Raw genomic sequence first — 72,089 nt, forward strand, 5'->3', positions numbered from 1 at the left:
GAGTGGTACACTAGATGGAGCCGTAGAGCTGTATAGAGCTGTATATTTAGTTGTATGTGTTTAAGACTACACTACCCACGATGCACTAGACTACCCAGAAGGCAGTAGTCAAGATGGCTGCCTGCACACAGAAGCACACATGCTGAATCTCTACAGGTGCTGTACCTAGAGAATGTGTACTGAATAAATGACTAGCTAGAAGCCAGCTGTGTTCATAATAAGAATGTCTAGTTATTAATGAACATAACATGGTACCAGGATTGGTGAAGATCTGCTCAAAATTGTGAAATACGACATGGAGAATTTGAAGCCACCGGAGTTTTTGAATCTCACGGGAAATGTCGAATACAATTGGCGGACTTTCAAACAACAACTCGAACTCTACATTGCTGCCATCGGGTTCGGTACAAAGCCAGATGCAAGGAAAATAGCGTTGCTGCTCACGGTTGCAGGCCCACAGGCGATAGAAGTATTTAATACATTTGTATTTAATCCAGAGGAGAACAGAGAAAAATTAGACGATGTGCTAAAGAAATTTGATACACATTGTTCTCCCAAAACGAACGAAACCTATGAGAGGTATGTTTTCTGTTCTCGGACACAGCAGCACAATGAGGCTTTTGATAGCTTTTTGACTGATCTGAAACTGAAAGCACAGACATGTAATTTCTATGAGCTGAAATCATCCATGATTCGTGACCAGATTGTGTTTGGTATTCAGGATAAAAAGGTCAGGGAACGTCTGTTGAGAGAAACCGAACTGACATTGGAAAATGCTGTGAAAATATGCCAAGCCAGTGAGCTAGCTCGACAGCACGCGAAGACTTTCAGTGAAATCAATAATGATGTGATTGTAGTAAGTGCTGCTGTCGGTGCTGTGTCCTATAAGGGGAAGAAACATGGGCAGAACAGAAATGAAAAGCAATCGGAGGAAGGAAATTTTAATTGTAAACGCTGTGGTTACAAACACCAGTTAAGACAATGCCCAGCGTTTGGAAAAATGTGCACAAAATGTCATGGAAAGAATCACTTTGCCAAACAATGCTTTCCAAAAGTAACAACAAAGAAAGGGCAACAAGTCAATATGATTGAGGACACTGATTTAAGTGAGACATTTTTTGTACGAATGGTGTCATGTGACAATGTCAAAAATGATACAGAAAATGTGCAGCCCTCAGATATGGACAATGCTGAACATAAAATTAATGCAGTAAAAGAGGACAAATGGATGATCCCACTGCAGGTAAATGGAGCATTAGTTACATTGAAACTAGACACTGGGGCAAAAGCAAACTTAATCAGTATGAGTGACATTAAAAATATGAAAGAAAAGCCCAAAATACAGAAAAAGTCAGTACTACTGAAGGACTATAATGGACAGAAAATAGATAGCTTAGGTGTATGCACATTTAAAGTGACAGTCAAAGACAAAGTGCATCATCTCATGTTTTCTGTTGTGGCTGAAGGACTTGATTCACTACTGGGTGACAAAGCTTGTGAAGACTTACAACTGGTCAAGAGAGTATACCGCATAAACTGTGCCATAAACAGACCAGATGATTCAGTGGATTCTGTAGTAAATAATTTCCAGGATGTGTTCAAAGGATTTGAAGTTCTACCATTCACATACAAGATCCAGCTAAAGGAGGATGCTCAGCCAGTGGTACATGCTCCACGAAGAGTTCCAGCACCCCTGCGTGACCGACTCAAGAAAGAACTGGACAGAATGACCACACTAGGAGTCATCAGGAAAGTCAAAGAGCCAACAGACTGGGTTAACTCCATGGTATGTGTAAAGAAAAAGGACAATGATCTAAGAATATGCATGGATCCAAAAGCAGCATGGTGGCATAGTGGTTAGCACTGTTGCCTCACAGCACCAGGGACCCGGGTTCAAATCCGGCCTCGGGTGACTGTCTGTGTGGAGTTTGCACATTCTCCCCGTCTTTGCGTGGGTTTGCTCCGGGTGCTCCGGTTTCCTCCCACAGTCCAAAGATGTGCGGGTTAGGTTGATTGGCCATGATAAAAATTGGCCCTTAGTGTTAGGGGGGATTAAATACGTGGGGTTACGGGGATAGGGCTTGGGTGGGATGGCTGTCAGTGCTAGGGTTTGGATGATCAGCCATGATCTCGTTGAATGGCGGAGCAGGCTCGAAAGGCCGAATGGCCTACTCCTGCTCCTATCTTCTATGTTTCTATGTTAAATGCAAACATAAAACGTGAACACTACCAGATTCCCAAGCGAGAAGAAATCACCAGTGAAATGTCAGGTGCCAGATACTTTACAAAGCTCGATGCCTCACAAGGATTTTGGCAACTAAAACTGGATGAAGAGAGCACCAAATACTGTACCTTCAACACACCATTTGGCAGGTATTGTTTCCTCAGAATGCCTTTCGGGATAATATCTGCATCTGAAATCTTTCATAGAGCGATGGAACACATAATTGAAGGAGTCCGGGTCTATGTTGATGACATCATCATCTGGGGCTCCACACTGAAAGAACACAATGAGAGACTGACTAAAGTGCTACAGAGCATACGCCGGAATGGACTGAAGCTCAACAAAGCCAAGTGTCAGTTTGGCATCCAGGAAGTCACTTTCCGAGGAGATAATCTATCTGGTAAAGGAATAGAGCCAGATATGGAAAAAGTAAACGCCATACTCAAAATGTCCCGACCCACTGACAAAAAAGGAGTGCTAGGCATCATGGGGATGATAAACTTCATTGGAAAGTTCATTCCTAACTTGTCAGCCAAGACAACCTGTCTGCGAGACCTGCTACATAAAACAAATGAGTTCGCATGGACAGAAAGACATGAACGAGAGTGGATGAACCTCAAAACAGTGCTGACAACCACACCTGTACTCACTTTCTTTGACCCAAGAAAGAGAATCAAAGTGTCAATGGATGCATCAAAAGATGGCCTAGGCGCGGCCTTGCTACAAGCAGAGGGTGAAGATTGGAAGCCTGTTGCCTATGCCTCCAGGTCTATGACTGATAGCGAGTGTCGATACGCCCAGATTGAAAAGGAATGTCTAGGCTTGGTAGTTGGATTAGAAAAGTTCCATGGCTACATATATGGACTTCCCACCTTCACAGTTGAGACAGACCACAGCCCACTGGTTGCCATCATAAAAAAGAACCTGAATGAGATGTCTCCAAGGATTCAACGACTCACGATGAAGCTGCAAAGATATGACTTTGAACTGATCTACACACCAGGCAAATACATAGTGTTAGCAGATGCACTATCCCAAGCACCCACAATGAGTCATGTGAGCTCTACTGAAGAAGACGTGGATGCTCATGTGAGTATGGTCACTGCTGCACTGCCCGTGTCAGACACAAAATCAAAGCAAATAGCAGAAGAAACAGTAAAAGATACAGTGTTACAAACAGTAATAGAAAACATTCATCATGATTGGCCAAAAGGTTCCTGTCCAAAATACTTTCACATAAGGTCAGAATTGAGTGTCGCAAGTGGACTATTACTAAAACAGAACAGAATAGTCATTCCATAGGCTCTACATCAAGACATGCTCAAAAGGATTCATGAGGGACACCTCGGAATTGAAAAATGCAAAAGGAGAGCAAGAGACACTGTTTAGAAACGTGGCATAAATAAGGACATTGAGAACATGATAGGCAAATGTGAGACATGTCAGAAACACCAAAACAAACAAACAAAGGAACCAATGATAGTAGCTGACTTACCAACAGCACCATGGCAAAAGGTTGGTATGGACCTCCTTCATTTAAATGGTAAATGTAGTGTCCGCGTATCAATAACACACGGACTGCAGGAGAACGATAATAACAGGTGTTTACTGAACAGAGGGTACGCTGGAACTGAAAGTACAGAAGCCTGCCACGGCTTTATATACAGGTGTGGTCACTGCCGGTACTACAGTATAAAAGCAGTTCTCTCTTAAAGGTACATACACAACAGTAAAGAATATCTAATAGTGATTGACTACTATTCTAACTATCCTGAGATGGTGCTGCTCTTAAGCACATCAGCAAGCAGTGTCATAATGCATGTGAAATCCATCTTCACCAGACATGGAATTCCCAGGATTGCCGTTAGCGACAATGGTCCGTGCTTTAACTGTAAGGAGTGGCAACAGTTTGCAGCACAGTATGACTTTCAGCACATCACATCCAGTCCTTTGTATGCTCAGTCAAATGGTAAGGCAGAGAAAGGTGTTCAAGCAGCTACTGAAGAAAGCGACAGAAAGCAAGTCTGATCCTTATCTCACCCTGCTGAGTTACCGAGCCTCACCTTTAGACTGTGGTTCTTCACCTGCTGAACTACTAATGGGTCGCAAGTTGCGCACCACGCTACCCTGCTGTGCAAAAGAACAGCAAAGTAAGGAACTGAGACAGAGACTTCAACTGTTAAAGCTGAAACAGAAATCATACTATGACAAGTCATCCAAAACTCTAAAACCATTGACAAGGAATGATGTTGTCAGGATTGAGGATCCAGATGCATGGAACAGGAAAGCTACAGTTCTTGAGGAAGTACGACCAAGGTCATACACTGTTCGAACTGAGGAAGGACAGATTCTCAGGAGGAACCGCCGTTCCCTCCTGAAAACACAAGAAACTATCCAAGAGCAGATTGATGACAATGCCGCAACTGAATCTTGTCATTCACCACCAGAACAATCTCATGAAAACACATCAGACTTACCCGTGCTGAGAAGACCCACACGTCTAGTAAAAAAGCCTGATAGACTTAATCTTTGAGTACAAAGAAAAACTATATTGAAAATGTATTGACTGTTGTGAAAATGTTTATGTTTATAGAGCACTAACAAAAGTGTTACTGATATCATCTGTGGTGTATGTAACCTGTTCCACCTTAAGAGAACTTAAGCCTGTTCCACCTTAAGAGATGTACTACTTTCTCTGGCTGCTGTATACGTAATACCGGTGGTGACCACACCGGTATATAAGCACTGTGTAGTAATATTGTATTCAATATAGTCCCGACCTACAACCAGTAAAGACCTGTTGAATTTACTCTCTTAGTCTGTGTAGTAATTATCACTATAACACACAGACTTAACAGTGGTGACGAGTCCGATTCTTACCCTGCGGCAGTTATTTCCACGGCGGCTTCGTCCACAGACAGGACGTCGAAGAGAGGTTTCCACCCTCATCACCCTACTGGAAGACACGTCGAGCAGCAGGCATCGAGAAACCGGAGTGCAGAAGACATCCTGACCTCGAAGCCTCCATCAGCGACTGTCAGCTTTCTTCTTCTACCTCGGTGGTGGGTAAGCCGGGCAGCGACGCGACAGAAAGTCAACCGCGTTGGCTGTACAGACGGGGCTGGGAAGACGGAGGAATAAGGGCGGTGAGATCGATCGCGACCGGAGATAAGGGCCGGGCCGCTTTCGAGCGAGAGGCGCAGCACGGGGACATCGATCGCGACCGGAGATAAGGGCCGCATTCGGGCTAAAAGGCGCAGCGTCTGGGGAAACTGAAGGCGCGAGAGCCGCGCTGAAGCGGAGACAGCGTCGTGGGACGGTTGAAGACCGCCAAGCGTGGGAAAACCGCCATTTTGTGGGCGGAGGATGACGACAAAGAGCGGGAAGCCGCCATCTTGGATAACATAAAAATACAATAAATTGCAACGATGCCTAAACATGGGAACATTAATACCTTTGATAGTGACATCGAAGATTGGGCCATGTATGTAGAACGCATACAAAATTATTGTAAGGCAAATAAAATTCCTGATGCAGATAAAGCACTAACATTATTAAATTTAATGGGTGCGAAGACATACGGGCAATTGAAACACCTGTTATCACCAGATCAACCGGCGGATAAGACGTTCGATGAGATTGTTACTGTCCTGAAAAATCATCTAAACCCCACGCCGCTGATGCTAGCGGAACGATTTAAATTTTACGACAGAAGGCAGCTGCAGAATGAAAGCAATGCTGAATATTTGATGGAATTACGAAAGCTAGCAAAATATTGTCAGTTTGGAACGGGACTGACAGAGGTACTACGAGATAAATTTGTGTGTGGTTTATTTAAACAGGATACACAAAAGCGACTGCTTGAGGAGAATGAGCTGACGCTTGAGAAGGCGGTCACTATGGCAGCAGCACACGAAGCCGCAGCGAGAGGCACGGCTGTAATGCAGCTACGGTCACCGGAACTCGGTACAAACAAATTGGGTTTGAGTTCTGTCAAATGTTATCGTTGTGGAAAGACAACGCACGATCAGAGCCAGTGTTGGTTTAAAAACCAAGAATGCAGAACGTGTGGCAGGCTTGGCCACATAGCTAAAGTATGCCAGTCAGGAAAGAAGACCAGCAACAAAAAGTCACCGCAAGGAAAATACGCAAAGGTACACAAGGTGACAAAGAACAGTTTGACCGAACAGAAGTCAGATTCAGACGCTAGCAGTAATGAACTGGATAGCTTAAGAGTACACAACGTTGGTAAGGATGCAGATCTCCAGACAATTTGGGTCACTCTTCAGATAGCAGGAGTCCAAGTAAAAATGGAATTGGACACTGGATCGGCATTGACGGTCATGAATAAGAAAGATTACAGAAGGTTATTCCAACATATTCCCCTACAGGATACGGAGATTATATTGAAAACATACACGGGGCAAAGAGTGTACCCCATCGGAAAAATAGAGGTAGAGGTGGTCCACAAGGGCGAAGAAAGCCAAGTAATGGACTTATATGTGCTACCTGAAGGAGGTCCACCACTACTAGGACGGGAGTGGATTAGGAAAATGAATATGGACTGGCACTCCTTGAAAGCATTAACGGTAGATTCCGGGGAAACAGATGTCAAACCTAAACGATTGTCCAGAATATTGGATGATGCTAAAGAGGTGTTCCAGCAGGGACTGGGAACACTGAGAGGAATTACGGCAAACATCAAGATTGATGAACATGCACAACCAAAATTTTTTAAAGCCAGACCGTTACCCTATGCAATACGACCTACTGTTGAAGCGGGACTGGAAGCACTAGAACGTTCAGGTGTACTGTCTAAGGTAGATTGGAGTGAGTGGGCTACGCCCATTGTTCCCGTTATGAAACGTCCTGCGAGCAACAAGCCAGGAGATCCAGGGAAGTTTCGCATCTGTGGAGATTTCAAAATCACCGTTAATCCAGTGCTTCACACGGTGCAGTATCCGCTTCCACGGATTGAGGATATTTTCGCTTCATTGTCTGGCGGGAAACACTTCATCAAGATAGACCTGGCGCAGGCGTACTTGCAGATGGAGGTTGAGGAAGAGTCACGCCAATACCTCACGATCAACACGCATCGAGGGTTGTACCGGTACAATAGGCTGGTTTTTGGAGTGGCATCGGCTCCAGCAATTTGGCAGAGGGCCATGGAGCAGGTATTACAGGGAGTTCCAGGCACACAATGTTACCTGGACGATATTCTGATCACAGGTGATGGTGATGAACAACATCTCGCAAACTTGGAACTGGTGCTCAACAGACTGAAAGAGTATGGACTTAGAGTAAATCGGCAGAAATGTGAGTTCTTCCAGAAGCGGATCTCGTACTGTGGCCATGTCATTGACCGGGAGGGGCTTCATAAGTCTCCTGACAAGATTGAGGCAGTTGTAAAGGCTCCCGCTCCGGAGAATGCCTCTCAGTTGAGGTCGTTTCTAGGATTAATTAACTATTACCATAAATTTCTGCCAAATCTATCCACGGTACTGCACCCGTTAAACGCTCTTTTACAGAAAGGGGTACCATGGGAATGGGGCAAAAACTGTAAGAAGGCATTTCGCAAAAGCAAAGAATTGATCACCTCAGAGGAAGTGTTGGCTCACTTCAACCCAGCACTGCCTATTCAGTTGGCTTGTGATGCTTCCCCATATGGTATTGGGGCAGTACTCTCACACAAGTTGCCAAATGGCACGGAAAGGCCAGTCGCGTTTGCATCCAGATCATTGACCTCCGCTGAGCGCAACTATGCACAGATCGATAGGGAGGCTCTTCGCCTTGTATGGGGAGTGAAGAAGTTTAATCATTACCTGCAGGGCCAAAAATTCACACTTCTGACAGACCATCAACCGTTGGTATCCATTTTTAACCCTAAGAAGGGTGTTTCGGTGATGACAGCGCAGCGTCTCCAGAGATGGTCTCTTTTCCTAGAGGCACATCAATATCAAATAGAATTCAAAGGTATGAAACAGCATGGCAATGCTGATGGGCTGTCGCACCTGCCACTACCTGAAGAAGAAGACACGACGAAAGTTGACCCTGTTGAGTTATTTCATTCGACCATCATCGAGTGTTTACCAGTCACCAATGCCAGTATTGAAAGAGAAACCAGGAACGACCCGACACTGTCCAGAGTCTACGAGGTGACAGCGAAAGGATGGCCAACACGGGGTGATCCTCTGTTACTGGCATTTTCGGCAAGGCGAGACCAGCTGTCCGTCTGCCATGGTACCTTGATGTACGGGACAAGAGTGATTATTCCTCCCAAGTTAAGGGAAAGAGTTTTAAACGAACTGCATGAAGGTCATCTGGGGGGAGTTAAAATGAAAAGTCTTGCTAGGGCTTATGTATGGTGGCCGGGTATTGACCAACAGATTGAGGAGTTAACGAAAAGCTGCGCTGGGTGCCAAAAAGTGCAAAATGCACCTCCGATAGCACCGCTACACCCATGGGAATGGCCTTCAGCCCCATGGCAACGCGTACACATTGACTTTGCTGGTCCATTCATGGACTCCATGTTCCTAATCGCGGTGGACGCACATTCCAAATGGCCAGAAGTCATCAAGATGAATACCACTACTTCAGAAAAGACAATTGCGGTGTTAAGAACAATATTCGCAAGGAACGGATTGCCAGAGCAGATCTGTTCGGACAACGGACCACAGTTTGTATCGGAAGAATTCCGACAATTCTTAAAGAAGAATGGAGTAAAACATTATACCTCTGCCCCATATCATCCGGCGACAAACGGGTTGGCTGAAAGATTTGTCCAGACATTCGAAAAGGCAATTAAGGCCATGAACGATGATCAGATTCCGCTGCAACACAAGGTCGACAAGTTCCTGATGTCATATCGAAACGCCGACCATGCAGTGACTAACCAAAGTCCTGCCGTGATGTTTTATAACAGGAGGTTGCGGTCCAAGTTGGACTTGTTAAAACCAAATGTGCGGAGGGAAGTGGAAAACAAACAGTTTCGGCATATTAACAACAAGACCACTCGAACTTTCGACGTAGGACAACCAGTGTTGGCAAGGGGCTATGGAAACGAAAAATGGCAGTCCGGAACAATTCGGGCCAGACAAGGACCTCTGATGTACACAGTAGATATTGGTCATAATGTGATAAGGCGTCATGCGGATCAACTGGTAGAGTCGAGAGCAAGGGTCGAACCCATGGTTGTGACAGAGACAACTGTGGAAGACGTTAATGAACCTGAAGCATCTACCTCGGCAGGGAATGTACTTGATGATGATGACACCCAATACATTGGAAACCAAATAGAGGAGGCACCTCAACAACAAGAATCAGAGACAACTGAGAGGCGTTATCCAAGCCACATCAGAAAGCCTCCTGAGAGACTGAACCTTTGAACTGTTATACCTGAAGTTATATATGTATATATGTTATTATGTTATGTTAAATGGGGATATGACTGTTAAGCTAAAAAGGGAGGATTGTGGTGTATGTAACCTGTTCCACCTTAAGAGAACTTAAGCCTGTTCCACCTTAAGAGATGTACTACTTTCTCTGGCTGCTGTATACGTAATACCGGTGGTGACCACACCAGTATATAAGCACTGTGTAGTCATATTGTATTCAATATAGTCCCGACCTCCAACCAGTAAAGACCTGTTGAATTTACTCTCTTAGTCTGTGTAGTAATTATCACTATAACACACAGACTTAACATCATCTTTATCGTTTTTCTTGAAAGTTGATTGATATTGATTTTGTTAACCTCAAAGAAAGGGGGATGTAATGATCAATAACATGTCATTCTGGAGTGGTACACTAGATGGAGCCGTAGAGCTGTATATTTAATTGTATGTGTTTAAGACTACACTACCCATGATGCACTAGGCTACCCAGAGGGCAGTAGTCAAGATGGCTGCCTGCACACATGCTGAATCGCTACAGATGCTGTACCTAGAGAACGTGTACTGAATAAATGACTAGCTAGAAGCTAGCTGTGTTCATAATAAGAATGTCTAGTTATTAATGAACATAACAACTGGTTCCCCTCCTTCTCCTCCCCTGAAGGTGCTGACTCTGGCTGGGATCAGTTCTACACTCACTGGCTCCCCTCCCTCTCCTCCCCTGAAGGTGCTGACTCTGGCTGGGTTCAGTTCTACACACACTGATTCCCCTCTCCTCCCCTGAAGCTGCTGACTCTGGCTGGGTTCAGTTCTACACTCACTGGTTCCCCGCCCTCGCCTCCCCTGAAGGTGCTGACTCTGGCTGGGTTCAGTGCTACACTCACTGGTTCCCCTCCCTCTCCTCCCCTGAAGGTGCTGACTCTGGCTGGGTTCAGTTCTACACTCACTGATCCCCCTCTCCTCCCCTGAAGGTGCTGACTCTGGCTGGGTTCAGTTCTACATTCACTGGTTCTCCTTCCCAGAAGGTGTTGACTCTGGCTCTAACCTTCTTTCCAATACTCTGTCCTTCCTTATAAGTTTTTCTTTTGTAATATCTATTTCTGTGAAGGGCACTCCTTGACCTGTCACAATTTCTCTTCTATTTACAGACACTCCCTGACCAATCTCCCTTTCCCCTTCATTTACAGATGCTCCATGAGCAATCTCCCTTTCCCCTTCATTTACAGACGCTCCCTGACCAGTCACCCTTTCTCCTCCATTTACAGACGCTCCCTGACCAGTCACCATTTCTCCTTCATTTACAGACACTCCCTGACCTTCTCCATTTCTCCTCCATTTACAGACGCTCCCTGACCAGTCACCATTTCTCCTCCATTTACAGATGATCCCTGACCAGCCACCATTTCTCCTCCATTTGCAGACGCTCCCTGACCCGTCTACATTTCTCCCTTATTTACAGACGCTCCCTGACCAGTCACCCTTTCTCCTCCATTTACAGACACTCCCTAACCCATCTCCATTTCTCCTTTATTTACAGACGCTCCCGGACCAGTCATCATTTCTCCTCCATTTACAGACGGCTCCCTGACCCGTCTCCATTTCTCCTTTATTTACACATGCTCCCTGACCAGTCCCCATTTCTCATAGAGTCATACAGTACAGAAAGAAGCCATCGTGTCTGCGCTGGCCATCAAGCCCTGTCTATTCTAATCCCATTTTCCAGCACTTGGTCTGTAGCCTTGAATGTTATGGCGTTTCAAGTGCTCATCTAAATGCTTCTTGAATGTTGTGAGGGTTCATAGAAACATAGAAGATAGGAGCAGGAGTAGGCCATTCGGCCCCTCGAACCTGCTCCGCCATTCAATGCGATCATGGCTGATCATCCAAATTCAGTACCCGGTCCCTGCTTTCTCCCCATACCCCTTGATCCCTTTAGCCTTAAGAAATATATCCAGCTCCTTCTTGAATATATTTAATGTATTGGCCTCTACTGCCTTCTGTGGTAGAGAATTCCACAGGTTCACCACTCTCTGGGTGAAGAAATTCCTCCTCATTTCAGTCCTAAGTGGCCTACCCCTTATCCTTAGACTGTGACCCCCGGTTCTGGACTTCCCGACCATCGGGAACATCCTTCCTGCATCTAGTCTGTCCAATCCTGTCAGAATTTTATAAGTTTCAATGAGCTCCCCTCTCATTCTTCTAACTCCAGCGAGTACAAGCCCAATCGACCCAATCTCTTTCATACGTCATTCCTGCAATCCCAGGTATCAGCCTGGTGAATCTTCGCTGAACTCCTTCCACGGCAAGAACATCCTTCCTCAGGTAAGGCGACCAAAACTGCACACAATACTCAAGATGTGGTCTCACCAACGCCCTGTACAACTGCAGCAAGACATCCTTGTTCCTGTACTCAAAACCTCTCGCTACAAAGGCCAACATGCCATTTGCCTTTTTAACCGCCTGCTGCACCTGCATGCTTACCTTCAGCGACTGGTGCACAAGGACACCCAGGTCTCGTTGCACTTCCCCTTCTCCCAATCTATTGCCGTTCAGATAATAATCTGCCTTCCTCTTTTTGCCACCAAAGTGGACAACCTCGCATTTATCTATGTGATATTGCATCTGCCATGCTTTTGCCCAATCACCCAACCTGTCCAAATCATCCTGGAGTTTCTCGGCATCCTCCTCACAGCACACACGCCCACCCAGCTTTGTGTCGTCTGCAAACTTGGAGATATTACATCTAGTTCCCTTGTCTAGATCATTAATATATATTGTGAATAGCTGGGGCCCAAGGACCGATCCCTGCGGTACCCCACTAGTCACTGCCTGCCACTCGGAAAATGACCCATTTATTCCAACTCTTTGCTTTCTGTCTGCCAACCAGTTCTCTATCCAAGTCAATACCTTGCCCCCAATCCCATGTGCCTTAACTTTACACGCTAATCTCTTTTGCGGGACCTTATCAAAAGCCTTCTGAAAGTCCAAATACACCACATCCACTGGTTCTCCCTTATCTATTTTACCAGTTACATCCTCAAAAAATTCCAGTAGATTAGTCAAGCACGATTTACCTTTTGTAAATCCATGTTGACTTTGTCCGATCCTGTCACTGTTTTCCAAGTCCTCTGCTATTACATCTTTTATAATGGACTCTAGCATTTTCCCCACTACCGATGTCAGGCTTACTGGTCTGTAATTCCCTGTTTTCTCTCTACCACCTTTTTTGAGTAGTGGGGTAACATTAGCTACCCTCCAATCCATGAGTACTGTTCCAGATTCCATCGAATGCTGGAAGATGATCAGCAAAGCATCAACTATTTCTAGGGCCACTTCCTTAAGTACCCTAGGATGTAGATTATCAGGCCCTGGGGATTTATCGGCCTTCAATCCCATCAATTTCCCGAACACCATTTCCCTACAAATACTAATTTCTTTCAGTTCCTCCCTTTCATCAGACCCTATGTTCCCCGACATCTCTGGGAGGTTATTTGTGTCCTCCTTTGTGAAGACAGAACCAAAATATGTATTTAATTGGTCTGCCATTTCTTTGTTCCCCATTACAAATTCCCCTGATTCTGACTGCAAGGGACCTACGCTTGACTTCACCAATCTTTTTGTCTCTATCACCCTTTCAGGCAGGGAGTTCCAGATTCCAACCACCCTTTGGGTGAAAAAGTTTTCCCTCAAATCACCTCTAAACCTCCTGCCCCTTACCTTGAAACTATGCCCCCTGGTTATTGACCCCTCTACTAAGGGGAACAGTTCCTTTCTATCTACCCTATCTATGCCCCTCATAATTTTGTACACCTCAATCAGGTCCCCCCTCAGCCTTCTCTGCTCTAAGGAAAACAACCCCAGCCTGTCCAGTCTCTCTTCATAGCTGAAGCGCTCCAGCCCAGGTAAACATCCTGGTGAATCTCCTCTGCACCCTCTCCAATGTAATCACATCCTTCCTACGTGTGGCGACCAGAACTGCACACAGTATTCCAGCTGTGGCCTAACTAGCGTTTTGTACAGCTCCATCATAACCTCCCTGCTCTTATATTCTATGCCTCGGCTAATGAAGGCAAGTATCCCATATGCCTTTTTGCACACCAAGGTCCCTCTGATCCTCTGTCCTTCCTAGGGTCCTACCATTCATTGTGTATTATCTTGCCTTGTTAGTCCTCCCAAAATGCATCATCTTACACTTTTCAGGGTTAAATTCCATTTGTCACTGTTCTGCCCATCTAACTAACCAACCTATATCGTCCTGTAGCCTGAGACTTCCCTCCTCGCTATTTACCACTCCACCAATTTTTGTGCCATCTGCGAACTTACTGATCATACCTCCAACATTCATATCTAAATCATTAATGTACACTACAAACAGCAAAGGACCCAGCACCGATCCCTGCGGTACACCACTGGACACAGGCTTCCAGTCACAAAAACAACCTTCGACCATCACCCTCTGCCTCCTGCCACTAAGCCAATTTTGGATCCAATGTGCCAAATTGCCCTGGATCCCATGGGCTCTTACCTTCTTGACCAGTCTCCCATGCTGGACTTTGTCAAAAGCCTTACTGAAGTCCATGTAGACGACATCAACTGCACTATCCTCATCCACACACCTAGTCACCCTCTCAAAAAATTCAATCAAATTGGTTAGACATGATCTCCCCCTGACAAAGCCATGCTGACTATCCTTGATTAATCCTTGCCTCTCCAAGTGGAGACTAATTCTGTCCCTCAGAATTTTTTACAATAATTTCCCTACCACTGATGTTAGGCTCACTGGCCTGTAATTCCCTGGTTAACCCTACTACCCTTCTTGAATAATGGTACTACGTTAGCTGTCCTCCAGTCCTCTGGCACCTCCCCTGTGGCCAGAGAGGTTCTGAAAATTTGTGTCAGAGCCCCTGCAATCTCCTCCCTTGCCTCACGCAGCAGCCTGGGTTACATCTCATCTGGGCCTGGGGATTTATCCACTTTTAAAACCGCTAGTACCTCCTCCCTCTCAATACTAACTTGTTCAAGTATATCACAATCCCCCTGCCTGATTTCTGTGCCTACATCGTCCTTCTCCATAGTGAACACAGATGCAAAATATCCATTTGAAACCTTACCCACATCTTCCGGCTCTACACACAGATTGCCACTTTTGTCCCTAATGGGCCCTACTCTTTCCCTGGTTATCTTCTTGCCCTTAATATACTTATAAAACACCTTGGGATTCTCCTTTATTTTGCTCGCCAGTGTGTTTTCATGCCCCCTCTTCGCTCCCCTAATTTCTTTTTTAAGTACTCCCCTGCACTTTCTATACTCCTGTTGGGTGTCCACTGTTTTTAGTCCTTTGTATCTGCCAAAAGCCTCCCTTTTTTTCCTAATCCATTCTTGTATATCCCTTGACATCCAGGGTTCCCTGGGCTTGTTGGTCCCACCCTTGAACTTTACGGGAACATGTTGGCATTGTACTCTCTCTATTTCCTTTCTGAAAGATTCCCGCTGCTCTGCTGAGGATTTTACTACAAGTGGGGAAAATGCTAGAGTCCATTATAAAAGATGTAATAGCAGAGCACTTGGAAAACAGTGACAGGATCGGACAAAGTCAACATGGATATACAAAAGGTAAATCGTGCTTGACTAATCTACTGGAATTTTTTGAGGATGTAACTGGTAGAATAGATAAGGAAGAACCAGTGGATGTGGTGTATTTGGACTTTCAGAAGGCTTTTGATAAGGTCCCGCATAAGAGCTTAGCGTGTAAAGTTAAGGCACATGGGATTGGGGGCAAGGTACCGACTTGGATAAAGAAATGGTTGGCAGACAGGAAGCAAAGAGTTGGAATAAATGGCTCTTTTTCTGAGTGGCAGGCAGTGACTAGTGGGGTACCGCAGGGATCGGTCCTGGGACCTCAGCTATTCACAATATATATAAATGATCTAGACGAGGGAACTAGGTGTAATATCTCCAAGTTTGCAGACGACACAAAGCTGGGTAGGCGTGTGTGCTGTGAGGAGGATGCCAAGAAACTCCAGTATGATTTGGACAGGTTGGGTGATTGGGCAGATGTATGGCAGATACAATATAACGTGGATAAACACGAGGTTATCCACTTTGGTGGCAAAAACAGGAAGGCAGATTATTATCTGAACGGCAATAGATCGGGAGAAGGGGAAGTGCAACGAGACCTGGGTGTCCTTGTGTACCAGTCGCTGAAGGTAAGCATGCAGGTGCAGCAGGCGGTTAAGAAGGCAAATGGCATGTTGGCCTTCGTAGCGAGTGGGTTCGAGTACAGGAACAAGGATGTCTTGCTGCAGTTGTACAGGGCCTTGGTGAGACCACATCTTGAGTTTTGTGTGCAGTTTTGGTCACCTTATCTGAGGAAGGGTGTTCTTGCCATGGAGGGAGTGCAGCGAAGATTCACCAGACTGATACCCTGGGATGGCAGGAATGACGTATGAGGAGAGATTGGGTCGATTGGGCTTATACTCGCTGGAGTTTAGAAGAATGAGAGGGGATCTCATTGAAACTTATAACATTCTAACAGGACTAGACAGACTCGATGCAGGAAGGATGTTCCCGATGGCCAGGGAGTCCAGAACCAGGGGTCACAGTCTAAGGATAAGTGGTAAGCCATTTAGGACAGAGATGAGGAGGAATTTCTTCACCCCGAGAGTTGTGAGCCTGTGGAATTCTCTACCACAGAATGCAATGGAGGCCAATTCATTAAATATATTGAAGAAGGAGTTAGATATATTTCTTAAGGCTAAAGGGATCTGGGGAGAAGGCAGGGACAGGGTACTGAATTTGGATGATCAGCCATGATCTCATTGAATGGCGGAGCAGGCTCGAGGGACCAAATGGCCTACACCTGCTCCTATCTTCTATATTTCTATGTTCCTAAGTAGCTGATCACAGTCCACTTTGGCCAGATCCTGCCTTAGCATATTAAAATCGGCCTTCCCCCAATTTAGAACCTTTATTTCCGGTTCATCTTCTTTTCCATGACTACCTTAAATCTCACCGAATTATGGTCACTGCCACCAAAATGCTCTCCTACGGACACTTCTACCACTTGCCCAGCTACATTCCCTAGAATTAGGTCCAGTACCGCCCCCTCTCTTGTAGGACTTTCTATATGCTGGCTCAAAAAGCTCTCCTGGATGCACTTTAAGAATTCCGCACCCTCTTAAGCCTTTCACACTCTGACTATCTCAGTTAATATTGGGGAAGTTGAAATCCCCCACTATTATTACGCTATTACTTCTACACTTCTCTGAGATTTGCCGACATATCTGTTCCTCTATCTCCCCCTGACTGTTTGGGGGCCTATAGTACACTCCCAGCAAAGTGCTTGCCCCCTTTTTGTTTTTAAGTACTACCCATATGGCCTCATTAGAGGAACCTGCTGAGATATCATCCCTCCTTACTGCAGTAATTGACTCCTTGATTAATATTGCGACACCCCCTCCTCTTTTACATCCCCCTCTGTCTCGCCTGAAGATTCTGTACCCCAGAATATTGAGCTGCCAGTCCTCCATTTACAGACGCTCCGTGACCAGTCCCCATTTGTCCTCCATTTACAGACACTCCCTGACCAGTTCCCATTTCTCCTCCATTTACAGATGCTCCGACCAGTCACCATTTCTCCTCCATTTACAGACGCTCCCTGACCAGTCACCATTTCTCCTCCATTTACAGACGCTCCCTGACCAGTCACCATTTCTCCTCCATTTACAGACGCTCCCTGACCAGTCACCATTTCTCCTCCATTTACAGACGCTCCCTGACCAGTCACCATTTCTCCTCCATTTACAGACGCTCCCTGACTCGCTGGGGATTTCCCAGCACTTCCTGGTTGTCCCGGAGTTTGTGTCTTAAACTGGCGGGTAGTTGTGGGGAGGCGGATAATGTTGAGTGTTTTAATGATGGGGCCTGGGGCCGCACTGGGGGTGTGAGCAGCCCGCGTCCCCCCCTTCCCCCGGGGTTTATTTATTTATTTATCTTTGTTTTTTTTTACATAGTTAGATGAATTTTTAATTATAATCAAGGCCACTGATTACAGCTTCTATGCAAATCTGCACATGCTCATAGAATTTGAGCCCTATAATATTAACACTCCTATAATGGTGTATAATAAAATCACCATTTAACATTTTTCAATCACAGTAATCATTGACCCCCACCCCAGATTGTATTCACCCTGAGCAACGCCATGAGAGATACACTAGTTACCTGAAGATTACTCTCGATTGCATTGGGAAAATAATTTGACTTGCGAGAAAATTAAGATCCCTGTATAAACCATATAAACTCAGATATATTTCACATATCCTGGAGTATAGCAGTTGAAATACACGAGCATGTTTGCCAATACAATAGTTTCAGTTGAATTTGCTGCCTGTCTGTGAGAAGGTCATTGGCGACAGCTTGGTAAAAGGGGCCCGCGGGCAGTTTCTGATTAGACCTTTCATTGGGTCCGATATAAATGTTGTGATCGTTTCTATAGCAACGAAGCCTGTGTGTGGACCTTGTGGGCAGACTGTGTTTCACTCAAAGTAACTTCAGGTGCTGCTTCTGTCAGATTTCTGTTTCTCTCTGCCCTGCTTGAGCAGTCTGAGGGAAGGGCCGATCAAGTAGAAGAACAGAATAGCAAAGATTTCACTATTTTACCATGAGCACCGGGCAGAGCCTGTCCACAGTGCGCTCCGACACTCACTGCTTTCTCAGTGTAATAATTTAACCCGCTCCCTGAGCTCGGGGTGTGAGCGGCCCGCGTCCCCCCGGGGTTCATGAACCCGCTCCCTGAGCTCGGGGTGTAAGCGGCCCGCGTCCCCCCGGGGTTCATGAACCCGCGCCCTGACCTCTCACCTAGTGTGTCAGCAGCTGCTGCCAAGGTCCGCGCATGCTCAGTTCACACTACCCTGGTGATTGACGGGAGCTCCGGACCACTAGGAAGAGGGGGCGGCGGGTCCTCCAATCAATCGGAGTGTGTGAGGGGCGGGGCTTGACCTTTGAACGTGAACAACAGTGCGGAAGGCCTAGTGCAGAAGGGCCAGGGTGGAAGACTCAGAGGAGAGTGTCCTGGGTGGAAGACCCAGAGGAGAGTGTCCTGGGCGGGAGGCCCAGCACGGAGGACCCCAGGCGGGGGGGCCTGGGGTGGAGTAGCTGGTCGACAGAAGTCGGAGTCGGGAGATGCTGTGGGTGAGCATGTTGTACGGTTTTTAAAGTTGAAGAACGGTCTCGGGGCCGAATGGGTTCCAGCGGCCCCGCCTGTGCTCCATCTGGTGGCAGCTGTGAGGCTTTGTTTCGGTGATGGGGGCCGGTTTGTGCGCTGCCATTTTGGTGGAGGAAAGACAGACTGTTCCCATCTATAGTATGGCGCTTGAACAGCCATAAGATGGGAAAAGAGAATGGCATGAAAATAAAAGGAAGATAAAAGGCAAAACAAAGTAATATCGGCCAGGAATAATGAATGTCTTGATGGTTGGGTCCTGTGAGTGATAACAGCAAGAAGAAGGGAATTTGAGTAGTCGTTTTCTTTTACGGGATTTGAGAAAGTGGTTGGCTTCATGTCTGTGGAAAGGTTGAAGACTGTGGATAAGGATTATGACATTATATGGTTGGATAACATCAAGTGAAGACGAGGAGTTATTAGAGTGCCAATAGGACTGGCGTTGAACTGGTGTTACTTTGTTGAAGTTTTGGGTTCTGGTTAAAAGTAGTTTACTTGAAGTCTTAAGTGATTTTTTTGATATGGTTGTGGGATTTTGTATATTGTGGTGTTATTTAGTGTTAAAGCCTTCCTTAATCGAACGAACGAACGCTCTAGTGAACGCACGCATGTGGATACAAATATATGCACGCACGCATACACAATGGAACTTACGTTTGACCGAATGAAGGGCCCTCGCTCCCCAGGATGAAGGCCCGCTTGGTGAGTGTGAAGCCTGCCGGACGGATGAACGAACACATAGGCATGCACGCAGATAGAAACGACACACATGTACGCAGTCATGCACATGGAACTTACGCTTGAGCGAACAAACGGACAAATGGAGGAATGAATGAATGATTGAACGATGCCAGTTGGACTGGCGTGTACGGATTCTTGGTTTATTAAATAGTTGCAGTTTGTACTGTAACTATTATTGATTTACCTGTAAAATTTATTGTTGTATTTATATTGTTGACCATAATTGGTCAATGAATGTAATGAATTTATTATGTAACGGATGAAAAAAAAATGAACCCCGGGGGGACGCGGGCTGCTCGCGGCCCCAGGCCCCATTATTAAAACACTCAACATTATCCGCTTCACACACGCCCGGGGTGGGCCTGAGGCCCTGAACAAGAGCCTCCGGGCCAGGCGTTTGCCCCGAGTGGGGCGGCAGCTGACAGGCCCGGGGTAACGGCCGCCATCTTGAGAGGCTCACGGAGCAGCAGGGCGCATGCGCGGCCCCCTTGCCCAGGAACCAGGAGGAGAGAATCTTGTCAATTTCTATCCTGGACTCTCAGTGATGGCTTTTGTAAACTCCTTTTACAGGCTGTGAGAAGGGCAGCATTTACACACCGCAAACTCAAACCAAACATCACATCAAGATCTGACAGAGTCACTCCATTCATCAGGACCCGAATATCATCGGCCTTTGAATGTGGAAGGAGAAATGTTTGCCTGTTCTGTCTGTGGGAAAAGATTTCAAACATCAGTGTGACTGGAAAAGCACTGAGACACACACACCTGAGTGAGAGTGTTCTGAGGGACTGCAGAAGAAGAAGAAGCACTGACTGTGGAAAGAGCTTTAACCAGTTACACAGCTTGAAAAAACATCCCACCATTCACAGCGGAGAGAAACCGTACACGTGTTCTGTGTGTGGACAAGGCTTCAACTGATCGTCCAACCTGGAGAGAGACAAGGACACCCGCACCATGGAGAAACCGTAGAAATGTGGGGACTGTGGGAAGCAATTCAATTACCCGTCTGAGCTGAAAACTCATCAACGCAGTCACACCAGGGAGAGGCCGTTCACCTGCTCCGTGTGTGGGAAAGGATTCACTCGATCATCCAGTCTCGAGGCCCACCAACGCAATCACAGTGGAGAGAGGCTGTTCACCTGCTGTGTGTGGGCAGGGATTCACTACTTCATCCAACCTGCGGACACACCAGTGAATTCACACTAGGGAGAATCCGTTCACCTGCTCCGTGTGTGGGAAGGGATTCACTCGATCATCTTACCTGGTGAGACACCAGCAAGTTCATAAGTGACTGTAGGGGTAGGATTCTGCTGTTAAGCACATCCTATGTTTGTTTCTACCAATGTTATTAATCCCTATAACTGAGCTGTGTTGTGTTTGTTATTTCTCCAAGATAAAGGACTAATTGATGTCCATTTTAGGTCCTTTTCTCCTTTTGAACTCTAGATTATTTCAGTTCTCATACCTCCGGTTACTCTCGTGGACAAGTCCCAGCTCCCCATACCTTCCAGAGTCCCTCTCCTAGCCTTGGTATCCAGGGAAGGTATCGGTAACACACCTGGGATCACTGAATACAAACTCAGTCTGTTAATCACTTTCAGCTACTGGACTTAGTGTGTGCCCCACAGCATCTCTCTCACCTTCGATGTGTGAATAGAGCATCACACCTGCAAACCTGGTTTTAAATTTATTCAGCAAATCTATTTAACAGAAGCTTGCAGGGTGATGAGGCAGTGTTGAGCTGCTGCTGTATCAGCCTTGGCTCAGTGGGCAGCACTCTCGCCTGAGCCAGAAGGTTGTGGGTTCAAGTCCCACCCCAGAGAGTTGAGCACAAGAATCTAGGCTGACACTCCTGTGCAGTACTGAGGGAGTGCTGCTCTGTCGGAAGTGCCGTCTTTCGGATGAAACATTAAACCGAGGCCCCGTCTGCTCTCTCGGGTGGAAAAGATCCCACAGCACGATTGAGAAGAAGAGCAGGGGAGTGATCTCTGGTGTCCTGGCCAATATTTATCACTAAAATAAAACCGATGATCTGGTCATTATCACATTGCTGTTTGTGGGAGCTTGCTGTGCGCAAATTGGCTGCCGCATTTTCTACATTACAACAGTGACTACGATTCAAAAGTACTTGATTGGCTGTAAAGTGTTTTGGGATGTCCTGAAGTCATGAAAGAGGCTGTATAAATGCAAGTCTCATCTTTACTCTGCATTGTGCCTGTAATATAGAGACATAGAAACATAGAAGATAGGAGTAGGCCATTCGGCCCTTCGAGCCTGCTCCGCCATTCAATGAGATCATGGCTGATCATCCAAACTCGGTACCCTGTCCCTGCCTTCTCCCCATACCCCTTGATCCCTTTAGCCTTAAGAAATATATCTAACTCTTTCTTGAATATACTTAATGAACTGGCCTCCACCGCCCTCTGTGGCAGAGAATTCCACAGGTTCACCACTCTCTGGGTGAAGAAATTCCTCCTCATTTCAGTCCTAAATGGCTTACCCCTTATCCTTAGACTATGACCCCTGGTTCTGGATAACTGAAGATTAGTCCCAGTGCAACTTTTTGCTGTCATGAAATGAGTGTGTCTTTTAATGAGCCTCACGTCCTTGCTCATGTCGGCTGCAATTGTGTAGAAAGGGGATGTGTAAAGAGATGGTCTGTGTATGGAGATGTGAAAGAAGGAAACGGTGTGTGTGTGTGTGATAGTGACACAGCCTTGTGGTCACAGTCAGAACAATGCAGAGATATCCTTGTGGTTATGGTTTGGGCAGGGCCAGGTCAATAATGTAGTAAACAAGTTAAATATAAACATCACCAGTGTAGTCGCAGCTTGTTAGAACAGACCTGGGAAGAAGAGAGCTCTGAATCCACTGTATTATCCCTGTTCTCCGAATCAGGTAACTATGTCTGTATCTTTGCAATGCTGTTAATAAAGTCTGAAAAACAATCTGTTGTGGTTTCAGACACCAGATAATCAAGCTCACAACAAGACTCAAATTTTAGAGTCAACAAGATGAACACCAAACACATCACGACCCAATACTCCAGCTCTATATTCACATGAGAAAGTCTGTTATCACACTCATCGAGTCTTTTTCCGAGTGGAAGGCAGTGACTAGTCGGGTACCGCAGGGATCGGTGCTCGGATCCCAGTTATTCACAATATATATTAATGATCTAGACGAGGGAACTAGATGTAATATCTCCAAGTTTGCAGATGACACAAAGCTGGGTGGGGATGTGTGCTGTGAGGAGAATGCAGAGAAACTCCAGTATGATTTGGGCAATATGGCAGATGCAGTATAATGTGGACAAATGTGAGGTTATCCACTTTGGTGGCAAAAACAGGAAGGCAGATTATTATCTGAACGGCAATAGATTGTGAAAAGGGGAAATGCAACGAGACCTGGGTGTCCTTGTGCACCAGTCGCTGAAGGTAAGCATGCAGGTGCAGCAGGCGGTAAAGAAGGCAAATTGTATGTTGGCCTTCATAGAGAGAGGATTTGAGTACAGGAACAAGGATGTCTTGCTGCAGTTGTACAGGGCCTTGGTGAGACCACACCTGGAGTACTGTGTGCAGTTTTGGTCGCCTTATCTGAGGAAGGATGTTCTTGCCATGGAGGGAGTGCAGCGAAGATTCACCAGGCTGATACCTGGGATGGCAGAAATGACGTATGAGGAGAGATTGGGTCGATTAGGCTTATACTAGCTGGAGTTTAGAAGAATGAGAGGGGATCTCATTGAAACTTATAAAATTCTGACAGGACTGGACAGACTAGATGCAGGAAGGATGTTCCCGATGGTCGGGGAGTCTAGAACCAGGGGTCACAGTCTAAGGATAAGGGGTAAGCCATTTAGGACTGAGATGAGGAATTTCTTCACCCAGAGAGTGGTGAACCTGTGGAATTCTCTACCACAGAAGACAGTTGAGGCCAATTCATTAAATACATTTTAAGAAGGATTTAGATATTTGTCTTAAGGCTAATGGGATCCAGGGATATGGGGAGAAAGCAGGGACAGGGTACTGAATTTGGATGATCAGCCCTGATCTCACTGAATGGCGGAACAGGCTCGAGGGGCCAAATGGCCTGCTCCTATCTTCTATGCCATTTGCCTTATTGGTTGCTGTACCTGCATGCTAGCTTTCTGTGATTCTTTCATGAGGACACCCAAATCTCTCTGGACACCAACATCTGAAAGTTGCTCACCATTTAAAAAATATTCAGTTTTTCTATTCTTCCTACCAAAGTGAATAACCTCACATTTCTCTACATTATACTCCATCTGCCACCTTGCTGCCCACTCACTCAGTCTATCTATCTCCCTTTGCAGACTCTGTGTTCTCCTCACAGCTTACTGTCCCACCTAGCTTTGTATCACCAGCAAACTTGGATACATTACACTCGGTCCCTTCATCTAGGTCATTAATATAGATTGTAAATAGCTGAGGCCCAAGCACTGATCCTTGCGGCACCCCACTAGTTACAGCCTGCCAACCGGAAAATAACTAGTTTATCCCTACTCTCTGTTTTCTGTCCATTAACCAATCCTCTATCCATGCTACTCCGGTCTCGAGAAATCAGCCCCAGACTGATCAGTTTTTCCTGATAAGTATATCCCCTCAGTTCTGGCATCATCCCTGTGAATCTTTTTTGCACCCTATCCAGTGCCTCTGTACCCTTTGATAACATGGAGACCAGAACTGTGCAGAGTGCTCCAAGTGTGGTCTAACCAAGGTTCGAAACAAGTTTACCATAACTTCTCCGCTGTTCAATTTTATGCCTCTAACAATGAAGCCCAGCGCTTGGATTGTTTTTTTAACGGCCTTATTAACCTGTTCAATCAGAAATCTCAGAGTACACCCAGCGTGCCCACTCTGAACCCGGTTTGCTGCTCCCTCTCTGCCCAGCACTGCCTGCACCCCTGGCGCACGGCAGTGGAATTTCAAAAGAAGGAAGGAATCTGTCAGCATTTGAAAGGCTTTTAGAAAGAATTCAGGGTGTTTCAGAGAGTTGGGATCTTTCTCTGTTCTCAGGGAGTTAGATATCAGCCTTTCTCCTGTGAATATCGAGCTGCCTTATCGGGCCGTGATCATCTTTGAAAGAGCTGCCAATTCGTCCCACTCCCGGCCCTTTCCCCGTAGCCCTGCAAACTTTTCCTTAAGTAGATCCAAATCACTTTCGAAAATTACTGTTGAATTTGCTTCTACCACCCTTTCAGACAGTGCATTTCAGATCACAACAACTCGCTGAGTGAAAAATGTCTAATCTCCCCTCTGGCTTTTTGCCAATGATTTGATGTGATGTGTTTACTTGTTAAATACATTTGCTGAGTGGATTTAAATTTAAAACCAGGTTCTGAGGCGTGATTCTCCATTCACACATCGAAGGTGAGAGAGATGCTGTGGGACACACGCTAAGTCCAGTCGCTGGCAGTGATTAACAGACTGGGTTTTGTGTTTAGTGACCCCGGGCGTGTTACCGATACTTTCCCTGGACACCAAGGCTAGGAGAGGCACTCTGGAATGTATGGCGAGCTGGGACTTGTCCATGAGAGTAACCAAAGGTATGAGAAGTGAAATAATCTAGAGTTAGAAAGGAGAAAAGGCCCAAAAATGGAGCAGTCGGTAACAGGACATCAATTAGCCTCCTCTTATCTTGGAGAAATCAAGGACTCGACACTGTGTTTGAAACAAAGCTGATTTATTTGACATATATCAAAATATTAAACTCCAGCCCAGTTATAGGAGTTATTAAAATTAGCAGAAACAAACGCGAACTACCAGAATGAACGTGGTTCAGTCCTGGATGTGACTAACAGCAGCAATATCAGCAGAATCCAACCCCTGCAGTCGATCATGAACTCGCTGGTGTTTCAGCAGGTTAGATGACTGAGTGAATCCCTTCCCACACATGGAGCAGGTGAATGGCTTCTCCCCAGTGTGAACTCGCTGGCATCTCAGATGTTGGGAAGAACAAATGAATCCCTTCCCACACACGGAGCAGGTGAACGGCCTCTCCCCAGTGTGAACTCGCTGGTATACAATGAGGTTGCAAGAATGCCTGAACCTCTTCCCGCAGTGAGAGCAACTGAACGGTCTCTCATCAGTGTGAACTCGCTGATGTTGAATTAGTCCCTCAGAACTTTTAAAGCAGTTCCCACAATCAGTGCATTTAAAAGGTCTCTCATCACTGTGAACTCGCTGGTGTGATCGGAGGGCAGATGAGTGAGTGAATCCCTTCTCGCACACGGAGCCGGTGAACAGTCTCTCCCCGGTGTGACTGTGTCGGAGTTTCCAGCTGGGATGGGTAATTGAATCCCTTCCCACAATCCCCACATTTCCACGGTTTCTCCGTGGTGCGGGTGTCCTTGTGTCTCTCCAGGTTGGATGATCAGTTGAAGCCTCGTTCACACACAGAACACGTGTACGGTTTCTCCCCGCTGTGAACGGTGCGGTGTTTTTTCAGGCTGTGTAACTGGTTAAAGCTCTTTCCACAGTCAGTGCACTGGAACACTCTCACTTGGGTGTGTGTGTCTCGGTGCTTTTCCAGTCACACTGATGTTTGAAATCTTTTCCCACAGACAAACATTCCTCCTTCCACATTCAAAGGCCGATGATATTCAGGATCTGATGAATTGAGTGACTGTGTCAGATCTTGACGTGATATTTGGTTTGAGTTTCATGTCTGCAAATCCTCCCCTTCTAACAGCCTGTAAAAGGAGTTTACAAAAGTCATCACTGTAAATACAGGATAGAAATTCAGAACAGACAATTCTAGTTTCTATGGAACATTCTTTCCTCTCTTGCTCCCCCAAAGCTGTAAATCCCCGTCCCACACACCCTCCCTCCCTCCCTGTGCTGAAATCCAAACCCATCGCACCATCTCCAACATTTCTTTCCTCCACTCCCAGTTTCCCCCTCCCTCTACTCTGGTTGGGTTCAGTTCTACAACCGCTGTGTGCAGGGTGAGAATAGAATCAATGAGTCAATGATTGTCTCTCCTGGTCACTGGGACCCTGAAGCCCCGCCCACACTCTGTACCAAGATGGCCGCGCATGCGCCTTGCTGCAGGTGGAACCGGTCTGTCTTTCCTCCACCAAGATGGTGGCGCATAACCTAGGCCTGTCGCCAAGAAAAAGCCTCACCGCTGCCGTCCGGTTGAACACAGACCGGGCCGCTGGATCTCATTTGGGCCTGAGGCCGTTCTCCAACTTTTTAAGCCCTGTGGCGCGGCCTACCCGCAGTTTATTAATCTCCCGACCCCGCTGACCTGCAGCTCCACCCAGCGACCACGCAGAGCCTGTCCCGCGCCTGCGCGCTGGGCTCCTGACATCACCAGATAACCTGAAAGAGGAATCTGGATTGTCCCCGTCACTCATTCTTAAAGGGACAGCACCCTATGTCTGGGCAGCTGCTGTTAAAGGCACAGACACAACTTCACCCTTCTCTATTATAAATAAAAACAGAAAATACTCAGCAGATCAGGCAGTATCTGTGGAGAGAGAATCAGCGTTAATAGATAGATCTTCCTTAACCAACTTCTTAGACTTTTTTGAAAGAGATGACGTCCTGAATTAAATGGTGTAGTGTACCTGGACATCCAAAAGGCCTTTGACAAAGTATTGCATGAGAGACTTCTTTACAAACCAAGGTCGGGACTGAAAGCCAATAAATCCCCTGGACCTGATGGCCTACATCCTAGGGTTTTGAAAGAGGTGGCCAAAGAGATAGTGGATGCATTGGTTGTCATTTTCCAAAATTCCAGATTCTAGAATGGTTCCCGCGGATTGGAAGGTACCAAATGTAACTCCACTATTTAAGAAAGACCGCCTATTTCCACCTCTGTAACATCGCCCATCTCGGCCCTTGCCTCAGCTCATCCACTGCTGAAACCCTCATCCATGCCTTTGTTACCTCTAACCTTGACTATTCCAGTGCACTCCTGGCTGGCCTCCCACATTCCACCCTACGTAAACTTGAGGTCATCCAAAACTCGGCTGCCCGTGTCCTAACTCGCACCATTCCCGTTCGTCCATCTCCCCTGTGCTCGCTGACCTACATTGACTCCCAGTTAAGCAACGCCTCAATATCAAAATTCTCATCCTTATTTTCAAATCCCTCCATGGCCTCGGCCCTCCCTATCTCTAATTCCTTCAGCCCCACAAACCCCCGAGATATCTGTGCTCCTCTAATTCTGCCCTCTTGAGCATCCCTGATTATAATCACTCAACCATTGGTGGCCGTGCCTTCTGTTGCCTCGGCCCTAAGCTCTGGAATCCCCTGCCTCACTACCTCTCTTTCCTCCTTTAAAATGCTCCTTAAAACCTACCTCTTTGACCAAGCTTTTGGTAACCTGCCAAAATTTATCCTTATGTGGCTCGGTGTCAAATTTTCTGTCTTACAATACTCCTGTGCAGTGCCTTGGGATGCTTAAAGGTGCTATATAAATACAAGTTGTTGTTGTTGAAAGGAGGGAGAGAGAAAACGGGGAACGACAGACCTGTTAGCCTGGCATCCGTAGTAGGGAAAATGCTCGAATCTATTATTAAGGACATGGTAACAGGGCGCTTAGAAAATAATAATAAGATTGGGCAGAGTCAACACAGATTTATGAAAGGGAAATCATGTTTGACAAATCTGTTCGTGTTTTTTGAGGTTGTAACTAGCAGAATAGATAAGGGGGAACCAGTGGATGTGGTGTATTTAGATTTTCAGAAGGCATTCGATAAGGTGTCACACAAGAGGTTATTAAATAAAAGCACTACTGGCGCGAATTTATGAACTCATTTCTCTTATCTGGAAGGAGGCGAGCATGCCAGGCGATCTCAGAGATGCCGTAATTGTGACCACCTTCAAGAAAGGTGACAAGTCCGATTGCGGTAATTACAGAGGAGTTTCCCTGCTGTCTGCCACAGGGAAAGTCATTGCAAGAATCCTCCTCAATCGCCTTCTCCCAGTGGCCAAAGAGCTCCTCCCAGAGTCGCAATGTGGATTCCGCCCACTAAGGGGCACAATGGACATGATCTTCACCGCACGTCAACTACAAGAGAAATGCAGGGAACAGCACCAACCGCTGTACATGGCCTTCTTTGATCTCACAAAGGCCTTCGACACTGTCAACCATGAGGGATTATGGAGTGTCCTCCTCAAATTCGGCTGCCCTCAAAAGTTTGTCACCACCCTCCGCCTGCTTCACGACGACATGCAAGCCATGATCCTGACCAACGGTTCAGCCACAGACCCAATTCATGTACGGACCAGGGTCAAGCAAGGCTGTGTCATCGCACCAACGCTCTTCTCGATCTTCCTTGCTGCAATGCTTCATCTCACCCTCAGTAAGCTCCCCACTGGAGTGGAGCTAATTTACAGAACAAACGGGAAACTGTTCAACCTCCGTCGCCTCCAGTCCAGAGCCAAGGTTGTCCCATCCTCTGTCATCGAATTACTGTATGCAGACGATGCTTGCGTCTGCGCTCACTCGGAGGTCGAACTCCAAACCATCGTCAACGCTTTCACTGGAACGTACGAAGCATGGGCCTTACACTAAACATCCGTAAGACAAAGGTCCTCTACCAACCTACCCCTGCCACACAGTACTGCTCCCCGATTATCAAAATCCACGACAAGGCCTTGGACAACGTGGACCACTTTCCATACCTCGGGAGCCTACTGTCAACAAGGGCAGACATCGACGAAGTCCAACACCACCTTCAGTGTGCCAGTGCAGCCTTCGGTCACCTGAGGAAGAGAGTGTTTGAAGACCAGGACCTCAAACCTGGCACTAAGCTCATGGTCTACAGAGCAGCAGTGATACCCGCCCTGCTGTATGCCTCAGAGACATGGACCATGTACAGCAGGCACCTCAAAGCACTGGAGAGGTACCACCAACACTGCCTCCACAAGATCCTGCAAATCCGTTGGCAGGATAGGCGCACCAACATCGGTGTTCTTGCTCAGGCCAGCATCGAAACTTTGACCATGCTCACATCGTCCGCATGCCCGATACGAGATTCCCAAAACAAGCGCTCTATTCAGAGCTCCGGCACGGCAAGAGAGCCCCAGGTGGGCAGAGGAAATGCTTCAAGGACACCCTCAAAGCCTCCTTGAAAAAGTGTAACATCCCCACCGACACCTGGGAATCCCTGGCCCAAGACCCCACAAAGTGTAAGAGAAGCATCCGGGAAGGTGCCGAACACAGAGTGTCTTCGCCGGGAGCAAGCGGAAGCCAAGCGCAGGCAGCACAAGGAGCGCACGTCAACCCAAGCTCCCCACCCACCCGCCCCTTCAACCACCGTCTACCCCACCTGTGACAGAGACTGTAGGTCCCGCATGGACTCATCAGTCACCTGAGAACTCATTTTTAATGTGGAAGCAAGTCATCCTCGGTTCTGAGGGACTGCCTAAGAAACAAAATTAGGACTTATGGGATTGGGGGTAATATACTAGCATGGATTGAGGATTGGTTAACGGACAGAAAACAGAGAGTAGGAATAAATGGGTCATTTTCAGGTTGGCAGGCTGTAACTAGTGGGATATCACAAGGATCAGTGCTTGGGCCCCAGCTATTCACAATCTACATCAATGATTTGGATGATGGGACCAAATGTAATATTTCCAAGTTTGCTGACGACTCGAAATTAGTTGGGATTGTGAGTTGTGAGGAGGATGCAAAGAGGCTTCAAGGCGATTTAGACAAGTTGAGAGAGTGGGCAAATACATGGCAGATGCAGTATGACATGGATAAATGTGAAGTTATCCACTTCGGTAGGAAAAACAGAAAGGCAGAGTATTATTTAAATGGTGATAGATTGGGAAATGCTGATGTACAGAGGGACCTGGGTACAGAGGGAGGCTTCAAGGGGATATAGACAGGCTAAGTCTTTTTTGCACCTTCTCCAGTGTCTCTACTTTTTATAATATGGAGACCAAAACTGTTCACACTATTCCAAGTGTGGTCTAACTAAGTTTCAATACCAGTTTAACATAACTTCTCTGCTGTTAAATTCTATCCCTTTAGAAATGAGCCCCAGTGCTTGGTTTGCTTATTTTATGGCCTTACTAACCTGCATTGTTACTATTAGTGATTTGTGTATCTGGACCCCGAGATCACTTTGCTCCTCTACCCCATTTAGACTCTTAATTTCCAAGTAGTATGTGGCCTCCTCATTCTTCCTACCAAAATACACCACCTCACACTTATCTATATTGATATTCATTTGTCAATTACACACCCATTCTGCAAAGGTATTAATATATTCTTGTATTTTGTCACAGTGTTCCTCAGTATTAACTTTATCCTCCAACTTGGTGCCAACAACAAATTTTGAAATTGTTCTTCTGATTCCTGAGTACAAATCGTTTATGTAAACAGTGGGCCCAGCCTGTGAAACACCACTTCCCACCTTTTGCCAGTCTGAGTAGCTACTCCTAACCCCTACTCTCTGTTTCCTGTTTTGTAACCAGCTTGCTATCCATAAACAGTTTGTAAGATCTAGAAGATGACCAAGGTCAGGCCGTGTGGAGTGAAGGGCCAGGCAGAAGAATGGATGGAAAGATGGCTACAAAACAGGAATCAGAGGGTTGGAGTTAAGGGAAGTTGGGAGCCATCTTTCCATCGCATTTATGTGTGTTGCTGTATACTACATAGGATGCAAGGAGGCTTCAAGGGGATATAGACAGGCTAAGTGAGTAGCAAAAATATGGCAAATGGAATATAACACGGAGAAATGTGAAGTTATCCACTTTGGTAGGAAAAATAGAAAAACAGATTTTTTAAATGGTAAGAGATTGGGAAATGTTGGTGTTCAGAGGGACCTTGGTGTCCTTGTACACGAGTCACTGTAAGTTAACATGCAGGTACAGCAAGCAATCAGGAAAGCAAATGGTATGTTGGCCTTTATTACAAGAGGATTTGAGTATAAGAGTAAAGATGTCTTGCTGCAATTATATAGGGCCCTGGTGAGACCACACCTGGAGTACTGTGTACAGTTTTGGTCTCCTTACCTAAGGAAGGATATACTTGCCACAGAGGGAGTGCAGCAAAGGTTCACCAGACTGGTTCCTGGGATGAGAGGGTTGTCCTATGAGGAGAGGTTGAGTAGACTAGGCCTATATTCTCTAGAGTTTAGAAGAATGAGAGGTGATCTCATTGAAACATACAAAATTCTTACAGGGCTTGACAGAGTAGATGCAGGGAGGGTGTTTCCTCTGTCTGGGGAGTCTAGAACCAGGGGTCACAGTCTCAGAATAAGGGGTCGGCCATTTAGAAAGAAAAAGAAAGACTTGCATTTATATAGCGACTTTCATGACCACCAGACGTCTCAAAGCACTTTACAGCCAATGAAATACTTTTGGAGTGTAGGCACTGTTGTAATGTAGGAAATGTGGCAGACAATTTGCGCACAGCAAGCTCCCACAAACAGCAATGTGATCATAACCAGATAATCTGTTTTTTGTGTTATGTTGATTGAGGGATAAATATTGGCCAGGACACCGAGGATAACTCCCCTGCTCGTCTTTGAAATAGTGCCATGGGATCTTTTGCATCCACCTGAGAGAGCAGATGGGGCCTCGATTTAACATCTCATCTGAAAGACGGCCCCTCTGACAGTGCCGCACTCTCTCAGCACTGCACTGGAGGGTCAGCCTAGATTGATGTGCCCAAGTCCCTGGAGTGGGACGTGAACCCACAACCTTTGACCCAGAGACAAGCTGCCAACTGAGCCACAGCTGACTGAGATGAGAAGAAACTTCTTCACTCCGAGGGCGGTGAATCTTTGGAATTCTCCACCCCAGAGGGCTGTGGAGGCTCAGTCGTGGAGTATATTCAAGACAGAGAGCGATAGATTTTTGAATATTAAGGGAATCAAGGGATATGGGGATAGTTCAGGAAAGTGGAGATGAGGTAGAAGATCAGCCAGGATCTTATTGAATGGCGGAGCAGGCTAGAACGGCAAAATGGCCGACTCCTGCTTAGAAACATAGAAGATAGGAGCAGGAGTAGGCCATTCGGCCCCTCGAGCCCGCTCCGCCATTTAATGAGATCATGGCTGATCATCCAAATTCAGTACCCTGTCCCTGCCTTCTCTCCATATCCCTTGATCCCTTTAGCCTTAAGAAATATATCTAACTCCTTCTTGAATATACTTAATGAACTGGCCTCCACCGCCCTCTGTGGCAGAGAATTCCACAGGTTCACCACTGTCTGGGTGAAGAAATTCCTCCACATTTCAGTCCTAAATGGCTTACCCGTTATCCTTAGACTGTGACCCCTGGTTCTGGACTCCCCCGCCATCAGCAACATCCTTCCTGCATCTAGTCTGTCTAGTCCTGTTAGAATTTTATAAGTTTCAATGAGATTCCCCCTCATTCTTCTAAACTCTAGCGAATATAAGCCTAATCGACCCAATCTCTCCTCGTATGTAATTCCTGCCATCCCAGGAATCAGCCTGGTGAATCTTCGCTGCACTCCCTCCATGGCAAGAACATCCTTCCTCAGATAAGGCGACCAAAACTGCACACAATACTCAAGGTGTGGACTCACCAAGGCCCTGTACAACTGCAGCAAGACAGCCTTGTTCCTGTACTCAAATCCTCTCGCTACGAAGGCCAACATACCATTTGCCGCCTTAACCGCCTGCTGCACCTGCATGCTTACCTTCAGCGACTGGTGCACAAGGACACCCAGGCCTCGTTGCACTTCCCCTTCTCCCAATCTATTGCCGTTCAGATGATCTGCCTTCCTGTTTTTGCCACCAAAGTGGATAACCTCACATTTATCCACATTATACTGCATCTGCCAAACATCTGCCCAATCACCCAACCTGTCCAAATCATACTGGAGTTTCTCAGCATCCTCCTCACAGCACACACGCCCACCCAGCTTTGTGTCGTCTGCAAACTTGGAGCTATTACATCTAGTTCCCTCGTCTAGATCATTAATATATATTGTGAATACATGATCGGTACCCCACTAGTCGCTGCCTGCCACTCTGAAAAAGAGCTGTTTATTCCAACTCTTTGCTTCCTGTCTGCCAGCCAGTTCTCTATCCAAGTCAGTACCTTGCCCCCAATCCCATGTGCTTTAACTTTACACGCTAATCTCTTATGCGGGACCTTATCGAAAGCCTTCTCGAAGTCCAAATACACCACATCCACTGGTTCTCCCTTATCTATTCTACCAGTTACAGCCTCAGAAAATTCCAGTAGATTAGTCAAGCACGATTTACCTTTTGAAAATCCATGTTGACTTTGTCCGATCCTGTCACTGTTTTCCAAGTGCTCTGCCAGTACATCTTTTATAATGGACTCTAGCATTTTCCCCACTACCGATGTCAGGCTTACCGGTCTATAATTCCCCGTTTTCTCTCTATCACCTTTTTTGAATAGTGGGGTAACATTAGCTACCCTCCAATCCATGGGAACTGTTCCAGAATCTATAGAATTTTGGAAGATGACCAGCAATGTATCTACTATTTCTAGGGCCACTTCCTTAAGTACCCTAGGATGTAGATTATCAGGCCCTGGGGATTTATCGGCCTTCAATCCCGTCAATTTCCCTAACACCATTTCCTTAAAAATACTGATTTCATTCAGTTCCTCCCTCTCATTAGACCCTATGTTCCCTGACATCTCTGGGAGGTTATTTGTGTCCTCCTTTTGTGAAGACAGAACCAAAGTATGTAATTAATTGGTCAGCCATTTCTTTGTTCCCCATTATTAATTCCCCTGATTCTGACTGCAAGGGACCTATGCTTGACTTCACCAATCTTTTTCTCTTCACATATCTATAGAAGCTTTTACAGTCAGCTTACTCTCATACTCTATTTTCCCCCTCTTAATTAATCCCTTTGTCCTCCTTTGCTGAATCCTAAACTGCTCCCAATCCTCAGGTTTGCTGCATTTTCTGGCCAATTTATATGTCCTCTCCTTGGATCTTATGCTATCCCTAATTTCCCTTGTTATCCACGGCTGAGTCACCTTTTTTGTTTTATGCCAAACAGGGATGAACAAATTCTGTAGTTCATCCATGCGATCTTTAAATGTTTGCCATTGCTTATCCACCGTCAACCCTTTAAGTAACATTCCCCAATCCATCCTACCCAACTCGCGCCTCATACCATCATAGTTTCCTTTATTTAAATTCAGGACCCTAGTCTCTGAGTCAAATACTTCACTCTTCATCTTAATGAAGAATTCTATCATATTATGATTGCTCCGCCCCAAGGGGCCTCGCACAACAAGATTGCTAATTAACCCTTTCAGTTACAAAATACCTAGTCTAAGATAGCCTGATCTCTAGTTGGTTCCTCGACATATTGGTCCAGGAAACCATCCCGTATACACTCCAGGAATTCCCCCTCCACAGTATTGTAACTAATTTGGTTAGCCCAATCTATATGTAGATTAAAGTCACCCATGATAACTGCTGTGCCCTTACTGCACGCGTCTCTAATTTCCCGTCTAATGCCATCCCCAACCTCGGCATTACTGTTTGGGGGTCTGTATACAACTCCCACTAACGTTTTCTGTCCCTTGGTATTTCTCAGCTCTACCCATACAGATTCCACATCATCAGAGCTAATATCCTTCCTTACTATTGTGTTAATCTCCTCTTTTTAACCAGCAATGCTACCCCACCTCCTTTTCCTTTTTACCTGTTTTTTCTGAATATTGAATACCCCTGGATGTTGAGTTCCCAGCCTTGGTCACCCTGGAGCCATGTTTCCGTAATCTCAATCATATCATATCAATTTACCTCTATTTACACAGCTAATACATCCACCTTTATTATGAATGCTCCTCGCATTAAGACACACAACCTTCAGGATTGTTTTTTTTAACACTCGGACCTTTTAGAATTATTATTTACTGTAGCCATATTTGATTTAAACCCTTGATTCCTCTGCCACTTTTGCTTTTCTCCTTCCTGTCTTTTGCTTCTATCCTTGTTTCCCTTTCTGCTGTCTTGCTGCACAGGTTCCCAACCCCCTGCCATTTTAGTTTAAACCCTCCCCAACAGCACTAGCAAACACTCCCCCTAGGACATCAGTCCTGGTCCTGCCCAGGTGCAAACCATCCAGTTTTTACTGGTCCCACCTCCCCCAGAACCAGTTCCAATGTCCCAGGAATTTGAATCCCTCCCACTTGCACCATTCCTCTAGCCACGTATTCATCTGAAATATCCTTCTATTTCTACTCTGACTAGCACGTGGCACTGGTAGCAATCCTGAGATTACTACCTTTTGAGGTCCTATTTTTTAATTTACCTCCTAACTCCATATATTCAGTTTTTAGGATCTCATCCTGGTTTTTACCTATATCGTTGGTACCTATATGCACCACGACAACTGTCTGTTCACCTTCCCCCTCCAGAATGCTCTGCAGCTGCTCCGAGACATCCTTGACCCTTGCACCAGGGCAGCAACATACCATCCTGCAGTCTCGTTTGCAGCTGCAGAAATGCCTATCTATTCCCCTTACAATAGAATCCCCTATCACTATAGCTCTCCCGCTCTTTTTCCTCCCGTCCTGTGCAGCAGAACCACCCACGGTGCCAGGAAGTTGGCTGCTGCTGCCTTCCCCCGATAAGCCATCTCCCTCAACAATTTCCAAATTGGTATATCTATTTGAGAGGGTGATGGCCACAGGGGACCCCTGCACTACCTGATTCGGCCTCAACTGGAGTATTGTGCCCAATTCTGGGCATTGCATTTTATGAAGGATGTGAAGGCCTTAGAGAGGGTGCAGAAATGGTTCCAGGGATGAGGGACTTCAGTTATGTGGATAGACTGGAGAAACCTTAGAGCAGAGAAGGTTGAGATGAGATTTGATAGAGATGTTCAAAATCATGAGGGTTCTGGACAGAGTAGATAGAAGGAAACTGTTCCCATTGGCGGAAAGGTCGAGAACCAGAGGACACAGATTTAAGGGGATTGGCAGAAGAACCAAAGGTGACATGAGGAAAAACTTTTTTACGCAGCGAGTGGTTAGGATCTGGAATGCACTGCCTGAAAGGGTGGTGGAGGCAGATTCAATCACGGCTTTCAAAAGGGAATTGGATAAGTACCTGAAGTAAAGAAATTTGCAGGGTTACAGGGAAAGGGCGGGGAGTGGGACTAGCTGAAGTGGTCTTGCAGTGAGCCGGCACGGGCTCGACGGGCTGAATGGCCTCCTTCTGTGCTGTAACCATTCTATGATTCTATAAAATATTACGTTTGTTCCACAGAAGCACGGGGTTTATCTGCTTTTTATTGATGAATTTAAAAAGTCTCTATTAAAACCTGAGCCAGTGTGTTGTGAGACAAAGAGCCTTGTGTCCAATAAGGGGAATAAAGGCCCACAGCCTCCCCTGGCCCCGGGCCCTGAACAAGGGACTGGAGAAACTCGCTGCCCTGCGGATCAGACAATCAGCCGGCGCTAGTCCCGCCCCTCGTGCTCCCCGATTGGTTGGAGGACCTGCCGCCGGCTCGCTCCTCCAGCCCCGCCCCGCTTGCTCCCTATTGGTCGGAAGCTCCCGTCAATCAGGCAGTGGGCCCGGGTCACGTGTCCCCGAGGAGATCACGTGCACCGTCCAACTGACGCCGCTTGGTCCGGGGCCTCGCGGACTCTCGGGTTTTTCTATTTCTCTTTATTCTCTCCCGATCCACCCACCCCACCCCACGCGATTCTCCACCCAATCGGAGCGGAGAAAACTCACTTTGCGTCACCGATCGCGACTCTGGAACCGACACCAAGGCCTTTCCCTGGAATGCCCCGCGCCGACTCCATGCGACAGGATCTGAATGCGCAGGCGCAGCTCCGAGTGGGGGAGGGGTTTGGTGTCCTCTGGGCATGCGCAGTTATTACACTTGGCGACCGGGAGGGGTCGCTGTGCCGGACTCGGCCCAAACCGCCGACCCGCCTGCGCATGCGTGGACTCTCGGCTGTCAATCAACCGTCAGCCAGCAGAGGTCGCTGGTGAGACCAGTGAAGAAAGAAAGACTTGCATTTATTTAGCGACTTTCACCACCACAGGACGTCCCAAAGCGCTTTACAGCCAATGAAGTACTGTTTGAAGTGTCGTCACTGTTGTAATGTAGGAAACGCAGTAGCCAATTAGCACACAGCAAGCTCCCACAAACAGCAATCTGATAATCTATCATTTTGTTATGTTAATTGAGGGATAACCATAGAAACATAGAAGATAGGAGCAGGAGTCGGCCATTCAGCCCCTCGAGCCTGCTCCGCCATTCAATGAGATCATGGCTGATCATCCAATCTCAGTACCCTGTCCCTGCCTTCTCCCCATATCCCTTGATCCCTTTAGCCTTAAGAAATATATCTAACTCCTTCTTCAATATATTTAATGATTTGGCCTCCACTGCCTTCTGTGGTAGAGAATTCCACAGGTTCACCACTCTCTGGGTGAAGAAATTGCTCCACATCTCTGTCCTAAATGGCTTACCCCTTATCCTTAGACTGTGACCCCTGGTTCTGGACTACCCGACCATCGGGAATATCCTTCCTGCATCTAGTCTGTCTAGTCCTGTTAGAATTTTATAAGTTTCAATGAGATCCCCTCTCATTCTTTTAAACTCCAGGGAGAATAAGCCCAGTTGACCCAATCTCTCCTCATACATCATTCCTGCCATCCCAGGTACCAGCCTGGTGAATCTTCGCTGCACTCCCTCCATGGCAAGAACATCCTTCCTCAGATAAGGTGACCAAAACTGCCCACAATACTCAAGGTGTGAACTCACCAAGGCCCTGTACAACTGCAGCAAGACGTCCTTGCTCCTGTACTCGAACCCTCTCGCTACGAAGGCCAACATACCATTTGCCTTCTTAACCACCTGCTGCACCTGCATGCTTACCTTCAGCAACTGGTGCACAAGGACATCCAAGTCTCGCTGCACTTCCCCTTCTCCCAATCTATTGCTGTTCAGATAATAATCTGCTTTCCTGTTTTTGCCGCCAAAGTGGATAACCTCGCATTTATCCACATTGGGCAGATGCATCTGTCCAATCACCCAACCTGTCCAAATCATACTGGAGTTTCTCGGCATCCTCCTCACAGCACACACGCCCACCCAGCTTTGTGTCGTCTGCAAACTTGGAGATATTACATCTAGTTCCCTTGTCTAGATCATTAATATATATTGTGAATAGCTGGGGTCCTAGGACCGATCCCACTAGTGACTGCCTGCCACTCAGAAAATGACCTGCTTATTGCAAGTCTTTGCTTCCTGTTTGCCAACCAGTTCTCTATCCAAGTCAGTACCTTGCCCCCAATCCCATGTGCCTTAACTTTACATGCTAATCTCTTATGCGGGACCTAAGGGGAAAAAAACATTAGTGGGAGTGGTATATAGACCTCCAAACAGTAAGGTGGAGGTTGGGGATGGCATTAAAAGGGAAATTAAAGAAGCGTGCAATAAGGGCACAGCAGTCATCATGGGTGACTTTAATCTACATATAGATTGGGCCAACCAAATTAGTAACAATACTGTGGAGGAGGAATTCCTGGAGTGTTGACGGGATGATTTCCTGGAGCAATATGTCGAGGAACCAACCAGAGATCAGGCCATCTTTGACTGGGTATTATGCAACGAGAAAGGATTAATTAGCAATCTTGTTGTACGAGGCCCCTTGGGTCGGAGCGATCATAATATGATCGAATTCTTCATTAAGATGGAGAATGAAGTAGTTGACTCAGAGACAAGGGTCCTCAATTTAAATAAAGGAAACTACGATGGTCTGAGGAGCGAGTTGGGTAGGATTGATTGGGGAATGGCACTCAAAGGGTTGACAGTGGATAGGCAATGGCAAACATTCAAAGACCGAATGGATGAGCTACAGAATTTGTTCATCCCAGTTTGGCATAAAAATAAAACAAAAAAGGTGACTCAACCGTGGCTAACAAGGGAAATTAGGGATTGCATAAGATCCAAGGAGAGGACATATAAATTGGCTAGAAAAAGCAATAATCCTGAAGATTGGGAGCAGTTTAGGATTCGACAAAGGGATTAATTAAGAAAGGGAAAATAGAATATGAGAGTAAGCTTGCATGGAACATAAAAACTGACTCTATAAGCTTTTATAGATATGTGAAGAGAAAATGATTGGTGAAGTCAAGCGTAGGTCCCTTACAGTCAGAATCAGGGGAATTTATAATGGGAAACAAGGAAATGGCAGACCAACTAAATACATACTTTGGTTCTGTCTTCACAAAGGAGGACACAAATAACCTCCCAGAGATGCCGAGGAACATAGGGTCTGATGAAAGAGAGGAACTGAAAGAAATCAGTATTTGTAGGAAAATGGTGTTCGGAAAATTGATGGGATTGAAGGCCGATAAATCCCCAGGGCCTGATGGTCTACATCCCAGGGTACTTATGGAAGTGGCCCTAGAGATAGTAGATGCATTACTCGTCATCTTCCAGAACTCGATAGACTCTGGAACGGTACCCATGGATTGGAGGGTAGCTAATGTTACCCCACTATTCAAAAAAGGTGGTAGAGAAAAAGCGGGGCATTATAGACCGGTAAGCCTGACATCGGTAGTGGGGAAAATGCTAGAGTCTATTATAAAAGATGTAATAACAGAGCACTTGGAAAGCAGTGACAGGATCGGACAAAGTCAACATGGATTTACAAAAGGTAAATCATGCTTGACTAATCTGGAATTTTTTGAGGATGTAACTGGTAAAATAGATAAGGGAGAACCAGTGGATGTGGTGTATTTGGATTTTCAGAAGGCTTTCGATAAGGTCCCACATAAGAGATTAGCGTGCAAAATTAAGTCACATGGGATTGGGGGCAAGGTATTGACTTGGATAGAGAACTGGTTGGCGGACAGAAAGCAAAGAGTTGGAATAAACGGGTCGTTTTCCGAGTGGCAGGCAGTGACTAGTGGGGTACCGCAAGGATCGGTCCTAGGACCCCAGCTGTTCACAATATATATTAATGATCTGGACGAGGGAATTGGATGTAATATCTCCAAATTTGCAGATGACACAAAGCTGGGCGGGAGGGTAAGCTGCGAGGAGGATGTCGGGGAAACTCCAGTACGATTTGGACAGGTTGGGTGATTGGGCAGAAACATGGCAAATGCACTATAATGTGGATAAATGTGAGGTTATCCACTTTGGTGGCAAAAACAGGAAGGCAGATTATTATTTGAATGGCAATAGATTGGGAGAAGGGGAAGTGCAAAGAGACCTGGGTGTCCTTGTGCACCAGTCGCTGAAGGTAAGCATGCAGGTGCAGCAGGCGGTTAAGAAGGCAAATGGTATGTTGGTCTTCGTAGCAAGAGGGTTCGAGTACAGGAACAAGGATGTCTTGCTACAGTTGTACAGGGCCTTGGTGAGACCGCACCTTGAGTATTGTGTGCAGTTTTGGTCACCTTACCTGAGGAAGGACGTTCTTGCCATGGAGGGAGTGCAGCGAAGATTCACCAGGCTGATACCTGGGATGGCAGGAATGATGTACGAGGAGAGATTGTGTCGATTGGGCTTATACTCACTGGAGTTTGGAAGATTGAGAGGGGATCTCATCGAAACCTATAAAATTCTGTCAGGTCTGGACAGACTAGATGCAGGAAGGATGTTTCTGATGGCCGGGGAGTCCAGAACCAGGGGTCATAGTCTAAGGATAAGGGGTAAGCCATTTAGGACTGAAATGAGGAGGAATTTCTTCACCCAGAGAGTGGTGAACCTGTGGAATTCTCTGCCACAGAGGGCGGTGGAGGCCAGTTCATTAAATATATTCAAGAAAGAGTTGGATATATTTCTTAAGGCTAAAGGGATCAAGGGATATGGGGAAAAGGCAGGGACAGGGTACTGAATTTGGATGATCAGCCATGATCACGTTAAATGGCGGAGCAGGCTCGAAGGGCCGAATGGCTTCCTCCTGCTCCTATCTTCTATGTTTCTTATCGAAAGCCTTCTGAAAGTCCAAATGCACCACATCCACTGGTTCTCCCTTATCCTTTCTACCAGTTACATCCTCAAAAAATTCCAGTAGATTAGTCAAGCACGATTTACCTTTTGTAAATCCATATTGACTTTGTCAGATCCTGTCACTGTTTTCCAAGTGTTCTGCTATTACATCTTTTATAATGGACTCTAGCATTTTCCCCACTACCGATGTCAGGCTTACCGGTCTATAATTCCCCGTTTTCTCTCTACCACTTGACAGTCCCGCCATCCCAGGAATCGATCTCGTTGAACCTTTGTTGCACTCCCTCTATGGCAAGTATATCCTTCCTTAGGTAAGGAGACCAAAATTGTAGACAGTACTCCAGGTGTGGTCTCACCAAGGCCCTATATAATTGGAGTAAGACTTCTTTACTCCTGTACTCAAATCCTCTTGTAATTTCAATCAACCATTAGCTAGAAGAGGTCGCTGGTGAGACCAGTGAAGAAAGAAAGAGTTGCATTTCTATAGCGCCTTTCACCACTACCGGACATCCCAAAGTGTTTTACAGCCAATGAAGTACTTTTGAAGTGTAGTCACTATTATAATGTAGGAAACGCAGCAGTCAATTACCGCACAGCAAGCTCCCACAAACAGCAATGTGATAATGACCAGATAATCTATCTTCTTACATTGATTGAGGGATAAACATTGGCTAGGAGACTGGGGATAACTGCCCTGCTCTTTCCCCCATTACAACAGTGACTACTTCATTGTAGTACTTCATTGGCTGTAAAGCACTTCAAGACTTCTGGTGGTCATGAAAGGCACGATATAAATGCAAGTCTTTCTCGAAATAGTGCCATGGGATCTTTTATATCCACCTGAGAGAGCAGACGGGGCCTTAGTTTAACGTCTCATCCAAAAAAATCACCTCCGACAGTGCAGCACTCCCTCAGCAGTGCACTGGAGTGTCGGCCTAGATTTTTGTGCTCACGTCTCTGGAGTGGGATTTGAACCCACAACTTTCTGACTCAGAGGTGAGAGTGCTACCAACTGGGCCCAGGCTGACACTAAAGAACAAGCTGTTCTGACGAAGGGTTATCGACCTGAAACGTTAACTCTGTTTCTCTCTCCACAGATGCTGCCTGACCTGCTGAGTATTTCCAGCATTTTCTGTTTTTATTACAGAAACGAGGGAGTGATTGCTGACAGGAAGAATGTTGGGTCATCCTGCGCATGCGCACCTCCCTGGCGGCTGAGGTGAAACACTGACTCGCCCCCACCTGAGCTGCACTCGCGTACCAGATGTTGCGGTTCCACATGCGCGCCCGGTATTCCAACCGCGGGGTTTTATGCGCTGAGCGTGCGCATTACAGACCGATCGGGACAGGCGATTGTGGAGCAGGTGGGAGAGCGCGGGGCCCATGAGCACATGCGTGGAACTCAGTCAAGAGAGCGCTTTCTGGAGCGCGGGGGCTTGTGGGTATTACAGCCGCCATTACTGCTGATCCTTTCAACCAACCTGTGCAGCAGCTGGAGCCTGAAAATCAGCTTCACTGCCCATGGGTTCGGAAAGAGGAAAATTAAAGAACAGTTTGCCTCTGATCCTTTTCTGATCTCAATTTACAGGGTTATAGAAGTGGAGCAGTTACAGGCGGAAGCTCAGACCAAACATCACGTCAAGATCTGACAGAGTCGCTCGATTCATCCGGACCTGAATATCATCGGCCTTTGCACATGGAAGGAGAAAGCAGCGATCGCAGCGATGACAAACCGCACACGTGTTCAGTGTGTGGACGCGGATTCAGCCGATCGCCTGACCTGACGAGACACATGCACTGTCACACCGGGGAGAAACCGGGTAAAGGTGGGGACGGTGGGAAGGGATTCAGTTCCCCGTCTGCATTGGAAGTTCAACGGCGCAGTCACACCAGGGACAGTCCATTCACCTGCTCCATGTGTGGAAAGGGATTTGTTTGTTCATCCCACCTGCAAACACACCAGCGAGTTCACACTGGGGAGAGACCATCCAACTGTTCTGACTGTGGGAAGAGTTTTAAAAGCCCATGGGCTCTGGTGCGACACCAGCTTGCTCACACTGATGAGAGACCATTTCAATGTCCTGACTGTGGGAAGAGCTTTAAAAGCCCTGGGGAGCTGAAGCAACACCAGCTTGTACACACTGATGACAGGCCATTTAAATGTCCTGACTGTGGGAAGAGCTTTAAAAGGACCGGGAATCTGAAGGGACACCAGCGAGTTCACACTGGAGAGAGACCATTCACCTGCTCCGTGTGTGGGAAGGGATTCCCTCTGTCATACCACCTGCTGATACACCAGCGAGTTCACACTGACGAGAGATCCTTTAAATGTTCTGACTGTGGGAAGAGCTTTAAAAGCTCCGGGGCGCTGAAGACACACCAGCACCTACACACTGGGGAGAGACCGTTCACCTGCTCCGAATGTGGGAAGGGATTCACTGAATCATCCACCCTGCAGAAACACCAGCTTGTTCACACTGACGAGAGACCCTTTAAATGTTCTGAGTGTGGGAAGAGTTTTAAAAGCCGCCGGACGCTCACGCAACACCAGCGAGTTCACACTGGGGAGAGGCCGTTCACCTGCTCCGAATGTGGGAAAGGATTCACTCAGTCATCCCACCTGCTGGCACATCAGCGAGTTCACACTGACGAGAGACCATTCACCTGCTCCGAATGTGGGAAGGGATTCACTGAATCATCCACCCTGCAGAAACACCAGCTTGCTCACACTGATGAGAGACCCTTTAAATGTTCTGAGTGTGGGAAGAGTTGTAAAAGCCGTCAGATGCTCACGCAACACCAGCGAGTTCACACTGGGGAGAGGCCGTTCACCTGCTCCGAATGTGGGAAAGGATTCACTCAGTCATCCCACCTGCTGGTACATCAGCGAGTTCACACTGACGAGAGACCATTCACCTGCTCCGAATGTGGGAAGGCATTCGCTCGGTCATCCACCCTCCTGGAACACCAGCTTGTTCACACTGACGAGAGACCCTTTACATGTTCTGACTGTGGGAAGAGCTTTAAAAGCTCTAAGAACCTTACGGGACACCAGCGAGTTCACACTGATCATCGAATCTAACAGCACAGAAGGTGGTGATTCGGCCCATCGTGTCTGTGCCGGCTCTTTGAAAGAGCTGCCCAATTTAGTCCCAAACCCCAGCACTCTGCAAACTAGTCCTCTTCAAGTACACGTCCAATTACCGTTTGAAAGTTCCTGTGGAACCTGATTCCAGCATCCTTTCAGATGGTGCGTTCCAGATCTGAACAACCCTCTGTGTGAAAACAATTCTCCTCATTTCCCTCTAGTTCTTTTAGCAACTATTTTAAATCTGTGACCTTTGGTTACCGACCCACTTGCCAGAGTGAACAGTTTCTCCCTACTTGCTCGATCAAAACCCCTCATCATTTTGAACACCTCTATTAGGTCTCCTCTTAACCGTCTCTGCTCTAAGGGGAACAATCCCAGCTTCTCCAATCTCCACATAACTGAAGTCCCTCATCCCTGGTACCATCCTGGTCAACCTCCTCTGTACCCTCTCCAAGGCATTGACATCTTTCCTAAAGTGTGGTGCCCAGAACTGTACACAAGACTCCAGCTGAGGCCAAAACCCTGCAGCTGTACAAAACCCTGGTTAGACCACACCTGGAGTACTGTGAGCAGTTCTGGGCACCACACCTTAGGAAGGATATATTGGCCTTGGAGGGAGTGCAGCGTAGGTTTACCAGAATGATACCCGGACTCCAAGGGTTAAGTTACGAGGAGAGATTACACAAATTAGGGTTGTATTCCCTGGAATTTAGAAGGTTAAGGTGTGATCTGATCGAAGTTTTCAGGATATTAAGGGGAACAGATAGGGTAGATAGAGAGAAACTATTTCCGCTGGTTGGGGATTCTAGGACTGGGGGCATAGTCTAAAAATTAGAACCAGACCTTTCAGGAGTGAAATTAGGAAACACTTCTACACACAAAGGGTGGTAGAAGTTTGGAACTCTCTTCCGCAAACGGCAATTGATGCGAGATCAATTGTTAATTTTAAATCTGAGATTGATAGGTTTTTGTTACCCAAAGGTATTAAGGGATATGGGCCAAAGGGGGGTGTGTGGAGTTAGGTCGCAGATCAGCCATGATCTCATTGAATGGCGGAACAGGCTCGAGGGGCTGAATGGCCTCCTCCTGTCCTATGTTCCTAACTAGTGATTTGTAAAGGTTTAGTGTAACTTCCTTGTTTTTGTATTCAATGGCCCTATTTACAAAGCCAAGTATCCCATATGCTTTCTGAACCGTCTCACCAACTTGCCGTGGCACTTTCAAAGATTTGTGAATATGGACCCCCAGGTCCCTCTGCTCTTGCACCCCCTCAAAATAGTCCCATTTAGATTATATGGCCTCTCCCTGTTGTTTCTCCCAAAGTGCATCACTTCACACTTATCCTCATTTAATTTCATCTGCCTTGTGTCTGCTCATTTCACAGTCTGTCTTTGTCCTTCTGAAGTCTGCTACTACTATGCTCACTAGTTACTACGTTGCCAAGTTTTGTATCATCCGTAAATTTCAAAATTGTACACCTATACCCAAGTCCAGGTCAGTTATATATAACAAGAAAAGCAATGGTCCTAATCCCGACCCCTGGGGGAGCCCACTGCATACTTCCCTCCAGTCAGAAAAACATCCCTCAGCACTGCTCACTGTCTCCTCTCTCTTAGCCAATTATACCCAAATTACCATCAGCCCTTTAATTCCCTGTGCTTCTATTTTCCGAGTAAGTCTCTTATGTGGTACTTTATCAAATGCCTTTTGCAAGTCCATATATACAACATCTACTGCACTACCTTCATCAACCCTCTGTTACTTCATCAAAGAACTCAATCAGGTTAGTCAGACACGATTTACCTTCAACAAATCCACACTGGCTGCCCCTTATTAACCCATGCTTCTCCAAGTGAGAATTAATTTTGTCCTTGACAATGGTTTCTAGTCGTTCACCCACCACTGACATTAGACTGATTGGCCTGTAGTTACCAGGTTTATCCTTCTCCCCTTTTTTTAAACAGGGGTGTAACATTTGTAATCCTCCAGTCTTCTGGCACCACTCCCATATATCTGAGGGAGATTGAAAGATTGTGGTCGGAGCTTCTGTCTCCACCCTAGCTTCCCTCAGCAATCTAGGATGCATCGCATCTGGACCGGGTGACTTGTTAACTTTGAGTGATGACAACCTATTTAACACCTCCTTTCTATCTATTTTTATCCAATTTCTCTACTCCCTCTTTACTGCGACATTAACTTCATCCTCTTCTTTTGTGAAGACAGATGCTAAGTACTCATTCAGTACCTCAGCCACGCCCTCTGCCTCCGTATGATGAGCTCCTATTTGGTCCCTAATCGGCCCCACCATTCCTTTAACTATCCTTTTACTTTTCATATGTTTATAGAAGATTTTTGGGTTCTCTTTTATGTTACCTGCTAATCTTTTCTCATATTGTCTCTTTGCCCTTCTTATATCCTGTTTCATTTTCCCCGCACTCTCTGTATTCTGCCTGGTTTTTGACTGTATTCTGCACCTGACATTTGTCGTAAACCTCCTTTTTCTGTTTTATTCTCACCTCAATATCCTTTCTCATCCAGGGAGATCTATCTTTGGATGCCCCATCTTTCCTCCTTATGGGAATATGCTTGGATTGAACACCATCGGATGTTCCCGATGGTCGGGGAGTCCAGAACCAGGGGTCACGGTCTAAGGATAAGGGGTAAGCCATTTAGGACAGAGATGAGGAGGAATTTCTTCACCCAGAGAGTGGTGAACCTGTGGAATTCTTTACCACAGAAGGCAGTTGAGGCCAATTCGTTAAATATATTCAAGAAGTAGTTGGATATATTTCTTAAGGCTAAAGGGATATGGGGAGAAAGCAGGGAGAGGGTACTGAATTTGGATGATCAGCCATGATCTCATTTAATGGTGGAGCAGGCTCGAGGGGCCGAATGGCCTACTCCTGCTCCTATCTTCTGTGTTTCTATGTTTACCTGAACTATCTCAGCCTTGAAGGCCTGCCATTGGTCATTCACTGTTTTCCTGGACAATCTTTGTTTCCAGTCCACCTGAGCTCGATCCCTTCTCAAATCACGGAAATTGGCTCTCTTCCAGCCGGGTATTTTCACCGTTGATTTTTCTTTGTCCCTTTCCATAACTACTTTAAACCTAATGATATTGTGATCACTGTTAACCAGATCCCTCCTGCCCCAGAACCAATGAGAGACCCTTTAAATGTTCTGACTGTGCAAAGAGGTTTCAGAGTTCATCCAACCTGCTGAGTCACCAGCCTGTTCACACAGATTCTCAAAGAAAGGAAGCTGTTTTAGAAAGGCTGGCGACACTAAAAGTTCGCAGCCATCTCAGTGTAGTGACCCTTTAATTACAATCTCACAGAACAAGGAGAATCACTGTCCCTTTAACTACCACAAATCCCTGTGTGGAGGAGAGGGGGAGATACAGTCTGTCCCAGTAACTGTCGCAGAACAGAATTAGCGACCCTGTCCCATAAGGGCTTGACCCTCCCCCACTCCCTGCTTTTCAAGTGTCGCATCCTTAAAATTCTCATCCTTGTTTTCAAATCCCTCCGTGACCTCGCCCCTCCCTATCTTTCTAATCTCTTCCAGCCCCACAACACCCCGAGGTCCCTGCGCTCCTCTAATTCCGGCCTCTTGTGCATCCCCGATTTTAATCGCTCCACCATTGGTGGCCGTGCCTTCAGCTGCCTGGGCCCTGAGCTCTGGAATTCCTTCCCTAAACCTCTCCATCTCTCTACCCCTCTCTCCTTCTTTAAGATGCTCCTTAAAACCTACTTCTTTGACCAGGCTTTTGGTCATGTGCCCGAATATCTCCTTATGTGGCTCGGTGTCAAATTTTGTTTTATAACGATCCTGTGAACAGCCTTGGGACGTTTTACTACATTAAAGGCGCTTTATAAATACAAGTGGTTGTTGTTTCCTGAAACTAATAATAAATTCCCCAGAGGGAAAAAACTTGTACTTTTACTCCCAAATATTAAAAAGTTTGTTCTGCAGAAGCATCCGGGTTTATCTGCTTTTATTGATGAATTTTAAAAGTCTCTATTAAAACCTGCGCCAGTGTGTTGTGAGACAAAGAGCCTTGTGTCCAATAAGGGGAATAAAGGCCCACAGCCTCCCCTGGCCCCGGGCCCTGAACAAGGGACGGGAGAAACAACAGAAAATGTTGGAAAAACTCAGCAGGCCAGGCAACATCCGTGGAGAGAGAAATAGAGTCAACGTTTCCGGTCAAAACCCTTTGTCAGGACTAAAAAAAACACAGGAAATGAAACCGATTAAAAGGCCAGTTTGGGGGCTGGGAAATGGGGATGAAAGAACAAAAGAGAAGTGAAGAGACATCAAGAGGTATTCAAAATGAGACGAGATGGTGATCGGACTAGTGGAGACAAAAGACGGCTCTAGATTAGGTGTGAAATGCGCTGGCAGAATGAGGGACAGCTGCCATGTGGGAGAGAAAAAAAAGGCGGATGGGCACAAAACAAAGGAAGGTTAAAAAATATATGTAGAAATGTAATAGGGGGCCGAGGTTATGATCTGAAATTGTTGAACTCGATATTGAGTCCGGAAGGATGTAAAGTGCCTAATCGGAAGATGAGGTGCTGTTCCTCGAGCTTACGCTGGGTTTCCGTGGAACAATGCAAGAGCCCGAGTGCAGTGAGGTCTGAGGGGGAATGGGGCGGTGAATTAAAATGACAGGTGACCGGAAGCTCGGGGTCACCCTTACTGAACGGAGGTGTTCTGCAAAACGGTCACTCAATATGCGTTTGGTCTCCCCAATGTAGAGGAGACCACATCGTGAGCAGCGAATACAGTATACTAGATTGCAAGAAGTACAAGTAAATCGCTGTTTCACCTGGAAGGGGTGTTTGGGGCCCTGGACAGTGGGAAGGGGGGAGGTATAAGGGCAGGTGTTGCATCTCCTGCGCTTCCACGGGAAGGTGCCAGGCGAAGGGGTGCTGGGGGTGATAGAGGAGTGGACTAGGGTGTCTCGGAGGGAGCGGTCCCTACGGAATGCTTAAAGGGGAGGGGAGGATGCGTTTGGTGGTGGGACCACGTTGGAGGTGGTGGAAATGGTGGAGGATGATCAGTTGAATGTGGAGGCTGGTGGGGTGAAAGGTGAGGACAAGGGGAACCCTATCATGGTTCCGGGAGGGAGGGGCAGGGGTGAGGGCAGAAGTGTGGGAGATAGAACGGACCTGGTCGAGGGCCATGTCAACCACGGTAGAGGGGAATCCACGGTTGAGGAAAAAGGAAGACGTGGATAAATGTGAGGTTATCCACTTTGGTGGCAAAAACAGGAAGGCAGATTATTATTTGAATGGCAATAGATTGGGAGAAGGGGAAGTGCAGAGAGACCTGGGTGTTCTTGTGCACCAGTCGCATGCAGGTGGTTAAGGCGGCAAATGGTATGTTGGCCTTTGTAGCAAGAGGGTTCGAGTACAGGAACAAGGATGTCTTGCTACAGTTGTACAGGGCCTTGGTGAGACCGCATCTTGAGTATTGTGTGCAGTTTTGGTCGCCTTACCTGAGGAAGGACATTCTTGCCATGGAAGGAGTGCAGCGAAGATTCACCAGGCTGATACCTGGGATGGCAGGAATGACGTATGAGGAGAGATTGTGTCGACTGGGATTATACTCGCTGGAGTTTAGAAGATTGAGAGGGGATCTCATTGAAACCTATAAAATTCTGTCAGGCCTGGACAGACTAGATGCAGGAAGGATGTTTATGATGGCCGGGGAGTCCAGAACCAGGGGTCATAGTCTAAGGATAAGGGGTAAGCCATTTAGGACAGAGATGAGGAGGAATTTCTTCACCCAGAGAGTGGTGAACCTGTGGAATTCTCTGCCACAGAGGGCGGTGGAGGCCAGTTCATTAAATATATTCAAAAAAGAGTTGGATATATTTCTTAAGGCTAAAGGGATCAAGGGATATGGGGAGAAGGCAGGGACAGGGTACTGAACTTGGATGATCAGCCATGATCTCATTGAATGGCGGAGCAGGCTCGAAGGGCCGAATGGCCTACCCCTGCTCCTATCTTCTATGTTTCTATGTCGGAAGCACTGGCGTGGAAGGTGGCATCGTCGGAGCAGATGCGGCGGAGAGGGAGAAACTGGGAGAATGGAATAGAGTCCTTACAGGAGGCAGCGTGGGAGGAAGTGTAGTCCTCCAGGTAGCTGTGGGAGTCAGTGGGCTTGGAGTGAATGTGGGTCAATAACCTATGCCCAGAGATGGAGACGGAGAAGTCGAGGAAGGGAAGGGAAGAGTCGGAGATGGACCATGTGAAGGTGAGGGAAGGGTGGAAATTGGAGGCAAATTGAATGAAATTGTTTAGTTCAGGGCGAGAGCAGGAACCGACACCGATACAGTCATCAATTAACCAGAAAAAGAGGCGAGGGAGGGGACCCTAGTAGGATTGGAACAGTGTTCCACATATCCCACGAAAAGGCAGGCATAGCTAGGGCCCATGCGGGTACCCATAGCAACACCTTTGATTTGGAGGAAATAAGTGGAGTCAAAGGAGAAGTTATTCAATGTGAGAACAAGTTCAGCCAGGCGGAGGAGGGTGGTGGTGGATGGGGACTGGTCAGGCCTCTGTTCAAGGAAGAAGTGGAGTGCCCTCAGGCCATCCTGGTGGGGGATGGAGGTATAGAGGGATTGTACGTCCATGGTGAAAAGGAAGCGGTTGGGGCCAGGAAACTGGAAATTGTTAAAGTGATGGAGGGCGTCAGAAGAGTCGCAGATGTAGTTGGGAAGAGACTGGACAAGGGGAGGAAAAAATAGAGTCGAGATGGGAAGAGATAAGTTCCGTGGGGCGAGAACAGGCTGAAACGATGGGTCTACCAGGGCAGTCCTGTTTGTGGATCTTGGGAAGGAGGTAGAAGCGGGCTGTGCGGGGTTGGGGAACTATGAGGTTGGTGGCCGCGGGGGCAAGATCTCCAGAGGAGATGAGGTCAGTGACAGTCTTGGAAACTGTGGCTTGATGTTCGGTAGTGGGGTCATGGTCCAGGTGAAGGTAGGAGGAGGTGTCGGAGAGTTGGTGTTCAGCTCCCGCTAGGTAGAGGTCGTTTCGCCAAACAACAACAGCACCACCCTTGTCAGCGGGTTTAATGACAATGTTGGGTTGGATCTAAGAGAATGGAGTGCTGCAAGTTCAGAGGGAGGTAGGTTGCAGTGAGTGAGGGGAGCAGAGAAATGGAGACGGCCGATGTTGCGGCGGCAGTTAGCGATGAAAAGATCTAGAGAGGGTAAGAGGCCAGGGGGAGGGGTCCAGGTAGAACGAGAATTCTGAAAGCAGGAGAAAGGGTCAGCCGTGTGGGGGGAAGACTCCTGGCCAAAGAAGTGGGCATGGAGATGAAGGCGGCGGAAAAAGAGTTCAGCATCATGCCGAGCTCGAAATTCATTGAGGTAGGGACGTAAGGGGATGAAGTTCAGGCCTTTGCTGAGGACTGATCATTCGGGGTCAGAGAGGGGAAGGTCAGAGGGGATAGTGAAAACACAGCAGGGGGTGAGATTGGGAGAAGGGAGGGTCAGAGGAATGTGAAGGGGAAGAAGGTTCCGGAGGGGCGTTGGTGTTCAAGAGTTGATGAAGCTTGCGATCCTTGACATCAGAAAGGAAGAAAAAAAGTTTTTGTTGAAGCGTCAGATGGTTAGAAGGACGAAATGGAACTGTGGACCCAGACAGCTTTGAGATAGAGTGTGTGGGTGCTGCTGAAGAGAGAGGTCGAGAGTGTTCATGTGGCGCCGCATGGCGTTGAGGGTGGATCTCAAGATGCGGCGAGAGCAGTAGTTCGAGGAACGATGAATATCTTTGAGATATTTGTAATCCTGGGTGGATCTGAAACACGAAGGGCGGAAGTTCAGTTGGAATCCACGTGGAATAAGTCGGAACCGGAGACAGTTGCTGAGGAAAGAGATGTGGCTGTGAAACCGAGTCTTGGCAGATACCTGATCAAACACGAGAAGGGAAACTGAAAGTGTAAAGTCCGCGCCTCAATAATACACGGACTTCGGGAGAACAGTTTAACAGGTACTTTACTGAACAAGAGGCAGCTTGAAACTGAAACTACAGAAGCCTGTTAGGGCCTTTTATACAGGGGTGGTCACTGCCGGTACTGCAGTCTAAGACCAGTTATTCCCTTAAAGGTACATACACAACAATTCCTCCCCTTTTAGATAAACAGTACATAACATTCATTTAACAACTAAATAATAACTAATTACAATTACAATTTTCTCAGTAATATAAATGACTTTCAGTTGATGTATATAAGTTCAGTCTTTGAGGAGGCTTCCTGATCCGGACTGGATAGCGCCTTTCTCAAGTATCCTGTTCTGGCGGTGGAGTCAATTCTGGCTCATTGTCATTGGTTGGTTCGTCAGCTTCCAATACCCCTGCTTCTGAGGTAGATGCAATCTGTACTTCGGGCTCATTACCAGGTGCACATGCTTGTGGTACAGGTTTGGCTTGTTCCTGTGACACTAGAATCCGGTCAGCATGGCGTCTCACGATGCTCTCTCCAACGTCCACTGTACATTAGTGGTCCCTGCTGTGTGCATATCGTGCCTGGCTGCCATTTTTCTGTTCGGTAGTCGCGGGCCAAGACTGGTTGCCCTATCTTGAAGCTCCTGGTTGGCTTCTCATTTATGTGCTGGAACTGCTTATCCTCAACATCTCGTCTTATGTTTGGTTTGAGCAAATCCAAGCGACATCTTAGTCTCCGGTCGAAAAACAGTACGGCTGGAGTTTGGTTGGTTACTGCATGTGTCGCATTCCGGTAAGCAAACAGGAAGTTATCCACCTTGTGTTGCAGTGGTATGTCGTCGTTATACATTGCCTTTATGGCCTTTTTAAAGGTCTGAACAAACCTCTCAGCCAATCCATTTGTGGCTGGATGATATGGGGCAGATGTGTAATGTTTCACCCCATTATTCTTCAGGAACCTCCAGAAATCCTCAGACACAAACTGTGGGCCATTGTCGGAACCGATCTGTTCTGGCAACCCATTCCTGGTGAAGATGGTCCTTAGGACTGCAATAGTTTTCGCCGTGGTGGTGGAGGACATTTTAATGACCTCTGGCCATTTCGAATGGGCGTCCACAGCGATTAGAAACATTGAGTCCATAAACGGAGCAGCGAAATCAATGTGTACCCGTTGCCATGGAGATGAGGGCCACTCCCATGGATGTAGTGGGGCCTGTGGTGGAGCGTTTTGGACCTTCTGGCATCCTGTGCATCTCTTGGTCATATCCTCGATTTCTTTATCGATTCCCGGCCACCACACAAACGCCCTTGCTAGGCTCTTAATTTTTACCCCTCCCAGATGACCCTCGTGAAGCTCATTGAGTACTCTATCTCTCAACTTGGGTGGAATTACCACTCGGGATCCACACATCAAGGTTCCCCGGCACACTGACAGCTGCTCCCTCCTTGGCAAGAATGCTGGCAACAGTGACTTGCTATATGCTGGCCATCCCTTCACCGTCAAATCATAGACCCGAGAGAGTGTCAGGTCATTTCGGGTTTCCTTCTCAATACTTGCGTTTGTAACAGGCAAACATTCGACTATGGTCGCATGGAATATCTCCACCGGGTCCACTGCAGGTGCTTCTTCCGCCGTAGGCAACGGTAGGCGCGACAGCTCATCAGCGTTTCCATGTTGTTTCGTACCTTTGTACTCTGTCATACTGATGTGCCCCTAGAAAAAGTGACCATCTTTGCAGCCGTTGCGCCGTCATCACCGGAATGCCCTTCTTTGGGTTAAAAATTGAGACCAGGGGTTGATGATCAGTCAGTAGGGTGAATTTCTGCTCGTGCAGATAGTGATTGAACTTCTTCATCCCCCACACCAGGCTGAGGGCCTCCCTGTTAATCTGGGCGTAGTTACGCTCGGCTGAGGTTAGCGAGCGCGATGCAAAGGCTATTGGCCTCTCTGAACCGTCACGGAATTTGTGTGACAGCACCGCTCCAATGCCGTAAGGTGACGCATCACATGCCAACCGAATCGGTAGTGTTGGGTTGTAGTGGGCCAATACTTCTTCTGAAGTGGTTTGGCATTTACATTCCTGAAAGGCACGCTTACACTCATCACTCCATTTCCATGTTACACCAGTTTGAAGGAGGGCGTTCAGTGGGTGCAGAATTGTAGATAAATTCGGCAAGAACTTATGGTAGTAGTTCACCAACCCGAGGAACGACCTCAGTTGCGACACATTTTCTGGTGCTGGAGCCTTGACTACAGCCTCAATCTTGTCCGGCGACTTATGCAACCCTTCCTCATCAATCATGTGGCCACAATACGAGATTTGTCTCCTGAAGAACTCTCATTTGGGACGGTTGGCTCGTAGCCCATATTCTTGCAATCTCGTGAGCACCTGTTCCAGGTTGGCAAGGTGTTCATTGTCATTTTCGCCCGTAACCAGGATGTCGTCCAAATAACACTGGGTCCCCGGGATCCCTTGCAGGACTTGTTCCATTGCCCTCTGCCACATAGCCGGGGCCTATGCTACCCCAAATACCAGTCGATTGTACTGGTAAAGGCCTTTGTGAGTGTTTATCGTGAGGTATTTCCTAGATGCTTCTTCCACCTCCATTTGTAGATACGCTTGAGCCAGGTCAATCTTTGTAAAACGTTTCCCTCCAGATAGTGAGGCGAAAATATCTTCTATCCGCGGAAGCGGATACTGTACTGTGTGCAGGATTGGGTTCACAGTCACCTTGAACTCCCCACAGATGCGAACCTTCCTTGGCTCCCCAGGCGTGCTGCTCAATGCTTTCTTCATTACAGGAACGATGGGTGTGGCCCACTCGCTCCAGTCCACCTTAGACAGCACCCCCGAACGCTCCAGACTCTCCAGTTCAGCTTCCACAGCTGGGCGTATCGCGTATGGCCTTGAAAAATTTTGGGATTGCGTTATCCTCAATCTTTATGGTTGCCTTTACTCCTTTTAGAGTCCCAAGTCCTTGTTGGAACACCTCTTCCGCGTCAGATAGAATTTGTGACAGACGTCCAGGTGCGATGACGTCATCTTTTTTGTCAGTCACAGTTAGTGCCAGAATGGAATGCCAATCCAATTGTAGTCTTCGGATCCATTCACATCCCAATAATGGTGGTCCTCCATCTCGTAGTATATACATGTATAGTTTCTGTGTTTCCTTTCTGTTATATTCAACTGGCACCCTTATTTTTCCTCTGGGGTAGACCTTTTGCCCCGTGTATGTCTTCAATACAATGGACGTGTCCTTTAAGGGTATGTGTGAGAATAGCTGCTCATAGTCTCGTCGATTCATAACAGTTCGGGCTGATCCTGTGTCCAATTCCATCTTCACTGGGGACCCTGCTATCATGAGGGTGACCCAAATGGTTCGGTGATCTTCTTTTGCGATCACGTTGTGTAACTTTAAACAACTTAGTCGCCTGCTCCCGGAGTCCTTATCACTCTCCTGATCTTCTGAACTACTGTCAGTTTCTTTACTTTCCTGTACTGTTCCTTAGTAGTTCTTGTCGTGTTGGTCTTCTTTCCCGACCTGCAGACTCTTGCTATATGTCCCATTTTCCCGCATTGCCTGCATATTTTGTCTTTAAACCAGCAGTCCTTCTGCTCATGGGTTGTTCTGCCGCAGCGATAGCACTTTTCGGCTCCATACGCCATTTCATTAGCGCTGTATTCTTGTGGTTTCTGTTGTATTTCCGCAGCTCCCCGTGCTGCTGCTTCGTAGGATACTGCCACGCTGAAAGCCTGTTCTAGCGTCAGGTCCTTTTTTGAAAGTAGTCGTTTCTGGGTTCCATCACTCTGGAGCCCGCAGACAAACTTATCCCGTAAGGTGTGTGCCAGTCCTGCTCCGAACTGGCAGTGCTTCGATAACTTGCGTAGTTCCGTAAGATAGTCAGCATTGCTCTCATCTTTGTGCTGGTTTCTTTTATGGAACTTGAATCTTTCTGCTATCAGCAGTGTTGTAGGGCTTAGATATTCCTGTAAGATATGAACAATCTCCTCAAAACTTTTCTCCATTGGTTTAGCTGGGGTAATTAAATTCCGCAATAGGCCGTACGTACTCGCACCCATCAGATTTAATAATACCGATGCCCTCTTTCCATCAGCCACCTCATTTGCCTTGCAGCACACTTCAATTCTTTCCACATACGTGGTCCAGTCTTCTACCTCGTTGTCGAAAACAGTGATACTGCCACTTTTTGGCATCTTGGGTGATTTAAAATGGCGCCTCCCGCGCTTTTGCTTCTTCCCCAATGGAATAAAATGGCGCCTCACGTGCTTTTGCTTCTTCCCCAATGGGATAAAATGGCGCCTCCTGCGCTTTTGCTTCTTCCCCTTACTGCCACACTGCTCCTAGCGTTCTACGGGGTAATGGCGGCGACCCGCAGCTTCGGCGCGTCTCGCTTTCCTTCCCCGCCCCCGTTTAGTTTCTCTCCGCTGTCCTGTTCTCGAGCACCGACCGCGCCCTGTGCACTCCACCCTCTCTCTCTTGTTTTCTTTTTCCGGCGGCGCTGCGCGGCCCGATTTTGTAGAGCTGCTCAATCGAGCTTGAGCCCGCCGCAGTCCGGAAGGGTCAGCGCGCTACCTGCTACCAGCACGATTCGCTGGAACCACAGTCTCTCCCGCAATTCTCCAAACACCGATGGATTCTTTGGGCAGTTGTCCTCGGTCGACGCCGTTGCTCAGACTAAGACCTTCCAGGACCTTCCTTTCAGGCGAGATCCCCGTGAGATGATGCCACACTGCAGGTGAGTTCGAACTTACTCGTCGCCACTGTAAAGTCCGCGCCTCAATAATACACGGACTTCGGGAGAACAGTTTAACAGGTACTTCACTGAACAAGAGGCAGCTTGAAACTGAAACTACAGAAGCCTGCTAGGGCCTTTTATACAGGGGTGGTCACTGCCGGTACTGCAGTCTAAGACCAGTTATTCCCTTAAAGGTACATTCACAACAGAAAGCAATGAAGATGAACAAGGTTGAAGAGACAAACGGAAATCCTGTCGAAGAGAAGAGCAGAACTTCTTCAAGGTGGGCATTCCTGGAAGAGAGGTGGCAGTGAACCAAACACTGGACACAGTCCTTCAGGGCCACACTGAGAGGGGCAAATGGCACTTTGGTCTTTCTCGTCTCTCTTCACTGACAGCAAAGTCTCCATGTGGGTTAATCTTGAGGTATGTAAGAAATGTGTCCCAGCCGCTCTCTTCCATGGTCCAGAGCTCCTAGGCACGGAACTGAAGGCTCCTTTACAACTGTGTTTAGAGTCAGGAAGAACAACGGTGAATGCTGGAAACGTGTTGACAAATCAGAGATTGGTGTAAAACTGCGATCTGCTCCTGACTGAAAGAGAAACAGCAGGTTTAAGTTTCCGGTCTAAATATGGAATTATTCTGTGAAGGTTTAAAGTGTTTATCTGACAGTCCTGAGTCTACCATTTTAAGGCAGGCATCAACTCGATTAAAGTAAGTAGGTTAAAGTCTGTATTGAAATAGCAGAGGGAGGAGTTCACAGGAGCCTGTTAACCGCTGGTACAATCATACAACAGGCATTTGAACTCCAGATAAACCTGCAGCGTGTTTCCAGGAATTCCCGGTTTTATTGATGTGTGTGTGTTAGACACCAGGATAACTAAAAATACACGACCCGGAACATCCACGGGGGTGCGATCCCGACAGTTACTCTGGGATCACTCCAACTTCGGAACTCCACCACTGACCCTTCTGAAGGGTGTTTAAAGAGATGAGACGGTGCTCTGTGAGCCCCTTGCCCATATCATCAACAGCTCCATAGAGTCAGGGATTGTTCCCTGAGATTGGAAGGCAGCTCACCTCGCTCCCATTTTCCAAATCGGGGAGAGATCAGAGCCGGGGAACTACAGGCCCATCAGTGCGACCTCAATCACAGGGAAAATGCTTGAAGGGATCCTGAGAGATGCTGTTTATGATCACTGGGGAAAGGGAAGGGGCCGTTAGAGAGATTCAACATGGCTTCTGGAAAACAAGGTTACGTCTACAAACTAGCTGGAGTTTTGTGAAGAAGTTGCTCGGTTGGTGATGAGGGGAATCCGGTTGACATTGTCGACCTCGGGGGGTGTCAACTCATTTTCTATGGTGGGTCTGATCCGATATCCTGGCACTTGTTGTGGGCCACATTCAGCAAAAGTTATTAAAATAGGAATAAATGAAGATAAACTATATCAGTGATTATTTACAGTTAGATTTTATTTACAGCTGCTGCTGCTCCCGATCCCTGGCACCTCTCCGCTTGAACCATTGCATCAACATTTGGAGCAAGTGACTGGGCTGAGGCCTGTCCTGGATATAAACACGAGGACCACTTGTCACCACAGAACCTTGTTACCCAACCACTGACCCTGGAAGTGAATTCCACAGCCTCACAACTCTCTGTGTGAAGAAGGTTCTCTTGATCACTGTTCCAAATCTACATTTAATCTTGTATCTATGGCTCCTTGTCTTGATCTCTCAACCACTGGAAACAGCCTGATTCTATCTACCCCATCCCACCTTTCATCATTTTAAACATTTCTATCATATCCTGGAATATGTGTTGAATATGAGAAGGACGAGACCTAACAGAAAGGACACAAAGTCAGACTGGGCCAGAGACTGAGCCACCAGCCATTCTGGTCAGGAATGCACCTGTCTTGTTGGACCTCCTGTAGTCCTGATCTGTTTACAACCACAACTGGCTGCCTCAGTGATTATTAGATAAACCACAAGCACACAACACTCTCTGCTGCACACACCTTGTAAACATTATCTCTGGGCCTCCACAGTGAGGAGATAAACTGCAAGAAGAGGGGAAAAGAGGAATCCTTCCTTCCCATGACAATCTGCGTGCTTTACTCTGTAACCTTTACTCTTCAAATAAAGTCACTCCCTGCGGCTCTTTTCAAGGTTTCTTTGGTGACCTTTTCCTGCAGTTCGGAATATTGACAACACGGCTGACCTGCATCATCACTGACATCACAATGACTGTTGGCAACACGCCCGACCTGCATCATCGCGGACATCACAATGACCATTGACAACACGGCCAACCTGCATCACCGCTGACATCACAATGACTATTGACAACACGGCCGACCTGCATCATCACTGATATCACAATGACAATTGACAACACGGCCGACCTGCATCATCGCTGACATCACAATGACTATTGACGCTGAATAATTTAGGGTACGTGGTCGGGGTCTTGGGGTTCAGGGCAGGTGTTACACTTCGGGGTTTGTGGTTATGGTTACGGGTTAGTGGTTGTGGTTAGGACTAAGGGATAATAGTTAGGATTAGAGGTTCATGGTTATGTTAACGGGTTAAGATTAGAGGGTTAGTTATAGAAACAACTATTGACGATGCCAGTGTCACTGGACACGTCCTTCTTCATTTGGTGTCACACTGTAAGTGGTTCCTGGATTTGGTGTCTCAATGTAAGTGGTCCCTGGATTTGGTGGCTCAGTGTAAGTGATCGCCACAGAGAGCTGGTTCCCGAGGCCCCGCCCCACATAGAGTGGGTTCCTGCGAGAGGCCTGTTGGGTCAGGTTATAAAGAGACCGCACACTGTTCCTCCTCCCACTGCCTGGGGGAATGGGGCATATATTTAAAGGGACAGTGATCCCTTTTCTTTGCGTATTTATAGTTAAAGGGACAGTCTCATTTATCTTGGAGTATTGGTGGACTTCACTGACAGAGCTCCTGTTAAGAGTCACTCCCTTCTGTGCTCGTGAAGTGATTGTAAATCTGTCTATTTTAGTGACTTCAGCCTTTCTAAAATATCTCACTAATTTTGAAGATCCATTTGACTTGCTTGTGTAATTTTGAAAGACTTTAGAATTTTGCAGTTTGACGAAGGTTTTGTTTAAAGGTGCAGTGACATTTGTTTCAAAATATTCTGTTCCAACCCCCCTCCCCACTTTAAAACACTGCACTGTTGTGTCGGTATCTTTCTACCTAGACACAATTTAGGACTCAGAACTCAGAGATTCAAACATGAAGTGCTTTATTGGAAGGAAAGGAAGTTCTGGAAAGTTCCGAACAAAGAAAGCTAAACTTAACCGAGAACACCCAACCATTTATCTCCTGTGACAGCACCACCACAGGTGGGAGGAGAACACACAATACATAACATTTCCTCCCCTCTTAAATGGAAGGTCCACATTATTCCTCAACGGGTAAGTGACTTTCAATGCACTCAACGAACCTAGGGTAGAGGCAGACTGCCTCAAACCCTGACTTTATCCTGGGGTTTATTCTGCCCCAGTCTTGTGGGTAAGTCACTAAGCCTACAGATCCAAGCGTCTTGGATGCCGCCGCTCTCTGACAGGATACCGGCGGTCATCGCTGGCTTCCACAGCAGTAGGCATTGACACAGGCCTGGATGGAGAAGGTGCCTGTGTCAGTTGAAAGTCAGGAGTTTGCACAGGTGGAACAGTCTCTTTGACTTCCTGTGTTGGAGAAGAGCACTGTGGCAAAGGATGCTGGTTTGTGGTATCATCCGGAAACAGTTCAGGCCAACCATTGTTGGAGCCTCTGTGGCTGTCTCTGCTCCTAGCAACAGTTGATATGTGTGTCTTCTCCAGATGACGTCCTCAGCAGTCTCAACCGTGTAAGACACAGGGCCCGTCTGCGCGATCACCGTAGCAGGAACCCATTTCGGTCCAGTGTTGTAGTTTTGAGCTAGGACGTGCTCTCCAGGGTGAAACTGTCTCTCCTTGGCTCTTTTCTCTCTCTTTTCAACTTGAGCTTGTTGTTGACAATGGACAACCTGTTCTGCCCTTGGAGGTTTGAGTAAGTCAAAACTTGTCCGCAACTGCCTCTTCATCATGAGTGAAGCGGGGGAAGTTTTGGTTGTGGCATGCAGCTCGTTCCTGTAGGACAACAGGAAGCTGTTCAGATGTTGGTGGATTGAGCCCTGACCTTGCGATGCCTTTAAGGCGTGCTTCAAAGTTTGCACAAACCTTTCTGCCTGGCCGTTAGTAGAGGGATGATAGGGCGCAGACTTGATGTGTTGGACACCATTCACATGCAGGAAGGTTGCAAACTCCTGTGATACAAATTGTGGACCGTTGTCACTTACGAGTTGTTCTGGTGAGCCATAACGGCTGAACATCTCACCAAGTTTCTCAATTGTTTTCTCTGCCGTGGTAGACCTCATCACAGCGACCTCCGGCCACTTGCTACGAGCGTCCACAACCACCATAAACATCTTCTCTTCGAAAGGACCGGCAAAGTCCACATGTACTCGCTGCCACACTTCTGCAGGCCAATCCCAGGGGTGTAGGGTTGCCAGCTGTGGAACATTCCGGACCCTTTGACATGGGGAACATGTTTTGGCTTTCTCCTCAATATTCCCATCGAGACCTGGCCACCAGAAGTAGCTTCTTGCCATTTCCTTCATCCGAACCATCCCACTGTGGCCTGTATGAAGTTGTTGCAGTATAGGTTCCCTCGGAGGTGGCGGAATGATGACATGGCGTCCCCAAAGAAGACAACCTGCCTGGACGGAGAGCTCATTTCTTTTTGAAACGTAAGGTTTCAAAGTAGGAGAATCTCCCATAGCTCTCCCTCGAATGACATCGTCCATTACCTCAGACAGGACTGGATCATTGCGGGTGTACCTTTGCACCTGAACTGCAGTGACAGGTGCTCCCTCCACTTGTCTAAAGTAGAAGATGTCTATCTAACAGGCAAGGGTAGCCGCGAGAGACCGTCTGCGTTGCTGTGCAAGTCTGATTTGCGATATTTGATGTCGTATGTGTGTCCTGACAACAGTAACGCCCACCTTTGCATCCTGCTTGCAGCGAGAGACGGAATTCCGGTGTGGGCCCCGAAGATTGAAGTCAATGGACGGTGGTCCATTAGGAGTGTGAACCTTCTCCCAAACAGGTACTGATGAAATTTTCGAATTCCAAAAACGATTCCCAAGGCCTCGTGCTCGATCTGCGCATAATTACTCTCAGCCTTGTTCAAGGTGCGTGATGCGAAGGCGATAGGTTTCTCTTCACCCGAAGGCATGATGTGGGATATGACTGCTCCCACTCCATATGGTGATGCATCACATGCTAGCTGCACGGGTAGCTTTGGGTCGAAGCGTGTCAGGACCTCCGATTTCAGCAATGCTTTCTTTGCTTGGGCGAAAGCTTCGTTGCACAGTTCAGTCCATTTCCATGTTTTGCCTTGACATAGCAACTGATGTAACGGCTTCAGCAGTGTTGCTAAGTCTGGAATAAACTTCCCATAGTAGTTAAGTAGACCCAGAAATGAACGTAACTGGCTCACATTCTGGGGTGCTGGGGCCTCCACGATTGCCTTGACCTTTGACGGCGCCTTATGCAGGCCAGTAGCATCAATCACATGCCCCAGGTACTCAACTGAAGACTGAAAGAATTCACATTTGTCTTTACGAACCCTGAGTCCATACTCTTTCAGCCGTTGTAGTGTCGCATCCAAGTTCAGAAGATGATCCTCCTCATTTGTCCCAGTGACAAGGATGTCATCCAGGTAGCACTGGACTCCTGGCAGTCCACTCAAAATCTGATCCATTGCCCTTTGGAATAGAGCAGGGGCTGACATAATTCCAAACGGAAGGCGGCAGTACCTGTATAGCCCCTTGTGTGTCACAATTGTCAGCAGCTCCTTTGATTTGTCATCGACATGCATTTGTAGATAAGCCTGGCATAAGTCTATTTTGCTGAACTTTTGCCCTCCGGCCAGGCCTGTAAAAAGATCATCAATGAGGGGAAGAGGGTACTGTTCTGCAGACAGCACCGGGTTAATAGTCACTTTAAAATCCCCGCAGATTCAAACAGATCCATCCTTTTTCAGGACAGGAACAATGTGTGTGGCCCATTTGCTCACGCTCACAGGCTCCAGGACTCCATTCTCGACTAAGGCCTCCAAGTTAGCCTCAACTTTTGGCCTAATTGCATAGGGTACAGGTCGGGCTTTGTGAAACTTCGGCTTGCTGTCAGGTTTAATGTCCAGTCTCACGCTGATCTTTTTCATGCTCCCAAGTTCCCCATTGAAGAGTTCTGCATGTTTGTTTAACACTGCAGTCAGACCTGACTCCCCTTTTGACATCATGCGGACTGCAGGCCAGTCCAGCATGATTTTCTCTAGCCACGCACGTCCCAGTAGCGATGGGTAATTTCCCATTACCACATATAGTGGCAGTTTTGCAGTCTGTCCATTCAATTTAACTGTCACCTCAATGACGCCTCTCATGGCCACAGGCTCGCCGGTATACGTCTTTAGCACAATGTTGGCTGAAGGGTAAGATGCTTTAGCATTTTGTTGTAGACAGTGTCTGAAACAAGGGACACAGCCGCGCCTGTGTCCACCTCCATCCGCACTGATTGTCCCTCCACCAGTTGTGACACCCAGTAGCCATTTGAATCACCTGCAACCGTCAGTATGTGCACCTCTTCCTCCTCAGAGGTGTCGCTCCCCTCTGTTTTGCTTGTTCCATCATACTGCACTGAATGAACACTCTTTTTCCTCTCTTGTCCAAATACAGGCATTTTGCTTCCATGCTTCCCAGCTTTGTCTGTTCTTTTTTTTTACCTCTACAGGCACGTTCAATGTGACCCTTTTTGCCACAATTTCGGCATTCCAGCTCCATATACCAGCAGTCATTAGCGTGATGGCCCATTTTCCCACAACGGTAACATGTGCCGTTCCGTGCACCTTTAGGCTCAGACAACACCTTGTGAACTCTCCCTGTTGAACTCAACTGGTGAGCCTCCTTTTCCGCCATCTCCATGGAGACACTAACCTCAATGGCCTTTTCAAGAGTAAGGTTGTCCTCCATAAGAAGGCGCTTCTGTGTGGCTGCATTTTGCAGACCACACACAAGCCTGTCTCTAATGGTGTCATTCAGCACCTCCTTGAACTGGCAGTGTTCCAACAACCCTTTTAAAGCAGCAATAAACATCGTCACTGATTCCCCCTCCTCTTGATTCCGTTTGTGAAATCTAAATCTCTCAGCAATAACCAGAGGTTTTGGTGAAAAATGTGCTCCAAGAATTTCCACTAGTTGCTTATATGTTTTAGTTCCTGGCTTATCTGGCTGCACGAGGCTGCGAAGTAAATTGAATGTCTTCGGCCCGATTACACTCAAAAAGGTAGGCACGACCTTTTCATTTGCCACCGCATTCGCCAATACAAAATAGTCAAAACGTTCCGTATAAGCGCTCCATTGCTCCACATTTTCATCAAAATCACCGATGTTTCCTAATATAGTAGCCATCTCACGTTTCAAATTAAATTTTCTGTTTACTCACTGCACCCGTAACGTACACAGATTCATCCGCTCCTCGTTGCCACTTGTTGTGTCGGTACCTTTCTACCTAGACACAATTTAGGACTCAGAACTCAGAGATTCAAACATGAAGTGCTTTATTGGAAGGAAAGGAAGTTCTGGAAAGTTCCGAACAAAGAGAGCTAAACTTAACCGAGAACACCCAACCATTTATCTCCTGTGACAGCGCCACCACAGGTGGGAGGAGAACACACAATACAAAACATGCACTACTGACTGGGAAGGTCCTAAGTTCAATCCTTGATCTGTGCTGTTCGTTGATCTCAGCCAAGGCAGCAGTTCAGGGCCCTCAGTACCACTAATCTAAATAAAAGTAAAACTGAGTCAGTGCCCCTGCTCTTGATGCTGATCCGGTAACCTCAGCTGGGAAGTGTATGGATGTCAATTGAGGGCAGGATTGGACTCGGCTGTGATGCCGATCACAGTGGAAATCCTGCTGACACTCACTGTGCCGGATGATGGTGAGGCACCAGAGGTTAACTAATGTCTGTGGACTTGCACCCAGCCAGATTCAGCAACTTCTGGAGAGAAGGGGAAAAACAAAGTCCCAGACGGTGTTATGAACATTGTTTTCAGACAGTGAGGATGGAGAGAGAATGTGTAGAATGGGGAATTTACAGCTTAGGAGGGACAGGACGAGTCATAATGTTCCGTAGAAACTAGATTTGTCTGTTCTGAATTTCAATCCAATTGTAAACACCATTTGCAGGACAGGATCTGCAGATGGGAAACTCAAACCGAACATTGCGTCAAGATCTGACAGATTCACCAGATTCATCAGGACCAGAATATCATCGGGAATTGGATATAGAAGGAAAACAACAACAATCACAGTGGGGAGAAACAGGACACATGTTCTGTGTGTGATTGCACCTTCAACCAATCGTCCAGCCTGTGAGACTTGTGCGCCCACCTGAATCAACAGTGTAAATGTGGGGACTGTGGGAATGCATTCAGTTGCCCGTCGGAGGTGGGAACTCATGGATAGTCACACCGGGGAGAGGCCGTTATCCAGCTGAGCGTGGAAAGAGATTCACTCGCTCATCTCACCTACTACCACACTCACATGTTTGTAATGTGGTGAATACATTCACTGCTCTGTATGTGGAAAGGGATTCAACCGATCATCCCATTTACTGACACACCAACACAGACACACCAAAGAGAGACCGTTTAGAAACTTCACATGTGGGCAGGGATTCATTCCATTATCTCAACTGTTGATACTCCAGAGTGTCCACATTGAGAACTGTTACTTTAAATACTCCTACTCTGCGTAAAGCTTTCAAAGTTGAAAGCAACTGATGCACGATCAGCGCATTCATACTGGAGAGAGGCAGTTTCAATATTTTGTGTGGGAAGAAATGCACCGAGCATGCTGAGACACCAGTGAGTTCACATGTGACTTGAGCTTGGATTCTGCATGACTGAACGATGGCAGAGGGTCTGTGCACTTGGGTTTCTCTATGAAGTATTTATTAATTTTATCTCAATCGGTTCACTGAAAATTATTCTCCAGTCACTGTTTGGGGCTTTCAATGGCAGCTCTATTACCCAACATTCCCCGCGGGGCAGAATGTGCCCTATTCACAATACAGGAATCCAGAGCGCAGGCGCGGTGCGGGACAGTTTTTGGAGCATGCGCAGTATGACTTCGATCAGAGTTGGGCGAGAGCTGGAAGCGGACACAGGCCGGAGACACAGTTTCGCAGCAGGTGAGAGGTGGTGGTCGCAGGGGAGTAATGGATCCGGGGGGTGGGCTTCACAAGCACCTGGTGTAGGCCGCAAACCCCGAATAAGGACATGTAGGTTCCGCGTTTGCAGATCCGGGGCTTTTTCCCGGTAACAGGCCCCGGTTAACGTCGACATATTTGTAAAGGAAAACTGGAAGTTTCACTGCGCCGCCATTTTGATTCATGGAGCGTCTGCGCGGCCATCTTTGTAAAGGAACAGTGTGAACGGGGCTTCAGGGTCCCAGTGACCAGGGGAGAAAATTATTGACTCATTTATTTTATTCTCGCTCTGCAGGCAGAGGGTTTCTCCCCATCTCAACACAAAAGCAAAATACAGCGGATGCTGGAAATCTGAAATAAAAACAAAATGCTGGAAATACTCAGCAGGTCAAGCAGCGTCTATGGAGAGAGAAAAGAAGAAAGACTTACATTTATATAGCGCCTTTCAAGAGCACCAGAGGTGCCAAAATGCTTTACAGCCAATGTGTCGGATCTGCTGTGCTTGCATGGGAAGGCTGTTGTTTTTTTATTATTCGTTTTTGTCGCTGGCAAGGCCAGCGTTTATAACAGGACATTTGGATAATCATAATTTAATAGGACAAAGTCAGCATGGTTTTATGAAGGGGAAGTCATGTTTGACAAATTTGCTGGAGTTCTTTGAGGAAGTAACGTATAGGGTGGATAAAGGGGAACCAGTGGACGTAGTGTATTTAGACTTCCAAAAGGCATTTGACAAGGTGCCACACAAAAGATTATTGCTTAAGATAAAAAATCACGGGATTGGGGGTAATATTCTGGCATGGATAGAGGATTGGCTATCTAACAGAAAGCAGAGAGTTGGGATAAATGGTTCATTCTCAGACTGGCAATCAGTAACTAGTGGTGTTCCGCAGGGGTCAGTGCTGGGTCCCCAACTCTTTACAATCTATATTAACGATTTGGAGGAGGGGACCGAGTGTAACATATCAAAGTTTGCAGATGATACTAAGATGGGGGGGAAAGTAGTGAGTGAGGAGGACATAAAAAACCTTCAAGGGGACATAGACAGGCTAAGTAAGTGGGCAGAGATTTGGCAGATGGAATACAATACTGGAAAGTGTGAGGTTATGCACTTTGGCAGGAAAAATCGTAGAGCAAGTTATTATCTTAATGGCAAGAAACTGGAAAGTTCTGTAGTACAAAGGGATCTGGGGGTCCTGGTGCACGAAACTCAAAAGGTTAGTATGCAGGTGCAGCAAGTGATTAAGAAGGCCAATGGAATGTTGGCTTTCATTGCTAGGGGGATAGAATATAAAAATAGGGAGGTATTGCTTCAGTTGTACAAGGTACTGGTGAGACCGCACCTGGAATACTGCGTACAGTTTTGGTGTCCATACTTAAGAAAGGACATACTTGCTCTCGAGTCAGTACAAAGAAGGTTCACTCGGTTAATCCCGGGGATGAGGGGATGGACATATGAGGAGAGGTTGAGTAGATTGGGACTCTACTCATTGGAGTTCAGAAGAATGAGAGGCGATCTTATTGAAACATATAAGATTGTGAAGGGGTTGGATCGGGTGGATGCAGGGAAGATGTTCCCGGTGATGGGTGAAACTAGAACTAGGGGGCATAGTCTTAGAATAAGGGGCTGCTCTTTCAAAACTGAGATGAGGAGGAACTACTTCACTCAGAGGGTGGTAGGTCCATGGAATATGCTGCCCCAAAAAGCTGTAGAAGCTACATCATTACATAAATTTAAAACAGAAATGGACAGTTTCCTAGAAGTAAAGGGAATTAAGGGATACGGGGAGCGGGCAGGAATTTGGACATGAGTCTAGGTTCGGATCGGTCATGGCCCTGTGGGTAGCGGAGCGGGCCCAGGGGCCGTGTAGCCTGATCCTGCTCCTATTTCGTGTGTCTAATTCTGTTAGATTCAGGAGATGGTTCTGTGATAGTGGATTGGCGGTTAGGATCAGATCAGCCATGATCTTATTGAATGGTGGAGCAGGCTCGAGGGGCCGATTGGCCTACTCCTGCTCCTATTTCTTATGTTCTTATGTTGCCCATCCCTAGGATTTTGACCCAGCAACTATGAAGGAATGGCGTTACATTTCCAAGTCAGGATGGTGTGTGACTTGGAGGGGAACTTGCAGCTGGTGGTGTTCCCCTGTGCCTGCTGCCTTTAGAAACATAGAAAACTAGGAGCAGGAGTAGCCCATTCGGCCCTTCGAGCCTGCATCCACTATTTCCATGGCTGCCTCTTTTAGTACTCTGGGATGCAGACTGTCAGGCCCCATGGATTTATCGGCTTTCAGTCCCATTAATTTCTCCTGCACTATTTTTTTACTAATACTAATTTCCTTTAATTCCTCCTGCTCACTAGACCCTTGGTTTCCTAGCATTTCTGGGAAGTTATTTGTGTCCTCTTCCGTGAAGCCAGAACCAAAGTATTTGTTTAATTGCTCTGCCATTTCCTTGTTGCCCATTATAAATTCTCCCATTTCTGACTGTAAGGGACCTACATTTGTCTTCACTAATCCTTTCCTTTTTACATACTTGTAGAAGCTTTTACAGTCTGCTTTTATGTTCCTTGCAAGTTTACTCTCATACTCTATTTTTCCCCTCTTAATCAAAACCTTGGTCCTTTTTTGCTGAACTCTAAACTGCTCCCAATCCTCAGGCTTGCTACTTTTTCTGGCAACTTTCTATGACTCCTCTTTGTATCTAATACTGTCCTTAATTTCTGTATTTAGCCATGGTTGGGCCGTTTTCCTTTTGTGTTTTTGCGCCAGAAAGGAATGTAAAACTGTTGCAATTCAAGCATTCGTTTCTTAAATGTTAGCCATTGCCTATCCACCGTCATGCCTTTTAATGAAGCTCCCCAATCTATCATAGCCAACTCACCCCTCATACCTTCGTAGTTTCCTTTGTTTAGATTTAGGACCCTAGTTTAGGATTGTCCTTCTAGGTGGTAGAAGTCGCGGGTTTGGGAGGTGCTGCCGAAGAAGTCTTGGTGAGTTGCTGCAGTGCATCTTGTAGATGGTACACACTGCAGCCATGGTACGCCAGTGGTGGAGGGAGTGAATGTTTAAGGTGGTGGATGGGGTGCCAATCAAGCGGGCTGCTTTGTCCTGGATTGTGTCGAGCGTCTTGAGTGTTGTTGGAGCTGCACTCATCCAGGCAAGTGGAGAGTATTCCATCACACTCCTGACTTGTGCCTTGGAAAGGCTTTGGGGAGTCAGGAGGTGAGACACTAGCTGCAGGATACCCAGCCTCTGACCTGCTCTTGTTGCCACAGTATTTATGTGGCTGGTCCAGTTAAGTTTTTGGTCAATGGTGACCCCCAGGATGTTGATGGTGGGGGATTCGGCAAAGGTAATGCCAGTGAATGTCAAGGGGTGGTGGTTAGATTCTCGCTTGTTGGAGATAGTCATTGCCTGGCACTTGTGTAGCGCGAATGTTTCTTGCCACTTATCAGCCCAAACCTGATTATCGTCCCGGTCTTGCTGCATGCGGGTATGGACTGCTTCATTATCTGAGGAGTTGCAAATGGAACTGACCAATGTGCAATCATCAGCGAACTTCCCCACTTCTGAGCCTACAGTGGAGGGAAGGCCATTGATAAAGCAGCTGAAGATGGCTGGGAATAGGACACTGCCCTGAGGAACTCCTGTGTTGGAGATGATTGAAGAGTGGACCAGGGTGTAAGCGCCCTCCGCCACTGTAACATTTACCAGTTTCCTGGCCCTTTTCACTCCTCCTCCTTTTCACCATGGACGTCCAATCCCTCTACACCTCCATCCCCCACCAGGATGGCCTGAGGGCCCTCCGCTTCTCCCTTGAACAGAGGCCCAACCAGTCCCCATCCACCACCACCCTCCTCCGCCTGGCTGAACTTGTTCTTGTAGTGTATGTACCTTTAAGAGAGAACTACTTTTACAGCTCCTGTATACTGTAGTACCGGCAGTGACCACACCTGTACATAAGCCTTGAGCATGCCTCTGTACCCCCAGTCTTGAGACTACCCTACTCCAGTAAATACCTGTTGATTGTTAAGTTACAGCATCCGTGTGGTTATTGAAAAACATCATACTCTCAGAATCACGGATCTAACAGTGGCGATGAGTGTCGATTCGAATCGACCTGCAACTCTGCATTTCCCTTCGAGGAATCGCTCCGGGAGGGCGGTGGAAGAAAGTCGAGGCCAGAAACACGGGCGTCGACCACGAGCAGCCGCCCAGTCGTCCGGCAGAGAGTGAACATCGCAAGGGAGGCTGTGGAGAGCCGGGCTTGGTTCCCCAGCCACGACGATCAGCAACAGACTGACGACAGGTACCAGGTACAACGCAGACCCTTCCCGGACAGCGGCGGCTGGAGCCGACCGACGGCAGAGAAAAAGCCGAGCAGCGTCGATGGGGTAAGATAGAGGGTGAAGCGCACAGGGCGCAGCCGGGGGTTGAAAACCGAGCGGCGTCGAGGAAAAACAAAACGGAGAGAGAGAGGGTAAAGCAGCAGCCGGGTTCAGGACCGAGCGGCGGAAACGGGAAAGGCGCACAGAAAAAAAAAATGCGCAGAACGCAGCCAGGGCTCGAGCTGAACAGTGTCCGTGGGGAGAAGAAGGGAGAGCATGAGAGACGCCATTGAGCCGCGGAGAAGGAAGAGCGCGGGAGACGCCGTTTTTAGAAGCCGCAGCGGAGAAGAAGGGCGAGCGCGGGAAGAAAGGAAAGCGCGGGAGACACCATTTTGTGCCAGCGCAGAAGAAGGGAAAGCATGAGAGACACCATTTTTGACAGTTAAATCACACCCAGGGATGCCGAAGAGTGGCAGTATCTCTACGTTCGACAATGAAGTCGAAGATTGGGCGACATATGTGGAACGTATTGAGGTGTACTGCAGGGCGAATGAAGTGCCAGATGCTAGGAAAGCACTGGTTTTGTTAAATTCCATGGGTGCAAAAACTTATGGGTTACTGCGAAACCTAATAACCCCAGAGAAGCCTGTGAATAAGTATTTCAAAAGCATAGTAGAAATCCTACAGGACCACTTAAACCCCACACCACTGCTGATAGCAGAACGATTTAAGTTCCATAAATGGAACCAACACAAAGACGAAAGCAATGCTGAGTACTTAACAGAACTGCGCAAGGTATTGAAACACTGCCAGTTTGGAGTGGGACTAGCAGATACGTTAAGGGACAAGTTTGTGTGTGGGCTTCAAAGTGAAGGAACCCAGAAACGGCTTCTATCAGAAAATGATCTTACGCTGGACAAGATTTTCAGTATGGCAGTATCACACGAAGCAGCCGCAAGGGGCGCTGCAGAGATACAACGGAGACCACAAGAATATGGCACCAATGAAATGTCCTATGGAACAGGGAAGTGTTATCGCTGCGGCAGAACAACACATGACCAGAAGGATTGTTGGTTCAAGGACCAAGTGTGCAGACAGTGTG

The 72,089-nt window shown here is 47.1% G+C and overlaps 1 protein-coding gene across 2 annotated transcripts; it reads left to right on the forward strand.

Annotated features, from left to right (window-relative positions):
* The first annotated feature begins 18,629 nt into the window (after positions 1–18,629).
* Positions 18,630–59,497, forward strand: LOC147118989 (uncharacterized). 2 transcript variants are annotated; one of them, XR_015077976.1, is made up of 2 exons: positions 18,630–18,807; positions 58,816–59,497. XR_015077976.1 is itself a non-coding variant. In XM_085984730.1 (2 exons), exons 1-2 carry the CDS (start codon positions 18,799–18,801, stop codon positions 44,602–44,604), a joined length of 1,503 nt encoding a protein of 500 aa, XP_085840856.1. In that variant the 5' UTR covers positions 18,630–18,798; the 3' UTR covers positions 44,605–48,590. The 2 variants fall into 2 exon arrangements, 1 of the variants encoding a protein (XP_085840856.1); XM_085984730.1 differs by lacking the exon at positions 58,816–59,497 and adding an exon at positions 43,111–48,590.
* Positions 59,498–72,089: the final 12,592 nt, after the last annotated feature.

Source organism: Somniosus microcephalus, chromosome 4 (assembly GCF_052327205.1).
Source record: "Somniosus microcephalus isolate GS21.2 chromosome 4, FLI_Smic_1.0, whole genome shotgun sequence".
Taxonomy (NCBI): Eukaryota; Metazoa; Chordata; class Chondrichthyes; order Squaliformes; family Somniosidae; genus Somniosus; species Somniosus microcephalus.